This window comes from Mustela putorius, unplaced genomic scaffold (genome assembly GCF_011764305.1).
Source record: "Mustela putorius furo isolate JIRA1106 unplaced genomic scaffold, ASM1176430v1.1 tig00537227_pilon_pilon_pilon, whole genome shotgun sequence".
Taxonomy (NCBI): Eukaryota; Metazoa; Chordata; class Mammalia; order Carnivora; family Mustelidae; genus Mustela; species Mustela putorius.
In genome coordinates, this window is record NW_025422368.1 from 36,492,156 (window position 1) to 36,564,244 (window position 72,089).

The 72,089-nt window shown below is 37.3% G+C and overlaps 4 protein-coding genes and 1 long non-coding RNA gene across 5 annotated transcripts; 4 read left to right on the forward strand and 1 right to left on the reverse strand.

The window, feature by feature from the left end:
* The first annotated feature begins 8,204 nt into the window (after positions 1–8,204).
* Positions 8,205–9,856, forward strand: LOC101671127 (taste receptor type 2 member 10). Its single transcript, XM_013057934.2, has one exon. The coding sequence runs from the start codon at positions 8,379–8,381 to the stop codon at positions 9,342–9,344; it is 966 nt and encodes a 321-aa protein (XP_012913388.1). The 5' UTR covers positions 8,205–8,378; the 3' UTR covers positions 9,345–9,856.
* A 6,299-nt stretch (positions 9,857–16,155) lies between these two features.
* On the reverse strand, positions 16,156–18,702 carry LOC123390028. The gene is made up of 3 exons (XR_006604680.1): positions 18,467–18,702; positions 17,752–17,935; positions 16,156–17,416 (listed from the first exon to the last, which is right to left on the reverse strand). It is a non-coding gene; the product is annotated as an uncharacterized LOC123390028 (long non-coding RNA).
* An 898-nt stretch (positions 18,703–19,600) lies between these two features.
* On the forward strand, positions 19,601–20,970 carry TAS2R9 (taste 2 receptor member 9). Its single transcript, XM_004755871.2, has one exon. It carries the CDS (start codon positions 19,601–19,603, stop codon positions 20,594–20,596), a length of 996 nt encoding a protein of 331 aa, XP_004755928.1. The 3' UTR covers positions 20,597–20,970.
* Positions 20,971–22,441: 1,471 nt separating this feature from the next.
* TAS2R8 (taste 2 receptor member 8) lies at positions 22,442–23,400 on the forward strand. The gene is given in 2 exon segments (XM_013057927.2): positions 22,442–23,282; positions 23,285–23,400. Coding segments are annotated over 2 exon segments (957 nt in total).
* Positions 23,401–27,063: 3,663 nt separating this feature from the next.
* On the forward strand, positions 27,064–28,002 carry TAS2R7 (taste 2 receptor member 7). The gene has a single exon (XM_004755847.1). The coding sequence runs from the start codon at positions 27,064–27,066 to the stop codon at positions 28,000–28,002; it is 939 nt and encodes a 312-aa protein (XP_004755904.1).
* Positions 28,003–72,089: the final 44,087 nt, after the last annotated feature.

Sequence of the window (72,089 nt, forward strand, 5' to 3'; positions counted from 1 at the left end):
TATAAAGAACTTAGCAAACTCAACACCCAAAGAATAAATAATCCAATCAGGAAATGGGCAGAGGACATGAACAGACATTTCTGCAAAGAAGACATCCAGATGGCCAACAGACACATGAAAAAGTGCTCAGCATCACTCGGCATCAGGGAAATACAGATCAAAACTACAATGAGATATCACCTCACACCAGTCAGAATGGCTAAAATTAACAAGTCAGGAAATGACAGATGCTGGCAAGGATGCGGAGAAAGGGGAACCCTCCTACACTGTTGGTGGGAATGCAAGCTGGTGCAACCACTCTGGAAAACAGCATGGAGGTTCCTCAAACTGTTGAAAATAGAACTGCCTTATGACCCAGCAATTGCACTACTGGGTATTTACCCTAAAGATACAAACGTAGTGATCCAAAGGGGCACGTGCACCCAAATGTTTACAGCAGCAATGTCTATAATAGCCAAACTATGGAAAGAACCTAGATATCCATCAACAGATGAATGGATAAAGAAGAGGTGGTATATATACACAATGGAATACTATGCAGCCATCAAAAGAAATGAAATCTTGCCGTTTGCGACAACGTGGATGGAACTAGAGCGTATCATGCTTAGCGAAATAAGTCAATCAGAGAAAGACAACTATCATATGATCTCCCTGATATGAGGAAGTGATGATGCAACATGGGGGCTTAAGTGGGTAGGAGAAGAATCAATGAAACAAGATGGGATTGGGAGGGAGACAAACCATAAGTGACTCTTAATGTCACAAAACAAACTGAGGGTTGCTGGGGGTAGGGGGGTTGGGAGAAGGGGGGTGGGGTTATGGACATTGGGGAGGGTATGTGCTTTGGTGAGTGCTGTGAAGTGTGTAAACCTGGTGATTCACAGACCTGTACCCCTGGGGATAAAAATATATGTTTATAAAAGATAAAACAATAAAAAAAAAGAAAATGAAGAGAAATGCTCTTTGTTTACGTCTTAGTCTTTTGTTGGCATAAAACACAGAAATGAAAGAGGGAAAATATAGTAAGAGGCCAATAAAACAATTTCTTGGAAATACTTGTTTTATAAGTTATGCTTAGAAAGGTAAAAGTATGAAAAAGTGGTTCGATTTTTTTTTTTACCATACCTATATATTCACAATGCACAATCCTACCTGATACTTGATCCTTAAGGAGGAATCCTCCAATAAAAATGGAGCAATGTTGTTAATACAGAGAAGACCATTATATTGTACACAAAAATACAGACTTCACCACTTTCTTAAGCTATCCTCCGAAGATAAGGACATAATTGAAAAATGGTAAGATTTCTTCCTTTCTTTCTTTTTTAAAAAGATTTTCTTTATTTATTTGACACAGAGAGAGAACACAAGCAGGGGGAGCAGCAGGCAGAGGGAGAGTGGGCTCCCTGCTGAACAAGGAGCCCAATGTGGGACTCAATTCCAGGATTCTGGGATTATGACCTGAGCCAAAGGCAGACGCTTAACTGACTAAGCCACCCAGGAGCCCCAAAATGGTAAGATTTCTGATTACTTTCAGATGGTGCTATAAATCTCAGAGTCAAGAAGATAGCAGTTAGTAGAAATCTTCATTTTATGTTGAAGATTTTATTCTCCAGGAGCCGCCTGCACATCACTCAAGAGCTAAGTGCTTCCTACACAGAGGGAAACAAAGGGCTGGCTGTGTAAAGCTGAGACTTTATTATGGATTTTGAGAATGAAAAAAGAGAGAGAGACAAGAGAAGAGACTCTATTTCTTAAAATATACCAGGATCAAGTTAACTAGTAGTCTTCTAAATATACTCTTAACCTGAATAAGGGAGACATTATATTTAAAGGTCTTTTGATTTATACTCCTAAAAAAAAATCAAGGTATATTTTATTGTTTAAAATAAGCTCTAGGGGCACCTGGGTGGCGCAGTGGGTTAAGACTCTGCCTTCGGCTCACGTCATGATCTCAGCATCCTGGGATCAAGCCCCTGCATTGGGCTCTCTGCTCAGTGGGGAGCCTGCTTTCCCCTCTCTCTCTGCCTGCCTCTCTGCCTACTTGTGATCTCCCTCTCTGTCAAATAAATAAATAAAATCTTTAAAAATAATAAAGTAAGCTCTATAGCCAGTGTGGGGCTTTGAACTCATGATCCTGAGACCAAGAGTCACGTTCTCTCCTGACTGAGCCAGCCAGCCAGGTACCCTGTCACACACACTTAATAAACAAGTAGAACACTTCTTTTGTCTGACAAAGTACACTTACTTGAAATCACTTATTTATTCATTTGCTTATAAGAATAAATATATATTTATATTTAAAATATATGGATGATTCATATTTTATTCAGCAGACATATTGTATAATGCAGGCTCATATTTTATTCAATGGGTTATTACCTATTACTATCATGATTTATTTTAATGCCTACATGGGTCTAGATTTGTCAAGTAAAAACCACTTCTAGTTGACTTTTGTATTCTTTTGACATGTCTCCATAATGCTTTTAGTGTTTCCTTACATTCTTGCACAGCAAAATATTTTAGGCTCATTTTGTATTTCTTCTAATTCTGCCCTGTATTTACTATTTCTCCAAGGAGTCCTGATTTCTTTTAGTGTAGAAGTGTACTTAAAAATCAGGATTTGGTAGCATACATACATACAAATCCATTATTCTCTCCACGTGTCTATATATATATATATAGACATATATATATAGACATATATATATATAGACATATATATATATACACATTCATTTGTTTAATCATAAAATACATCGAAAGTAGTTTCAGATTTGCTAACACATGCCACTTGTAGAAAGAAAGAGTACTAACTACATCTCAATACTTCTTTATTGTTCATGAATGCCTATATGAAGACATACAGTAAAAAAAATCTGTTCAAAGGTTATTTTGGAAAAAAAAAGTTATTTTGGTTGGTTCTCTTCTTTTTCCCCTTCTGACTATTAATTTGAAGATGTAAAGGCTGTATTTTAATTGCATTTTGCTTTAGGTTTTTTCTTCAGCCCTTGCTTTATTATATAAAACATTATCATCAAGACTCAAAACTAAACAAAAGGCATACTGATAATAGTGTAATCCCTCTTCCATAACTTCCATTTCATTTTAAATCACTTCCTATAGGTAGTCGATTTCACTTATTTCTGGTTTCTTCTTCCTATTTGTATTTTGTTTGTTTTTCTCACTCTTTTTTTTTTATAGGAGGGTATCAGTTTCTTTTTTTTTTTAATTTAATTTAATTTTTTCTCAGTGTTCCAAAATTCACTGTTTATTTTAATTATGCTGCTTAAAATGCTTTGGAAAAGCACAGAGCCCCAAACTGCGTGAAAATCAAAGAATAACTTTTGCTCCTTCATCCTCACTCAGTTCAGCGGTTCACCAATGAATGGCAGGAATGACCATGGTGACTCGTAAATTGATTTAAATGTTGCACCAACTTTGGAGAATTCCTGATCTTTCCAGGGTGGTCCACAATCACTGGACTTGGGGGTGATTTCAGCAGTGGAGAGAATGGGCAGGAAACCAGGCTTTAAGGAGGTGGACAGGTTTTCAGTGTGCCCCCAAGATCAACAGGAAGGGAGCTGAGCTCAAGCCGTCTGCCCCAGGCGTGCCCCAGGCAAACCTCGGGGGCTCTCCTGGGCATCACCTCTGCCAGGGCCAGGAGCAGGGGACAGGGGTGTGTGGGCTGTCTGCTTGGATGAATGGAAGTGGTACCGGGATGGAGGGCAGGAATCTGAGATGTGTGTATCGTTGTCCTGCAGTGATGGGAGATGGGGGTTGGGGGCGTTGGGGGTGGGGGGAGGAGGGCGGGTTGCCGTCTGGGATGAGGGGAGTGGGGGTCGCAGTTGGGGCTCCGGTGCTGGCAGAGGTGACGGGGCTGTCCTACCACCAGGTGACACCTCCTCAGGTCGCTGCTGTGTTGTAGGGACTGCCCCTCCTATTTGTGTTTTTGAAAAAGTAAACAAATATGGAGCCTCTGACTGGCTCGGTCTATAGGTCATGTGACTCTTGATCTCCCGGTTGTGAGCTCAAGCCCCATGTATAGAAAAGAGTTTACTTAAAATAAAAATTTAAAGAAAAAAAAAGATACATACATATTACCTTTTCCCCCATTTCTTATACGAATGGCAGTTTGCACTTTCTTTTTTTAAATTCTATAATATGTAAGAGACTGCTTCATCCATTTGTAAAATTATTTCTTATCCTTTTTCATGGCTTCATAGTACCAGAATGGATTCAGCAACGTTCTTATGTTTATTTTGTTTCCAAGATTTTGCAATGACACACAATGCTGCTATGAGAAATCTTGTGTGTATGTGTTTACTGATTCTGACACCCAATTCCAGTGTGTTGGGGGGTGGGGGGAATAGGGAGAGAGATTTCCTATACCACCTGTACCACCCAGCTCTTCACTCAGTTCTGTCACTCTCTACCCAGAGATAGCATCAGGTCCCATAGGCTAAGGGCTCAGTACCACCAGATAGACTGCCAGTCAGATGCTAATCCCAGGCTCATGTTGTTACTTGTGCTTTGACCCAACTGGTTATAAATCAGGGGTTTCCACACCCCCTTCTCCGGGTCTGTTAATCTGCTAGAATGGCTCATCAGAACTCAGGAAACCAGTTTCCTCAGCAGATTACCGGTTTATTACAAAAGACATTAGAGGATTACAAATCAAAAGTCATATGGGGGAGATAGGCAGAATGAGGTCCTGAGCAAGGAGCTTCTGTCCTTGTGTAACGTGGGACCCCGCACAGTGGCACTTGGAAGCATTGTGATTCACCAGCCTGGAGCTCTCCAAGCCCCATCCTTTTTGGTGTTTTATGGAGGCTTCACTATATAGGCAAGATTGATTAAATGATTGACTTCACCTCCATCTCTAATCCCCCTGCCCCAGAAATCAGGGGATGGGACTGAAAGTTTCCACCCTCTAATTCTGGTTGATTTCCCTGCAACCAACTTCTATCCTCACCAGCTTTCCAAAAGTCAGTTCCTTAACATAAACTCAGTTGCAGCTGAAAGGGGCTTATTAAAACAGGACATTCATTTCACCTTTATGGCTCTGAAGCGAACTGAGGAAAAAAACTATGTGTTATAATGTAAGATGCTTCCACTGTTCATAATTATCACTTAGGAAATTCCAAGGGTTTTGGGAACTGTGAACCAGGCACCATGGGTGGGAGACAAAAATATATGTTTATTTTAAATTATAATATTACAGTATTTTTGTATTTTTGAAAGTCCATCTTCGGTGTAAATTCAAATAAATCCAAACTGAAACCCCTGAACCCCAAATCCAGAAATAATTATTTTAATTGTTTTGTCTATCTAGTGTTTCCTTATACAGACTCAATCAAATGTATTTTTATTTTCCAACATTTCAATAAGAAAACTAAATGAAATAATTACATGCTCCTCTTCTCCCACACACTTAGTAGAAAAAAATATATGGGCATAGTAGTATGATACATTTCACATTTTATCAAAGAATTTGGGCATCTGATCAAAGCAGGTATTTCTGACGTAGTCTGTAGAATTCTTGTTATTATTAATATTAATAAAATTTCAGAGCACTTATATTATATTATATATACATTATATATAATATTTTATATATAATTTATTATATATTATATAATATGCAATTATAATATATAATATATAATATTTAATATATATTTAATATATTTAATATATTTAATATTTTAATATATATTTAATATATATTAAATTTAACATATTAAATTAAATTAAATAATATATATTATTACATATAATTACATATAATTATAATATATAATATATATATTATATAACATATATATTATTACATATGTTGCATATATTATATATATAAATAATATATATTACATATATTACATATATATTATATGTAATTATAATATATGATATATACTGTATATTAAATAATATATAATTATATATTTGTATATTATTTAATATATATTATATATTAAGTATATAATATATAATATATTATATTATATTAATAATATAATCGAAAATAATGTTTGAATGGAATTTTGATTTACCTTCCAAGAAGTGTCTCATCATCAAGGTCACTTGAATCTATTAATATTCTTAATTACCTATTAAAAAAGTGTTTATTAATAAACGTTATCTTTCCAAATAATGTAAGAAGCTCTCCCATGTGTTAATCACGATTTTCCAATTCCAAAGGATAGGATTCAGCATTTGGTAAACGCCTGGGGGTTCAGTGGCCCTCTTGGAAAGGTCCCAGGAACCCTGCACCCTTTCCATAAACCTTGCCCTATGCATCTCTTCCATCTAGCTGTTTCTGAGTCATATCTTTTTAAATAAATCAGTAATAGAGTAAGTAAAATGTTTCTCCACGTTCTGTGAGCTGCTCTAGTAAGTTAATCAAAATCCAAGGAGGAGGTTATGGGAATCTCTCTGATTTAGAGTTAGTTCAGAGCCCCACGTAACAGCCTGGGCTGGTGATTGGTATCTGAAGTGGGGGGCAGAGGGAGGTAGTCGTATAGGACCAAGCCCTGACCTTCTGGAATCTGACAACATCTCCTAGTAAATAGTGTGAGAATTGAATTGAATTGTAGAACTCTCGATGTCTGGAGAGTTTCTTGTTGATGGTATGGGAACCAAACTTTCTCCACACATTGAAACTGCTCTCAGAATGAATTCACCCTAGTTCTAAGAGCATGCCCAAATAGTATCTGATAATGTCAGAGCAGTTATAAATGTTTGTCAATAGAATAATGGTTTTCATATCAAATGTGTCAAATGAAGATCAACTGCCTTGGAAATTTTCCTGGTAGCTCAAAGTCAATTAAAAAAAATCTTTATCTGTGGCAGAATGTGTGTATAATGAGTTGGAGTCGATGTGTCTTAACTGCAGGTACTCTAATTCATATAAAAGTCAAATCATAACTTTTAGTAATGCTAACCAAAAACAAATTCTCTACTCTCCAGATTTCATTTTGATTTTTACAAAAAATCTTTATGCCATTACTGGTGATGTCCCCTTTCATTTCTGGTATTAGTAATTCGTCTCCTCTCTTTTTTTTTCTTTGTTAACCTAAGAAGTTTATCTATTTTATTTACCTTTCAAGGAAGTGGCATTTTTTAAATTGATTTTGTCCATTGATTTCCTGCTTTCAGTTTCATTGTTTTCTGCTCAAATTCTTATTTCTTTTCTTCTGCTTACTGGGTTGAATTTGCTCTTCTTTTTCTAGTTTCCTAAGGTCGAGGCTTAGATGATGATTATAGATCTTTCTTCTTGTCTAATACATGCATTCAATGCTATGTATTTCCCTCTAAGCTCTGCTTCCCCTGCATCTCCCAGATTTGATAAGTTGTGTTTTCATTTTCTTTAGTTCAAAATATTTTAAATTTCTCTTGGGATTATTTCTTTGACCCACATATTCTTTAGAAATGTGTTGTTTGTTCTCCCTGTATTTGGGGATTTTCCAGTTCCTTTCTGTTATTGATTGTTAATTCCATTCTGGTCTGAAAGCAGATGCTGTATAATTTCTACTCTTTAAACTTGTTAAGGTGTACCGTGTGGCGCAGAAGGCGGTCTATTTTTAAGAATGTTCCAGGTGAGCGTGAGAAGAAGGTATAATCTGCTGTTGTTGGAGGAAGTAGTCTATAGATGTCAATTATATCCTATTGAATCCAGCTATGTCCTTACTGATTTTATGCTCGCTGGATCAGTCCATTTCTATCGCAAAGTGGCAATTGCTCAGTGTTTCTATATAATTGAGTCATAATCTATTGTTCTCTTTATATTGAAACTTAAAATGTGTTTTGCCTGAATTATCAGGAAAATAACAAAAATGTGTTTATGCCTCTACTTATTCAAAGTAAGTGTCTACATTGGCTAGATTCATTTGCCACCTCTATAAACTGTTTTTCATTTATATATGTTTAAACGGTCATAAATACAACCCAAATGATGAAGTTGTAGTTGATATTTAAAAGGACAAAGTCAAATTTTTGTTTCTGTTCTGTTTCTTGTGGGTATACATTTGACACTCCGACTCCACAAGTCAGGTTAACAGATGCAAAATAGTCTCACAGGAGGATAAGTGAAATCCATGAAACAGAAACTTTCATTTGCATCTTCACAAATCGTACATAGGCATTCAGTCTGAACACATGTTCCTCAGACTCGCTAAGTTATAAATGAAACTGAGGTGGTCTCCATGAAGACATTTCCGATTCCATCACAAGGCATTTTAGGGGTATTTTTAAGTATTTATGAAATGAAATAGAAGAAAAAAATTCTTCCATCAAGCAGCTAACATTCGTCTCATTCTGAAGCAGGTAACATAAATGTAATGTAACAGAAGCAATACTAGGAATTGGCAGATATGATAAGCATACTGGAAGGCCTTCTCATTTTTATAGCAGTTAGTGAAGCAGTACTGGGAGTTCTAGGGAATGGATTTATTGGACTTGTCAACTGTGTAGACTATGTGAAGAACAAAAAGTTTTCGATGATTGGCTTTATTCTCACTGGCTTAGCTACTTCCAGAGTTTTTCTGATATTGTTAATAATTACAGATGGACTTATAAAGCTATTCTCTCCAGATATGTATTACTCTGGCAAACTAATTGATTTTATTAGTTACTCATGGATAATTATCAATCAATCAAGTATCTGGTTTGCCACCAGCCTCAGTATCTTCTATTTCCTGAAGATAGCAAATTTTTCCCACCATATTTTTCTCTGGCTGAAGGGTAGGATCAATAGGGTTCTTCACCTTCTGATGGGATCCTTGTTTATTTCATGGTTATTTACTTTTCCACAAATTGTGAGGATTATTGATGATAACAGAATGAGGAGTGGAAATACAACCTGGGACTTCAACATGCCAAAAAGTATGTTCTTTACTAAGCAGATTTTGGTCAACCTAGGAGTCATTCTTCTCTTTATACTCTGCCTGGTTACATGTTTCTTGTTAATCGTTTCCCTCTGGAGACACAGCAGGCGCATGCAAATGAAGGTCACTGGACCCCGAGACCCCAGTACAGAAGCACACGTGAAAGCAATGAAAGTTTTAATATCTTTTATCTTTCTCTTCATCTTGTATTTTATAGGCATTGTCATAGAGATAGTATGTTTCAATATGCCAGAAAACAGACTACTGTTTATTTTTGGCATGACGACTGCAGCCATCTATCCCTGGGGTCACTCCCTTATCCTAATTCTAGGAAACAGCAAGCTGAAGCGAGCCTCTTTGAAGGCCCTGCAGAGATGCAAGTGCTGTGAGGCCGGGACACGGCTCACAGCTGACAGACCCACGTGGGGCCAAATGGATGTTCTAGGAGAATAATCTAGAGAAGAAGCCCCTGTAGACCTGTATTACTTGCACCACACGCACTTGCATTGACTGTAACTGTGTTATTGAACCTCGCTAAAATCGTCCATAATTATCTTGACTACATTCTAGGAAATTTTACTCTTCGAGTGATGATTCGATGGCTTTGTCACCTTTCCGACCCTGTGATGTCTTCTTCCCACACGTCTCCTGGAGGAAAACCAGCTTGGAGACTATTTTCACTGTTAAGTTTATGATGGTGAGAATAAGCACCTAAAACAAGTTTGCACTGTGCTTTGCCCGACTTCCCTGAACCACTGAGAGCCTTTCACCAAGAAGACCCGTAGAAACAGAAAGCAAGACAAAGGGAATCATAATCAGCCTTGATATTTAGAACATGGATATAAGAGTCAGAGACAGAAGTGTGTGTTTTGAGTGTGCAATTTTAATTATTTAAAAGATCACTTTTACTCTCACTGTTTAAGTCTTAATTTGTGTGGAACTGGATGTGTTTGATGGGATAGAGATAGTAGTAGGTGCTCGGTAAGAAGGAGCTAGGAAGCACAGCCTACATGGGGGTCAGGGCATTAGAGCCCTGATGAAGGAGTTTTTATATTTCAAACCCACTGACTGGAGATGAAGCAGAATCACGAACCAACTGGAGCTGAGCAAAACTTCTGCTAGAGGTACAGATACAAAAGACTCAACACGGTCCCTGAGTTATGCTGAGGGACACAAGATTAAACCTGGGATGAATCAGTATGAATTAGGAGATGTTCTGCTTTAAGCTCTTACATGTATTTAAGTTCATACACACAAACTTGCACTCACAGATATATCTCAAATGCTGATTTTATTTTTTTTTTAATTTTTATTTATTTATTTATTTATTTGACAGAGAGATCACAAGTAGACAGAGAGGCAGGCAGAGAGAGAGAGAGAAGCAGGCTCCCTGCTGAGCAGAGAGCCCGATGCGGGGCTCGATCCCAGGACCCTGAGATCACGACCCGAGCCGAAGGCAGCGGCCTAACCCACTGAGCCACCCAGGTGCCCCTCGAATGCTGATTTTAGAAGGGAATGTTTATGCCTAATCCAGAATGTGAACCAAGTAACTTATTTTGGTCACTTGCAGAAGTGCATTGATCTTATACTATGACCTGAGGTCTAGAAGATTTCTAAATATAAGTGCTTAATTCATTCAAATAGTTTTTGAACACTAACTCTGTTAAGGGATGAAGCTATAGTGCTGAACAAGAGGCCAGCATAAGGAACAAGATATTCTAGTAGAAAAGCAAATAAATAGCAAATAATAACTCAGACAATTTTATTTGTGGAGTTGTGAAAGAAAAACTGAAGGATACTAAATAAATGATCTGACTTGGTCCTGAGAAAAGAGAAGGTGCCATTGAAGTTGAAATGCTTTTGTTTCTGTTTTTGAGATCTGAATAATGCCTAAGAGTAAGGTGGGCAGAGCGGGAGAGATTTGGGGTGGGGAACATGCAAGTGCATACGTGTTGAAGCAAGAAGGAGTAGAGGGCATTGCAGGAACTGAAGGTCCAATATGACTAGCATATAGAGAGTGCAGTATGTGAAATTATTTTTTAAGAAAAACTCCAATATGGAAAAATTTGATAAATTCCTTGCAGAATTGAGAAAATATCCTGCAGAAATTGTAAATTAATATTTTCTCCACTTTATTTTATTTTATTTTTTTTCAGTGTTCCAAAATTCATTGTTTATGCACCTCACCCAGTGCTCCATGCAATATGTGCCCTCCTTAATACCACCAGGCTCATCCAACCCCCCTGACCCCCTCCCCTCCAAAACCTTCAATTTGTTTCTCGAGTTCACAGTCTCTTATGGTTCGTCTCCCCCTCCGATTTCCCCCAACTCCCTTCTCCTCTCCATCTCCCATGTCCTCCATGTTATTCCTTATGCTCCACAAGTAATTGAAACCATATGATAATTGACTCTCTCTGCTTGACTTATTTCACTCCGCATAATCTCCTTTAGCTCATCCATTTTCCATATATAGTACAAATTCTGGTTGCAAATATACATATGTACAAGTCTTTCTTTTGGAAAATCTCAGAATAACAAATATTTTACATTCTCACTTCATTCAGTGTGCTTGACAGGTAAATATCCCTAATTTTAACCTTTTGCTGGACACACAGTATTTTTTCAATCGTTTTTAAGGAATTGCATTTCAAGGGTCCTGGTTAATTGATAGCATTCAATCTCACTTCAAACCTTGGAGAGGCCCAAGCTACACCCATTATCTGGCCTGTGCATGGTCCTTCAAAATGTATGAAGTTGAAAATGCCCCCCAAAACTTTACTTACAGCATTTCTTTTCTTCTCAAAATTTGCAGTATCTCACTATTTTTGGCATCTGAAGATATTTAAAAAAATTTTTTCCTGGCAACTAAGCCATACACTTAATGTAATTCTGAAGACTTGTTTTTCCTTATTTTTGTGTATTTGAACTGGAAGTATTTCTCTAGACATCTTGTTTGGCATACTCTTGAAAGCAAAAGTTGTGTTTTTTTTTTTAATTTTAAAAAAATTTTAATTTTAATTTTTTTTGCATTTTTTTGTTTTTCTGTGTGTTTTTTTGGATTTTCTTTTCTTTCTTTATTCCTCCTTCTCCTCCCCTCCTCCCCCTCCTCCTCCTCCTCTCCTCCTCCCCCTTCTCCTCCTCATTCTTTTTTGTAAATACATCCAAAGCTGTATTTTCTGCCTCAATATTTTTTAGATACATTCTGCAGTGTCGACACATAGTTCTTATATTTTTCAATCAGCTCGAAGAGTTTTAAAATATTCCTTGTAATTTCCATTTAAGAGTTAACAGAGTAATTTTCTAGTTAGAAGAGGTTTATAAAGGAAGTTTTGCATTGATATTTCACGGAAGTGAGGTCAGGCAACATACTTATATGATACTTGGCCTAGAATAAGATTTATTTGGCTTAATATATGATCTGTTTTGGTGAATGGACCATGTTTTCAAAAAAGGAGTTTGATGGTGTTCAAGTGAAATTTACATACATGAGAAAAACCATATTAGTGATATGGCTTCTCTATTATCTGTGTTTTTTATTTGTTAATTTGCGATAGTTAATATACATTCATTCACAATTACCGAATGATTGATAATTCTTTTATTTGTAGCTGCATTTAACTTGAAGCAATATTTTAATAATTGTGTTTGTGTTCATGGTCATTACTTTATTATTATTATTATTATTTTAATTTCTTTTCAGTGTAACAGAATTCATTGTTTATGCACCATACCCAGTGCTCCATGTAATACGTGCCCTCCATAATACCCACCACCAGGCTCACCCGACCTCCCACCCCATGGTCATCACTTTTATTATTATTTTTACTTATATTAAAAATACTGCTTTGCACACATGTAGTTTTTTGCTCTAACTTTTCTTTTGTCCATGTTAAAAATCACTAATTTTGTTACTTTGCTTCATATTTGATTACTACGTGTTTTCTATCTGTATATTTTCAACATTTCTATACTTTTCTTTTATTGTCTCTTGTGGGAAACAAATAACTGATTTTTGATGCTTTAATATTAGAATCTCAAAATTATGGTCATCAAGTGAACCCTTTTATACTTACTGTAACTGCAATTATATTAATTTTTTATCTTCCCATTTCTTCTTTTTTTTCAGTTTTTCATCCTTTCTTCTAGTTTTCTTTCCCTCCTTTCCTATGCTCTAGTGATACTAGTTTCATGTGCTGGTCTAAAAATATCTTTACCTTCATGTCCTCTGGTCAGTTGGTTAAGCATCCGACTCTTGATTTCAGCTCAGGTCATGATCGCAGGGTTGTGAGATTGAGCTCAGCATCAAGCTCCCCACTTAAGATTCTCTCTCTCCCTCTCCCTCTCCTCCTCCCCACTCACTCATGAATTCTCTCCCTCAAAAAATAAAATCAAATAAAAATCTTCACCCCAAGTAAAATTGAAGTTTAGCTTATCTACTTCTAGTCTTTCCTATGTGCATATTTTTATGGTCTGAGGTTTCCAATTTCAAAACTTATGTTTTCATTTAAAATGTCTTTTTATTATGGTAAAATATATACAACAAAAAATATACACTCTTAACTGTTTTAAGTGTACAATTCTGTCATGTTAACTATATTCACAATGCTGTGCAGTCTTGAAAAGATTCTTCTCCTAATAAGTTGTTTTAACGTCTTTGTTAAAAATCAATTTACCATATGTGTATGGGTTTATTTCATGACTTTCAACTCTATTGTGTTGGTACATGTGTCTATCTTTATGCCAGTACCATACAGTCGACTACCGTAGCTTTGTAGTACGTCTTAGAAAACAGTAAGTGTTGAGTCTTCCGACTTTGTTCTTTTTTTAAAAAATTATTTAGATATTCAGTATCCCTTGTAATTCCATATGAACTTGAGGATCAGTTTTTCTGTTTCTGAGAAAAAAAAAATCTGGGAATTTCTGGTAGGTATTTCACTGAATCTATACATCACTTTGGGTAGTGTTGGCATCCTAACAATATTGTCTTCTTATCCATGAATCTCTGTCTTATCTTTCTATTTATTTGTGTCTTCTTTAATTTCTTTCAGCAATACTTCATAGTTTTTAGTGTATAATACTCTTGCTTCCTTGGTTAAATTTATTTCTAGGCATTTTATTCTTTTGTATGCTATTGTAAATGGAACTATTTTTTATATTTACTTTTAAGATTGTTTATTGTAGTGGTATATGAAACAGCATGTTTTGTGTGTATACCCTCCAACTAGAGTTTTAAGATTTATTTTCCTAGTAAACTGATGTTCACCACAACTTTACATAGATTTCCATCATAAACTTTATAAAATTCCTTACTAAATTTAACTCCACATATGTTGTATGGCTTTCTTCTCACTCTGCTTCAGTTTTTGCTAATGCATCCTCCAAAAAACTTCTTTGAAAAAAGGTCTGTGTGTTGTAAACATTCTGAAACCTATATACCTGAGAATATTTTCATTTAACTTGCACATTTAATTGAGTCATCAAATAGAAATAAACATTCCTTTGTGTTTACATGGATATACTGTTAGTTTCATTTTATTTATGCCATTGTGAAGGAAACAAAAGAGAAACCTGTTGTATCAGTATCAGAATATGTAATTAGCATTAATACTGAATGAATAAAAGAACAAAAAAACTGAATAAGAAAAAACTTACTAACTCCATTGTTAGTTTATACATCTTCAGTAAATAATAAATAAATTGTTGAACCATCACTATTATATTGCCAGATTAGATTTCATATAACTATCATGAGCCTTGGAATTTGTATAAACATAGGGAATTATAATTATGATGCATCAAGAAAGGCTCTATAGCAAAACAATTTGATAAAGGTGTCATGATTTTTTTGAATTGACAAGAAATTCAATAATAATATCTAATATAAGACTTCATTAATCATAACTTCTATGAGGTAGATATTATTTTTAGCCATGTTTTACACATGAAAATAGTTGAACACAAATGTCATCAAAATTTTGATATTAACTAATTGGTACTAGTGAGTTATTTTGCTCAGAAAATTAGTTACAGAAACTACTTCTTGACACTAATAACTATACTTTAACAAGTATGCAAAGGACATAATTCACAAAATTTTTTACTTTAAATATTCTTTCAGTTCATAAATTCTTAAAAAACTTTGGTCAATGCCTTTCAATATGAAACAGCAATAAAGGATTTTCTGACCAAATTATTTTGAATAAAGGTGAAATAAATGAGACTCTTTTGATTTTTTTTCCATTCTGTTCTGTTTATATTCTGTTCTTAGAACATACATATAACTTCTCTATAGAAGAGTTTCTTGGGGTGCCTGGGTGACTCAGTGGGTCAAAGCCTCTGCCTTCAGCTCCAGGTCATGATCCCAGAGTCCTGGGATGGAGCCCGGCATTGGGCTCTCTGCTCAGCGGGGAGCCTGCTTCCCCTCCCCCCTTCTCTCTCTGACTGCGTTTCTGTCTACTTGTGATCTCTGTCTGTTAAAGAAAGAAAGAAAGAAAGAAAGAAAGAAAGAAGAGTTTCTCAATGAATAAAAATCTATTGTATTTAATTTTAGTTTTTCCCAAATTCTAATCTTTGGTTAAATCTACTCTCTTTTTAGCCACAGTATATAAATTTACAATGTTTTTGTAATATCTTTTTTTTTTTAAGATTTTATTTATTTATTTGACACAGAGAGAGATCACAAGTTGGCAGACGGGAGGCAGAGAGAGAGGGGGAAGTAGGCTCCCTGCTGAGCAGAGAGTCTGATGTGGGGCTTGATCCCAGGACTCTGAGATCACCACCCGAGCTGAAGGCAGAGGCTTAACCCACTGAGCCACCCAAGCGCCCCTGTTTTTATAGTATCTTATATTTCCTAAAATATTTCTGAAAGACGTTCACTAGAGGGTATTATGCTTAGCAAAATAAGTCAGACAAAGAAAGACAAATGTATGATTTCACTCATATGTGTAATTTAAGAAACAAAACAGGTGAACATAGTGGAAGGAAGAGAAAAATAAAATAGGATGAAAAAAAAGAGAGGGAAAAAAACCCATAAAAGACTCCTAACTATAGGGAACAAATTGAGGGTTATTGGAGAGGATACAGGTGGGGGATGGAGTATCTGGGTGATGGGCATTAAGGAGGGGACTTGATGCGATGAGCACTGAGTTTTGTCTGAAACTGATGAATCACTGGATTCTATCTCTGAAACTAATAATATAGTATATATTAATTAAATTGAACTTAAATAAAAATTTTTATAAAGCAGGTCATAATAAACAAACAGTTGGATCTCTGAAGAGAAAAAACAAAATAAAGAAATGAGCTAATACTTAAAAAGAACATTCAAGAAAGCTTTTTAAAAGTAAATTATTTGAAAAAATAAGATAAATAAAATAAATTACTTGAAGTCATATGTTGGAATGACAACATATATGGGAAAACTGATCCAGAAAGGTCAGCTTAGGAACATATGCTACTAATCACTGTAGGCTTTAAATGTGAAGATAAATGTTTCTGAGTTGACAGGCAAATATATACACTTTAATCTATCTGGATTTCTTTAAATTCCATGTATTTTCATTTCATTCACTTAAATAAACATTCTTCTGAGGACATAATAGTCTTCACTAGTCTGTCAAAGTAGTCCATGGTACAAAAAAGTTTAAGACTCCCTGAGTTCAAACAAAAAAGGTAAAGTGAACTGTCAGAAAAATGGATGAGAACATCAGGTTTTTGTGATAATTTACCATGAATTGCTGTGGACATGGTGAAGGATTTGGAGTGGAGAGGGAGATGAAATCAGCAAGTGATTCAATTTATGAGTTGTCTAAAAATAGGACCAGTATGGCAGCATTCTATTATTTTTCTTTTTTAAGATTGATTTATTCATTTGAGAGACGGAGAGGACATAGAGGGGGAGAGACAGAGGGAGAGGGAGAAGAAGACTCCCCACTGAGCAGGGAGCCCAACGTGTGGCTGTATCCCAGGACCTGGAGATCATGACCTGACCTGAAGGCAGATGCTTAATAGTCTGAGCCACCCAGGTGCCCCAGCATTCTGTTCCTGATACATGTAGAAAGTATAGTCATTTGCCTGACTTGTCCATAAATAATCAGGAGCAAAACTAAGGGGAAAATATCAACAGAAAATGCAATATTCTAAAGAATGGTAAACAGTATTTCAACAAAGAAAAGAAAATACATTTAAAGAAACATCTGCCTACATAAGTTTGTATTTGATCACTTCTGATAATAAGAAATGAGAGAAATAACCCAGGCTAATACGTTGAACCCAGATTCTACCAAGGGGCAGTTATATCAATACACTGACCCAGATGCAGTGTTATAATCTATCCTCTTTGGTCTAAACTCTATACGGTCCATTCTCACATGTATTCTTGGAGGGTCTGCCAGTATAAACGAGTGAAATCTTGCAGTTCTTTTGGAGTAAGAGATGTTTTCCCCTTTTGTCAGACTTTGTAAACACCTTCCACCTTTTCCTGCCCCCATTGCCTGGAACATGCTGGTATGACTTTGATTATGGGTCTAGAGACAAAAATAGTGATTGAGGTGGATCTTAAGGAAAATAAACATCACTTTGCATGCTAACTTTCCCAGGTGAGGCTACTACATGGTTTTCAAACAAAGCAAGGCTGATTCCCTCTGACATGGGAGGGTGGACTGCTTCCACCAGAAAGGAAATTTGAGATTCTCACGTTTATTGATCCAGGTGTACCTTGATCTCCTCATTCCCAGTTTTAAGGTCCTACTCTTTTCCCATCATTGCTCTAAATTTCATTTGATGAAACATGATGAGTCTGTGACTACATCTTATATAGGAATTCTCTTATGTACACAGTTAACTTTTAGAGCTGACTTACCACTGTAAAGAAATGAATCTTTCAGGGCCACCATAGATCTCTGGTTTTCAGACTGTCATGAGTTGAAAATGTAAAATCTCCAGTTGTCATCAGTTCTCCTTATGCAGTTAGAAATAACTACGCCACTCACCATCCTTTTAGTCATTTCTAATGCATTAAAAGTCAAGAGCAGTAGCCACTTGGTCTGCAAATACATAAGGGAGATTATTTCAGTAAAGGTGGCCTCTCAAGCAGGGGTACAAGATGGATTACCAAATCAATATTATTGAAACAAGTGGATACCCATCTTGATTCCATTAATCAAGTTGGATCCACAGTTGACAATATAGCCATGTATATATTGCCAAATTACTTTTACAATTTTTTTATTGTGAAGAAAAAGCAAACCATGAAAGTAACAGAGAAAATATCAGAAAATTTCAATGGAGAAATTTTCTAACAATAACTCAAAATCCAGAACCTATAAACAACTGATAAATATAACTATATGAAATTTGAAAACTTCTGCTTGCATTTTATAAAATACAAGAAAAAACTAAAGACAAATGACAAAGTGGGGAAATACTGTCGATACAAATATGCTAATTTCTCTAACATAGAAACACCACAGGAATTTATAAAAAGGTAGAAAAATGAGCAAAAATATAAACAGTCTAACAAAAAAAAATTCAAATGGCTTTTAAATATATGAAATGATACTTGACTCCTAACTCACCTAATGGGTGAGATTCTTCCTCTGCAGTCCCGATACTCAGTGTCTTTTGTCACGAATATTCTTAAAACGCATGTGCAAATGATGTTGGATGTTTGCTAAGATCATCACCTCAAGTCCTTTCCCTCTGACAGAGTAGCTTCTCCAGTCAGAGCAAAGTCTAGAAATCACCAGCATACATGTTAAGTTGGTGAACTATTAAAGTCTGTACGGGAGAACATTAATATAGCTTGGTTTATTGTTTTCTGGATTTAGATGCTATGTGCTTTAAATTGTGAAAAGTATACAGATAAAAAAGTATACAAATAGTAAAAATGTGATTCAATATGTTTTGTCTTTGAAATTGGTATTCATTATCATAAAAGCATTATAAGGGATTATTACAAGGAAGATTGTACTCAGATTCTAATGTAAGCTACATACAAATACATATTCTGAGGTCAAATTCTGAGTAATAACAGACACAACTGGAATATCTTCAATGCTCAGACTTCTTTATCATAGGGTGAAAGAACTGGAAAGTCAAGTAACTGTCTCTATAAGAAAATTGAAAACCACTGCTTCCTTACCTGAGTTATCCTAATTAATGAGGTGAATACATGGCTATAAGGCTGAAATTAGTCATGTTAACTGTCTACACTCTAAATTCACAATTGTTTTTCAGCTCCAAAGCATCCTTTTGCATCAAATGAACCATAATTTGGGGGTACTTTGTAAGTCATCAGAGATAGTAATGCTGCCACATCTCCAAATTAAATAGTATCCATATTTTCCAAGTAATTATTTTTTTTTGAAGTTCCTGGTCAAAAGCTTAAATTCAACAACTCCAAAATACACAGAGCATAAAATAAGGAAGATTTTGCAAATCCAAGAAATGAGATCCATTCCTATTTGCATCTTGGAGACTTTCAAGCATCACTGCACATGAAAGACATTACTGGCCAATCAATGAAGTCTTTAGGCAGTTCTCACTGGAGCAGAACTGGCAATCTCACTGACCTGGATCAAAGCTGACAAAGAGGACAGAAGAGACAACTGCAGCATGACCTAAGTGACAGACATATACACCCTTCTTCACCGGTCAGCTGAAAGCCATTTCATCCTCAGTGATATCCCAAATCAGATCTCTCTGTTGACATGCTAAGTACAATGGAGGTAATATATACCATCTTGATCGCTGGTGAACTGACAATAGGAGTTTGGGGAAATGGATTTATTGTACTGGTTAACTGTACTGGCTGGATCAAAAGGAGAGATATTTCCATGATAGACGTCATCTTGGTGAGCTTAGCCTTCTCCAGAATCTGTTTGTTGTGTGTGATATCTTTAGATGGCCTTCTTATATGCATCTCTCCAGATACATATGCCAATAGCAAGTTAACGAGCATTGTGGATGTTTTCTGGACACTTAGCAATCATTCAAGTGTCTGGTTTACTTCTTGCCTCAGCATCTTCTATTTACTGAAGATAGTCAATATATCCCACCCACTTTTCCTCTGGCTGAAACTAAAGATTAACAGAATCATCCTGGGGATTTTTCTGATGTCCTTCCTTAGCTGTATAATCATTAGTGTTTCAATGAATGAGGACTTCTGGGATCCCTTCGAAGTCAATCATAAGGAAAACACAACTTGGGAACTGAAAGTGAGTAAAATCCCAAGTGCTTTCAAACTGCTTTTCCTGAACCTGGGGGTTATCATTCCCTTTGTTCTTTGCCTAACCTCGTTTCTCTTATTACTTTTCTCTCTAATTAGACACACCAAGCAGAGAAAACTTTATGCCACAGGGTCCAGAGACCCCAGCACAGAGGCCCACATGAGGGCCATAAAGGCACTGATCATCTTTCTGCTTCTCTTCCTTATGTACTATGCAGTCTTTATTATACTAACCTCTAGCTTACTGATTCCTCAGGGAGAATTAGTGGTGATGTTTGGTAGTGCTATAGCTGTCATTTTTCCATCAAGCCATTCATTCATCCTGATAATGGGGAACAGCAAACTGAGGAAGGCTTTTCTGAAAGTGCTAAGGGTTGTGAAAAGTTTGCACAGAGGAAGAAAACCTTTTGTTCTGCAGAGAATCCTGAATACAAGGGGAAAGAAATCAACAAAAGATCCTCTCCCTTCTCCCAATTAATTACATTCAGTTTTTATAGATGCTATTAAAAATCATTAATATCTATATCTATCATTATCCTAAATTTTCCTTTGTGTTCCTTCACATTTCTGTCTTAACTTTAAATCAAATGTTATCGAGCCACGTATATTTCTTTGCCTTTGCAAGAAAAAAATGAATACAAACCCCATGCTAACATTTCATATCATTGCCTAAATGCAAAGAGATTCTACTTCTTTCTGTCTGCTAAAGGTCTTGAACTCCAAAAGTAGAATTTTAGGCAAATAGGGTGCGGAGCAGAGATTTTAGAATATATCAGTCCTTCCTATAAAATCAATCATGTAAAACCTGTCTACTTTGTGCTGGAAGTCAGTACTTACCTTTTCTGCCCTGTCTTCTCCATTTCAAAATGGTTTATCCTCATGTGGAGGGAGAAAGGACACTCTGGTGAGATCCTCCCTAGGGTGAAATACAATGGTAAAAAAGAGGGGTGATCTCAAGGAAAGTTTGACCAGGAAAGGGGACAAGGGGACAAAGGGTGTACACTTAGAAATATGCATATTGAAACCACCCTAGCCAGTTTTAGGAGTCAGTTCTCAAAGATTTTTTGGAATGTTTTCTTTCTTTTCTTTTTTTTTTTTTTTTTACTCAAGAATCTTTGACATGTCTTTTTTTTTCTTTAGCATCATTCTCTCTTCTTTTTTGTTTATTGTAACATTTTAAAGACAACTGGGTTTCCTTAAATTATTAATTTCATGCTTTCTTATTACACACTATGCATGCATAAGACATAGGAAAAATAGTACATATGTTTCTTACATTATAGAAATACTTAAACACAGTTAGAAGAACCTTAGTTTATGTGATTTGTATTACCTAGGTTTAAATTTATTGTGGGTTGGTTTTCCCAAGAAAGAATAAATCAATTTAATAGTAGAATTAGTCCTATTCCCCGGAAATATAATTCAGTAAATATTTTCTTAAAAGTGATTGCTCCATCTAGAGAAATGACTATAATTTAGAATGTGAGATTATAAATCTTATAAAAGGGTTTGGTTGTAAATAGAATAATTTAAAATATGTTTTCTTAATTTTACATGAAAATGTTCCTTATCCAAGAGATGACATTTCAGGAAGTGAATTGTCATGGACAGCATTTCCTGTATTAAATAAAACTAAACATAGCAAATCCTTATCTAGCATCTTTCACTTTTATTTAAAAAACTCCATTGAGAAAAAAATGTTTAGTAAATATCACCATGTGCCTGTCTCATAACAGTCATTTATAATTTGATTTTTAACACAGCCTTCGTTAATTAACCACTTATATGAAAACAAAATTATTATCCTCTGACTGAAAGTTAATTTTCTACAACTGACTGTACTGATCATTTCCAAAATCAAAATTAATTTCCACTAGGGAAGCTGACTTTTGATTAATTTATAAATATGGTGAAGAAAATGTACTTTCATTTACACATTGTGATTTTTATAGAATACATGCTTTTGTTTGCTTTCTGTGGCTCTGTATTCAAAATTCAATTTGACAGATCAAAGTACACAAAACTTAAGAGCAAGAAGCTTGTTGCAAATTCATGAAATACAATCTCTTTTAATTTGTATGAGAGCAGTTTCAACCCAGCATTTCCCTTATCACACACTAAAGGGTGATGGCTGTAATTTGCCCGAGATCAAAGCTAGTCAAACTGTTTGGAGCAACCATTTGGTTTAGTCCTCATGAATGGAGAAGCAATTCTATTTCAAAAGAAAGCCGCTTACTTCTAGAATTATATCAAAGTCAAAATAATGGATGAGATGATGTCTGTCTGCAGTGATATTGGAGATCGGGGTGTTCTCCCTACCAACATGCTCAGTATGGAAGACAACATCTTTGTGATCATTATAGCTGAAGAATTCATAATAGGAATGTTGGGGAATGTATATATTGGACTAGTAAACTGGATTGACTGGATTCAGAAGAAAAAGATCTCCTCAGTTGACTATATCCTCACCAGTCTAGCCATCTCCAGAATTTGTTTGCTCTGTATATTGATACTAAATGTCATCATAATGATATGCTACCCAGATTTTTATGAAAGTGATAAACTACAGACATTCATTAGTATCTTCTGGACACTCACCAACTATCTAAGTACGTGGTTTGCCACCTGCCTCAACGTCTTCTATTTGCTCAAGATAGCCAATTTCTCCCATCTGTTTTTTCTCTGGCTAAAGCGAAGAATAGACAGAGTGATTCATTGGATTCTCCTGGGTTGTTTGGCCGTTTCGTCTTTGATCAGCCTTATACTAGCAATGACACCAGATTATGATCATGAGTTTCATAAAATTGTAAATCCTAAAAGAAACTGCACTGAAATGTTCAATGTGAGTAAAAGTCAGTTCTTCCACTCATTGATTCTCTTCAACCTGTTGGCAGTTGTCCCATGTACTGTGTCATTGATCTCATTTTTTCTTTTAGTTATGTCCCTATGGAGACATATCAAGCAAATGAAACTCAACGTTACAGGCTGCAGAGACCCTAGCACAGAGGCCCATGTGGGAGCCATGAAAACTATGACTTCATTTCTCTTCCTCCTTTTTGTATACTATGGGGCTTCTCTTTTGGCGACTTTTAGCTAGCTTATGAAAGAAAGGAAGTTAGTTGTGATGTTAGGAGAAATGATAGCAATTCTCTATCCTTCTGGTCATCACTTATTTTAATTATTAGAAATAACAAGCTGAGGCAGGCATCTATCAGGATGCTGAGATATGGGAGAACATTCTGCATGTTGTAAAATCTAAGCTTTATAAATGGATTTTGCTAATAAAAAATACATTTTCATTTTTTCCAGTTATCCTGTTTATTTTGGGTACATATCTTTAAGTGTTCTTGAGACCTGTTAGCACATGAATGTATATATCTCTTTGTCTGTGTACAGTTCAGATTCTCATCTTCAGATGCCCTTTCCTCCAAGAGTGTGAGAGCTCACACTTCCCTTGTTGCCTTCTTACTGCAGATATTAGGCATGTACTGCCTAGTTAAGTTCCTTTAAGATTTTACATAGGCCCATGATAAAGAGCACTGAATCGCACTAATTGCTTTTTCATTTTTTCCCTATCATACACTTCTTTCATTGCTGGGCCTTAATTTTGCTTCCTTCATGGCTCTGTCAGGTCACTCCCCTTTGGCTTATTAACTAGGAATTCAGATCTCCCCTGTTTCACCTCTGGTTCAGTGTCCTAATTATGTATCTGTCTCCTCCCAAGTGAGTGATGCTCTAGGTGGTCTCCTAGATAGTATTTTCTGGTTGACCTTATTCTGGCACCTCCTGTTGATTTTCCTTGAAATTCAATGTCCTTACAAACAACTTGCTGCTCAGGCAGCAATAGGATAGAAACAGATTCCATCCCAGTATCTCTCTCTATGGCCAATCCTAAGTGCTCTTCACAATCCGGATAAAAGAATGGGACAATTAATTTTGATCAGACTGTTTTATTCAGCCTCTTTTCTTAAAAAAAGACCTGCAGGGGTTCTTTTCACTCAGGACATTAGAAAAGCAATTAATTGGGAAGAAATTAACATACATTATGGAATAACTACATGCTATCACTAAAAGAATGATGTATGCCATAACACTTATAGAGTAGATTACAAAAAAAAAAAAATAAGTGAATAAGAGTCACTACCAAAATGTTGTTCTACTGTGAACTACTCACTAGAGTAGTGTTGAAACACTTGATCTGGCATGTCTAAGTTCATGTCTGTCTGATAATGGCTATGCATTTCAGGTACCACTCTTTGCTATTTCAAATTCTGGACTATTTCAATCTACTCATTTTGTTTTGTGGTAACTAAAATATTAACTACCTGAAGGTTATCAATTTGTCTTCATATAATGATGTGAAATTCACTGTGCAAAGTCCTGAAATTTACAGTCGTCAGTACATAAACTTCATCAACCATATTTCTAATATCCTAGCATTTAAGTTGCTATTTATTGTACAAGACAGGAGAATTGATATTCTTCTAATGGAATATATTAGTACATTCTACAAAATACCTCTTAATCCTACACTTACATTCTTCTGCAAGTTTAGATGAAAGAAGTGTTTTGTAAGATTAGTACTTCTGGGAAGACTTCCCTACGTTAGTGTGAAGTCCTTCCTTCCATGTTTAGTTTTCTGTATCTTCAAGGTTTGAAGCGCCTCCACTGACCACCAAAGTTCAAAGTAGTTCAAGTAGTAAGGGTTCAAAGCAGTAAGTTCAAAGTAGTAAGGTGACAAAACATTCTCTTGCAAATTTTTGTTGGGTTTTCTTTTCTACTTTTTAAAAAAAAATTGTAGTAGGGTATTTAATATGAGATCTGCACTTTCAACAGATTTTTAAGTGTACAATATAATGTTGTTAACTATAGGCACAATATTGTAAACCATATCTCTAAAATAAATTTATCTTGTGTAACTGAAACTTGATGCTCGTTGAATAATAACTCTGCCTTCTTATCTCCCCTCAGGCCCTGGCAACCACTATTTTATTCTTTGCTTTGATGACCTGACAATCCTAGATACCTATATAAGTGGAATTGGGCAATATTTATCCTTCTGTAATTAGCTTATTTAACTTGGCATAATGTCCTCCAAGCCCACCCAGGTTTTTGCATATTTCAGAATTTTCTTCTTTCTAAGACTGAATGATATTCCATTGTCTGTATATAACACATTTTCTTTATTCATTCATATGCCAGTGAGCAATTCGGCTCTTTCTACATTTAGTTGTTGTGCAGGACACTGCAATGAACAGGGCTAATATCACTTTGAGATCTTGATTTCGATTCTTTTAGATAAATAACCAGATTTGGGGGATGCTGGTTCATGTGGTAGTTATATTTTTAATCCTTTGACGAACTTTCATCCTGTTTCCATAGTAGCTGCACCCTAATTTATATGCTATACAACACAAGTATGCAGAAAATCTATACTTACCTGAAAAACAACAAAGAACAAAAACATATCCTCAAATTTATTTGAGTAAAGGTATCATAGTTACAGAGACCTTTTATTTACCAGGATACTAAGGAGAAGAAAATGATATGCATGGGTCAGGGATCATTTCCAAGATCAGAGGAAAGCAGTCATCTGTGAATCTCGCTATGTAATGAGACAAAAATCAAGGCTGCATCTTGGGAATGAAGGTTTGTCCTTTAAAGAAGGATGGAAAGATACATGTAGCCAAAGAAAGTATCATCACCCCAGAATTATTCTACGGAAATTCTATATAGCAAAGTGTTTCTCAGTAACTCTAAATTAGAGAAGCTACTTCAAAATAGGAGTAGGTTGTAAGAATGAGGTAAACTTAATCATCTGTCTCTTCCCTTATAGTTTAGAAAGGCTAATGATCTAGATTCTCAGATGCAGTTTGGCAAGGCAGAGGGTGTAGAATAGATAAAAACACAGAATTTTAATCTCTTCTCTCATGTGTGCACTGCTCTTGAGAACATTTTAAATATAAAGATAATCAATACTCCATTAGGGCTCCTTCGTCTTGTTATATATTACATCACAAACCAAATGACCATTAAATTGATTTGACTAAGAAGACAATGCGTTATTTTAAAAGATCTTGTGCATGTAACTCTTCATCTGAACAACCAAGATAAATGAGCTAAAATGTTTTTTAGACCCAGATAATCTATATTTAGTGTTAATCTTTTAGAACCCCCAAAAATGTACAGTTCTCAATGCTAACCCAAACTTTGGATTTTTAGCAGTAATCAATATTATCATTTAGGAAAATGAAGATTCCTCTACAAATTTCGATTTTGGCCTGTTTTGTAATAACCAGAAAATCCTTGGAGTTTAGATTTGCCAGATAAAATACAGAACACCCAATTAAATTTGAATTTTAGTACTTCCTGGAAGTACTAATTTCATGCAATTTGGGACATACACTTAAAAAAATCATTTATTTTATTTTATTTTAATTTATTTTTTCAGTGAAAGATCATTTATTGTTTCTTTGAAATTCAGGTTTAACTGGGTGTCCTGTATTTTTATTTGCTAAATCTAGCAGCCCTATTGAGGTTACTAGTATGTGACCCAGATTAATGAATCCAAAATTTGCAAAACATAGCCTTGCAAAACACAGACAATGCAGGACCATGAAAAGGAACAGGTCTAATTTGCATCCTAAAATGTAGCTCAGCCTAAATTAACCATATGTGGAAAAGTAAGGCCTGCCGATCCCAGTTTTACATACAGGTGACACAGGCAGTGGCCAGGACAGGGATTGCCAACCACATTTGCTTCTCAATACTAATTAGGATTTAATGATGATAGCTACAGTCTTCATTTTTCACTCCAGTCTCCACCACAAGGCAGACTACAATAAGAGAGGCAAAGGAAATTAGAGCAAAATCGAGAAGTAGGTGTACCTATCAAACTACATCAGTTCAGCTTGAAACCAGTTGGTTTTTTTTCTGTATTTTACCATGCCGGATAAAGTGGAAACTACCTTAATGCTCATAGCAGCTGGAGAGTTTTCAATGGGGATTTTAGGGAATGCATTCATTGGATTGGTAAACTGCATGGGCTGGATCAAGAATAGGAAGATCACCTCCATTGATTTAATCCTCACAAGTCTGGCCATATCCAGAATTTGTCTATTATGTATAATACTATTAGATTGTTTCATATTGGTGCTGTATCCAGATGTATATACTGCCGGTAAACAAATGAGAATCATTGACTTCTTCTGGACACTAACCAACCATTTAAGTGTCTGGTTTGCCACCTGCCTCAGCATTTTCTATTTCCTCAAGATTGCAAACTTTTACCATCCCCTTTTCCTCTGGATGAAGTGGAGAATTGACAGCATGATTCCTAGGATCCTGCTGGGGTGCTTGGCCGTCTCTGCATTTATTAGCCTTGTTGTGACTGAGAATTTGAATGATGATTTCAGGTATTGTGTTAAGACAAAGAGGAAAGCAAATGTAACTGTGAGATGCAGAGTAAATAAAGCTCAGTATGCTTCCATCAAGATTTGCCTCAACCTGTTAACGCTCCTCCCTTTTTCTGCATCCCTGATCTCATTTCTCCTCTTGATCCTCTCCCTCTGGAGACATAACAGGCAGATGAAGGTCAGTGCCACCCGGTGCAGAGACTTCAACATAGAAGCCCACGTGGGAGCCATGAAAGCTGTCATCTCCTTTCTCCTCCTTTTCATTGCCTACTATTTGGCCTTTCTCGTAGCTACCTCTAGCTACTTTATGCCAGAAACTGAATTAGCAGTGATCATTGGTGAGTTAATAGCTCTAATCTATCCCTCAAGCCATTCATTTATCCTAATTCTGGGGAGCAAAAAACTAAGACAGACATCACTAACAGTGCTATGGAAAGTAAAGTATATTCTGAACAGAAGAAATTTTTAACACCATGAACAGATCTGAAGGCCCAACTATCATTTACTAGGACGAAGGAAGACATGATGTTTCTTAGTTGTCTTTGGTTCTTGCATTAATGTTGGTTTCATATGGTTAATTGTGCTTAAATGTATTTACTATATCTATAATTGTAACTTAGGAAATCTCACGTAGATCAGATTTTGCCTCTTTCTCTTAGTCTCTTTCTTCTCTCTCTCTCTCTCCTCCCTTTCAGAGTTTTTTCTTTAAACATGTTTTGGAACATATAAAAGTTAATATCTTAATATTAACTGTCAGAGGAGAGAATATTTCCATAGTTAGTTCTAAATCATTTCTCTAGATGCAAAATTGTACAACTAATTCAGAACAACTGTAATAGTATCTAGTTGTTATTTGCATCCCTATGAAAAGCAGCTCACTCATCCCCATGGTCCTAGTTAGGTTTTCTCCACAGACCATCCAACTAGACTCCACCTTTGAAAAAAGTTCAATATGGTGACAGTTCTTAATCAAATGTTATGCAAGTCTGTGAATGTGGCAGAAAATAATACTGATTATAATCATGGTTTAAATATGTATTGTAATTAAAGTAAATACTGTCACAAGTTCAAAAATTATTTTGGGACAATAGATCAATGAAAGAAAGATACTCTGTAAGTGTGAGAGAAGGAGAGTTTATATAGAAAGTTTCTATAAAACAAAGTTGGCCAAAGAAGGAACTTACTGATTGATTATTGAAGTACATTTCTCCATAAAAGAACATACAGAATTGCTTTTAGCAGACAAAGAGTGTACCAGACACTGATTGTCAAGATACCCGTATAAGACTGTCAATCAAAAACTAATGCACTGAAATGATAAAACATCAAAACTGTCAACGAGGACATTGATTCAATACAGATCACCACTACATGCCAGGAGAATACTACTTGGATTATACATATATTATTTATGAAATAACTCTTTGGGAAATTCCAGAAAAAGAATATCATTTATGTTGCAGAAAGGATATTTTGGAGTGATTAACTATGTTACTAACTAGCCTAGAATAGCCATAATCTTTGTGTGGAGAAAAAATGTTTGTAAATATTCTCATCAATAAATTTGGCAAAAATAAAAATTAATTCTACATTAGTTTCATATGTTAATTTTTCTTATCTGAATCTGAGTGTGCAAGATACATGTTGATTAAAAGGATAAATTTTAAAAGAATTATATTGAGTCCTTTGTAAGTTAAAGAGATAGCAGAAAATTGGAAGCATACACTGAAGCTTACATTCTTTTCAATATAGTCTTAAAGAATACCTGTCCCACCTCCCACATATGCAAAGGCCAATATATTTGGATTTATTAGGCATGGGAACGAAGGAAAAAAAAAAAAAACCTGGGGGCTAAGAGAAATCTTGGAAAATCCATGTTTGATGTTTTCATGTTGTAGACTTGAGAATTTTGATAATTTACTTACATAAGAAACATTAACACCTTAACATTCAACTTCTCTGTAAACAGCAGCCAGGCAAAGGATACTAACATGGAAAGAAAAGCTGTATTAGAAATCTCTTATTGTACATAATTCTACTTACTGACATATCTAGGATGAAAGTGATGTAACCAAATGGCTTATCTTCTGAGATTATATTAATTCTGAGGAATTAGGCAACGATGATAACTTAGGGTTGAAAGAAGACTTGTATTATTCTTTGATTCTGTTTGGAGTAGAGTTTTCCAGGTTTACTCTAAGAGAATGTAGCAAACAGTTTACAGAGAATGCAGGCAAATTCCTTCTTGTTTTTATTCCTTGTATAGTAACTACACATACACTCACAAACTGAATATCTGAGTGTTATACACAATATTTCATGCTGTAAATACAGATGAAATGTGACAAAATCCAAAAACATGGTGGAAGACAGATAATGATCATGTAAACAAACTCAGAGTTATAAGTCATGATTGATACAGCTTAGAATAACTGGAGAAGAGGAAGGGAGGAGTCAAGATGGCAGAGAAGTAGCAGGCTGAGACTACTTCAGCTAGCAGGAGATCAGCTAGATAGCTTATCTAAAGATTGCAAACACCTACAAATCCAATGGGAGATCGAAGATAAGAAGAACAGCAATTCTAGAAACAGAAAATCAACCTCTCTCTGAAAGGTAGGACTGGCGGAGAAATGAATCCAAAGCGACAGGAAGATAGACTGCGGGGGGAGGGGCCAGCTCCCGGCAAGTGGCGGAGCAACAGAGCACAAAATCAGGACATTTAAAAGTCTGTTCCGCTGAGGGATATTGCTCCAGAGGCTAAAACGAGGTGAAGCCCACGCGGGGTCAGTGTGGCCTCAGGTCCCGCAGGGTCACAGAAGGATCCGGGGTGTCTGAGCGTCACAAAGCTTGCAGGTATTAGAATGGGGAAGCTGGCTACAGAGACAGAGCAGAGGAGTGAGCTCTCAGCTCGGGGTTACCTTGAACCAGTTGCAGGCTCAGTGAGCTTGGAGCAGGGCTAGCCAATATGATTCAACAGTAAATTAAAAGGATTATTCACCATGACCAAGTGAGATTTATTCCAGGGCTGCAAGGTTGGTTCAACAACCTCAAATCAATCAATGTGATACAACACATTAATAAAAGAAAGAACAAGAACCATCTGATACTCTCAATAGATGCTGAAAAAGCATTTAACAAAGTACAGCATCCCTTCCTGATCAAAATGCTTAGAAGCGTAGGGATAGAGGGCACATACCTCAATATTATCAAAGCCATCTATGAAAAACCCACCGCAAATATCATTCTCAATGGAGAAAAACTGAAAGCTTTTCTGCTAAAGTCAGGAACACGGCAGAGATGTCCATTATCACCACTGCTATTCAACATAGTACTAGAAGTCCTAGCCTCAGCAATCAGACAACAAAAGGAAATTAAAGGCATCCAAATCGGCAAAGAAGAAGTCAAACTATCACTCTTCGCAGATGATATGATACTATATGTGGAAAACCCAAAAGACTCCACTCCAAAACTGCTAGAACTTGTACAGGAATTCAGTAAAGTGTCAGGATACAAAGTCAATGCACAGAAATCAGTTGCATGTCTCTACACCAACAACAAGACAGAAGAAGGAGAAATTAAGGAGTCAATCCCATTTACAATTGCACCCCAAACTATAAGATACCTAAGAATAAACCTAACCAAAGAGGCAAAGAATCTATACTCAGAACACCATAAAGTACTCATGAAAGAAATTGAGGAAGACACAAAGAAATGGAAAAATGTTCCTTGCTCCTGGATTGGAAGAATAAATATTGTGAAAATGTCTATGCTACCTAAAGCAATCTACACATTTAATGCAATTCCTATCAAAATACCATCCATTCTTTTTCCAAAGAAATGGAACAAATAATCCTAAAATTTATATGGAACCAGAAAAGACCTCGAATAGCCTAAGAAATATTGAAAAAGAAAGCCAAAGTTGGTGGCATCACAATTCCGGACTTCAAGCTCTATTACAAAGCTGTCATCATCAAGACAGCATGGTACTGGCACAAAAACAGACACATAGATCAATGGAACAGAATAGAGAGCCCAGAAATAGACCCTCAACTCTAAGGTCAACTCATCTTCGACAAAGCAGGAAAGAATGTCCAATGGAAAAAAGACAGCCTTTTCAATAAATGGTGTTGGGAAAATTGGACAACCACATGCAGAAAAATGAAGTTGGACTATTTCCTTATACCACAGAGAAAATAGACTCAAAATGGATGAAGGACCTCAATGTGTGAAAGGAATCCATCAAAATCCTTGAGGAGAACACAGGCAGCAACCTCTTCGACCTCAGCCGCAGCAACATCTTCCTAGGAACATCACCAAAGGCAAGGGGAGCAAGGGCAAAAATGAACTACTGGGATTTCATCAAGATCAAAAGCTTTTGCACAGCAAAGGAAACGGTTAACAAAACCAAAAGACAACTGACAGAATGGGAGAAGATATTTGCAAACGACATATCAGATAAAGGGCTAGTGTCCAAAATCTATGAAGAACTTAGCAAACTCAACACCCAAAGAATAAATAATCCAATCAAGAAATGGGCAGAAGACATGAATAAACATTTCTGCAAAGAAGACATCCAGATGGCCAACAGACACATGAAAAAGTGCTCAGCATCACTCGGCATCAGGGAAATGCAAATCAAAACCACAATGAGATACCACCTCACACCAGTCAGAATGGCTAAAATTAACAAGTCAGGAAATGACAGATGCTGGCGAGGATGCGGAGAAAGGGGAACCCTCCTACACTGATAGTGGGAATGCAAGCTGGTGCAACCACTCTGGAAAACAACATGGAGGTTCCTCAAAATGTTGAAAATAGAACTACCCTATGACCAGCAATTGCACTACTGGGTATTTACCCTAAAGATACAAATGTAGTGATCCGAAGGGGCATGTGCACCCAAATATTTATAGCAGCAATGTCTACAATAGCCAAACTATGGAAAGAACCTAGATGTCCATCCACAGATGAATGGATAAAGAAGATGTGGTATATATATACACACACACACACACACACACACACAATGGAATACTATGCAGCCATCAAAAGAAATGAAATCTTGCCATTTGGGACAACGTTGATGGAACTAGAGGGTATCATGCTAGCGAAATAAGGCAATTGGAGAAAGACAACTATCATATGATCTCCCTGATATGAGGAAGTGGAGATGCGACATGAGGGGTTAAGGGGGTAGGAGAAGAATCATTGAAACAAGATGGGATTGGGAGGGAGACAAACCATAAGTGACTCTTAATCTCACAAAAAACTGAGGGTTGCGGAGGGGAGGGGGGTTGGGAGAAGGGTGGTTCTGTTATGGACATTGGGGAGGGTATGTGCTATGGTGAGTGCTGTGAAGTGTGTAAACCTGGCGATTCACAGACCTGTACCCCTGGGGATAAAAATATATGTTTATAAACAATAAAAAATTAAAAATTAAAAAAAAAGAATAAATGGAGAAGAGGAAGAGCTTTATAGAGTATAGTTAGAATAGACCTACCTGAGAAACAGATTTCATACTAAAACTTGAATCACAAATACAATCCAGCCATGTGCCATCCTGGACAAATAAATCTCTCAAAAAGATGGCACTGCAAGTGCAAGTACCCCCAGGAGCAAATGTTTGAGAAGGGAAATAAGATCTGAGTGACCAGAGCATAGTGAGGAAGTAGTGACTGGCAAGATCATAAAAAAGCCTTTTAGGGGCACCTGGGTGGCTCAGTGGGTTAAAGCCTCTGCCTTTGGCTCAGGTCATGATCCCAGGGTCTTGGGATTGAGCCCCGCATTGGGCTCTCTGCTCAGCGGGAAGCCTGCTTCCTCCTCTCTCTCTCTTTGCCTATCTCTCTGCCTACTTGTGATCTTTGTCATATAAGGAAATAAAATCTTTTTTTAAAAAAAAAAGCCTTTTAAGTAATGAGAGGGAATTTAGATTTAAGTGCCATGAGAAAACATCAAAAGAATTGAAACCACGTGAAATACAATTTGATTTATATGTAGATTTAAATTTACTTTGGATATAAAAGAATGGAAGCACTATGTACTATGTGTTGGAATGGGCAAGAGGACAATTAAGGGGACCAGCTAATAAGTTATAGTGTAGTAAGTGGTCCTTATGAGAAATCACAGCGGCTCAGATTTGGATGATGGTAATAAAGTTAAAACATTTTTTTTCAAGATTTATTTATTTATTTGAGGGGGGTGCAGAAGGAGAGAGTATCCAAGCAGATTTCTGCTGAGCATAGAGCATGTAGCAGGGCTCAATCTCACAATCCCTGAGATCATGACCTAAGCCAAAACCAAGAATCACACAGTTAAACGAATGAGCCCCCCAGACACCACTAGAATTAGGACATTTTAAAAAGATGAATTCTGTATATTATATAGGTAAAGCTGATAGGTCTTATTACTCAATTAGATAAAGCGAAGGAATTGAAGAAGAAGAAGAATCGGAAAGTACATCATTTTACTTTAACAATTCTGACTATACAACTACCTAAGATTGAGTGGAAAATGTTAAGGGGGTTGGGAGAACAATAATCAAAAATTCTTTTTTTTAACATATTACGTTTAGAAGATCTAGGAAATAACCAGGTGGAAATGTCAAATAGATAACTGAGTATCTGAATCTTTCACTAAAGATTAAAATAAGAGATTTATATTTAGGAGTCATTAACATAAAAAAAGGATTACCTAAAAGCTTTCTAGAGGAGTGACAGTAGATTTGAACCCTGAGATATTCAAATCTTTAGAAGGAAAATTGGAGAGAGGCCACAGCAAAAGAAAAAAGTAGAGCCTGTAGGAAGGTAAGAAAAAAAGCAATAAAATGTCTGGTTGACTGGAAATAAGAGATGTCATTGTGTTAGGCAGAGGGAGAGATCAGCTTTCAAATGCTGCTGAGGAAAACAGTGAAATTGATATAACAAAAAAAACTTTGGATCTTGCAACACGGATGGTATTGGGGCAGAAGCTGGGTTCAGGGGGAATGAATTAAGAGAAAGCAGAGTGATGGGAAATGCATCATTTCCTAATGAGTTTTATTATTAAGGATAGTAAAGAACGGAGCATGGGTTTTGTTTTTCAGTGGGATGATACAGTGAGTGCATGCAAACTAAGACACTCAAAGAGAGGAGGATAATAATATAGGAGAGGGATAATAATAGCTGGAGCTATTATGTTACAATAATTATCCCTGACATTAAATAGTGGAACCCTCATACCTGAGAGAGGGATATTTAGGTGGGTGAACCTGAAACTATGAAACCATTAAATTTCCTGGAACCTCCAGGGCCACCAAGAGCAAACCCCTACAACCTACAAGGACAGGAGAGCCATTGCACTCCTGAAAACTGTTTAATTAACTCAATGTGAAGGAAGGAAACACTTATTCTCCTCAAGATATGTCCTACGACTCCTCATTTCTTTAGGACAAAGTATCAACACAGCCCAATATGGTAAGTACAATTTCCATTCTAAAAAAAAAACCAGAAACAAACAAACAAATAGAAAAAAACAAGCTAATACTCTCACAAACTGCTAACAAATCAGCAGAAATAAGAAAACATGCTGGAGATGGATCTTGAGGGTGATGGATCAAAAGGTTCTCTATATTTAAGCTGGGTATGGAGAATTTATGGAGCCAGGGGCCCTCAATAATGACTCATATTCTGGCAAGGGCACATAAATCCAGCCCTAATGTGCTGTTGGAAGAGCTCCATGAATGTTGGACACAATGCTGGCCTCATATACAAGGTAGACTTGCTGCAATTCCCCAATTATAGAATTAAAAAGGATCAGACAGTTCACAGAGATGGTAATGTCAGCAAGGATTCCTACAGAAGACATAAGAAACCACCTCTTATTCCCCAGGAGATCCCTGAAGAGATCTTCTTCACTGAGGCAACCATAGATGCTCTGCTGAGGGGAACACCCGCATCACTGAATGCCCTTGATGGCCTATTGTCTGTAGACCAGAGCTGGCTGATGGGAGAAGCTGCCAGGAACCTGGGTTCCAGGTTTCCATGAGAACACTGGAATTGTCTCTGGGAGCACTGAACTATCATCAGCGCTTCGAGCAACAAGGTCAGCCAGAGTGCAAGTCACCGTGTACTCAGCTGGACGAATCTGTGGTCAATGCCAAGGAAAATGGTGAACCTAGGATTCTGAGAGATAGACAGTTGAGTAAAGTGCTTCTTGCACTAGGTAGGAAAAAAAATGGTAAGAAGCTTTTGTAATAGAGAAACACTATTGCTTCTCAAGCTTCCAACTCTCAGTCACTTCACCTTACTGACTGAAGAGAGGCTGGATCTTACCGAGGAATAACCTTGTCAGGTTTTCATGGTACACGTTTTCCAAATTCCATCCTGCCCAAAGAGAATTGCACTCACTTGGCAGAGTCATAGTGAACTGGAGAAAAAACGTCAGTTAGCTATGTAGAGAGATTTTCAATAGCAGATATGACTGGACAGTAACAACTGAACAACAGCAATGCCATCATGAGCTTCCTGGGGGAGTGGGAGTCTAGGTGGGACAAATCCTTCAGTGGTTCCTGTGAGTCTACACACCCACCCTGAAGTTATCTACTGTGTTCTCAAGAATAAAATTGGGATAGATGTTTTTAGCATCTGTCAGGATGCAGACCTGACATTTCTTAAGTTTTGGGTAAAGATCAGAGCTGGGACTACTACCCTGCTTGCATGATAAAGAGAAAGCTTCTAATTTTTTCTTGAGTCTTCACCCTAGTGACTTTCCAATGATTCAACCCCCAGGTTTATATGGCTTCATATATTTTTCACTGTGAAATATATCCATAGATAGGATAGTCACATTTCTTCAGAAATTATATGGCAAGCCTATGAGGGTACTGAGATTGCCAGCAGGCAGAGAAGAATTTTGCTTCCAAAGAGGAGGTCAGTTCTAGGACTGATTTCAGACGTGAATATGGCAGGGGTTATGGGAATCGACAGATTTAAACATGTTTCCATTGTGTCTGTTTTCCTGACCTGTAAATTCTTCACTAGCACTAGTACTAAGAGCAAACTACTTATACTCTTGCTAGAAATGTTCACTAGAACCTTCTTTATCCTCACCGAATTTTATTGTCAGCCTTTGGGTCCACTGGCATTCACATGCATGAGTGTCCACAGGTGTCATCCAATTTGGACACTCAGAAAAACAAGAACCTCAAGGTAAAGCACAGTTCCTAGGCTGTCTCTATGGAGCCCACCACCTGAGGGATGTTTCCTGTCAAATCTCTTTCTGCTGCTCTTCACTCAGATGCTTCTGAGGTGGATGGAAAAAATGTATTGTCATTAGTCCAAGTATCTCCCTTCAATTAAAAATTCTCACCAGATTCTTTGGCTAGAGTTGCTGTAACAAAGGACTACAAAGTGATTGGCTTAAAGGACAGAAATTTATTTCCTCACAGTTCTGGACACTAGAAGTCTAAGAACAAGCTTTTGGTGCAGTCTGAGGGCTCTCAGGAAGAAGCTCTTCCAGGCTTTGCTCTTAGCTTCTGCTGGTTTCCTAGCAGTCTTTGGTGCTCCTTAGTTTCTGCCACATTTCCCTAATCTCTGCCTTGAGCATCACTTGCCCTTCTCCCTGTGTACATCTGTGTGTCCTCATTTTCCCTATTCATTTCTATGTTCTTATGGTCCCTTTTCTCTCTTTTGAAAAATGTGGAAACTAGCTGACATACAATATTACGTGAGTTCCAGGTGGACAACATAGTGATTCAACATTTATATACATTATGAAGGATCACCTGGAATAGTCGACCTACCACCTATCAAGATAGAAAATTATTAGGTAGTATTAACTGTATTCCTGCATTCCTTCTGTGTAGGTCATATCTCTGTGTTTTATTGATTTTGTAAATATATGTTTGTACCTTTTCATCTACTTGTTCATCCTGTTTTGCCTAACCTCCCTCACCCTGCCTTCTGACAACTGGATAATTAGTTCTCTGTATCTATTAGTGTGTATCCGTTTTGTTTTGTTAGCTCATTTGTTTTGGTTTGTAGCTTCCCCATGGGTATGAAGTCACGGGGAATTTGTCTTTCTCTGACTTATTTCACTTGGCATTCCACTCTCTAGACCTGTCTATATTGTCCCAAAGGGCAAGATTTCCTTCTTCTTCATCACGATTAGTATTCCATTATGTCTACACACCACATCTTCTTGATCCGTTCATCTCTCCACAAATCCTTATGCTGCTTCCATATTGTGGCTCTTGTAAATAATGCTGCAATGAACAATAGGGGTGCATGTATCTTTTCAAAGTAGAGCTTTCCTTCTCTTTGGAGAAATACCCAGCAGTGGGCCCGCTGGATTCTTTTGTTGTTCTAGTTTTCAGTTTTTGAGGAGGCTCCATATTGTTTTTTATAGTGGCTGCACCAGTTTGCATTCCCACCAACAGTGCACAGTGTTCCGTTTCCCACACACCCTAACCTCATACTATGACACACATATATTGAATGACTACCAGAAATCATAGGAGTTCACAAGGTACAATTCTCTGCATTTAAGCTCAGAAAAGGGCGTGCATATTTGTAATCGAAACTTGGTCACCACCCTTACTGGTCTCAAGAAGATACATTTTTGGCTTGGTAATATTGGTGGTGGTTAAGTCCTCACGAAATTATGGAAATCTGAGTTGTGGAAACTTGTACACTAGACAACATGTGGAGCCCACTCAGGGCTTTGGATCTCCCAACCTGTCCCTCCTGTCCCCTGACCAAGAACCATGGCCCTAGAAGGAAAACAAGAGCCAGGGCTTTCATGCTGATGACTTTATTGATGATTTGAAGTCAGGGAAAGGAAAGGCTATGTTTCCACCACTGAACAGTCCATGGTCACCAGTTGATGTCTATCCATTTCTAAATGAAGAGAAGAATTTTAAACAGACATATTAATTTGGCTTTGATATGATCTATGTCCGTATTTCTACTAGTAGGTAGTAGAAGACAGTATAAAACATCATATTATGAGAGAGAGAAGAAGAAGCAGCTGTGAAAGGAGGAGGCCAGGAGAGAGTAGAGAGAAGGGAAGAGAGGAGAGAAGAGGAAGGGTGTGGGGAGATAGAATTTGGAAAAGTTGTAGGCTAAGATAAGTATGAGGGAGTCACAGAAAGAAATGAAGGAAGGAAGAAAAGAAAGGAAGGAAGTAGGAAATCGAAAGAAAGGAAGGAAGAAAAAAAGAAAGAAAGAGAGCAAGCAAGGAAGTTCAGGGTTGAAGGAACACTTGCTCTGATAAGTGAGGCAAGGAGAATCGCAGCAAGAAGAAGTTTAAGAGAGATTAAAGTCAAGGTTTCAATGAGACTAAAGAACAGAAAGAAAAATTAGGAATTGAAAAGGGGAAATTCAGGAGATCAGTGAATAAGAATGCACTTCATACCTAGAGAATCACCGGAGGACCTCCTTAGTAAGGTTACTTTGTCACTGGCCACCGGGCTGACCGTGCTGGTCATCTCTTCCCTGCTGGTCTCCCTGGGCACCTGGTCCTTTCTCGGCAGCTTGTTGGCCTTGTTGGCCACCTGGATGACCTTGGCCACCTGGTCCTTGTTGGCTATCTGGTCTTTGCTAGCCACCTGGTCCTTGTTGGCCACCTGGCCCATTGGAGACCACCGGGGTGATATGGGCCCCTGGGGCCATGTGAGCCATGTGGGCCGTTGGGGACACCACTGCCAAATGGTTCTTTCGGGCCTCCCTGGAGACTCTGGTTATGAGGCTTGTTTGCTTGACCATGGCCTTTCTCTCCAGGTTTGTCTCTCTCATCCCCGTTTTCCTCTTGAGATTTGACTTGGGACTTCTCTGGGTTTTCTTCCAATAATTCATCATCTCCTTGGCAAGAGAACACAAATTCAGCAAGGAAACAGTTAAAAGAGAGATTAGCCACCAACGGAAATGATGCAAGTGTGGGATGTATGATGGCCTAAATGTAGTTTGAAGGAGTATATTGCTAGATTCTGTGGTGGTAGGTAATGACCAGGGCCTAGTCTCCAGAAGAGAAGGGGCAGAGAGATCCTGGCAGTGCATGGACCAGCTGAGTGAGTTTTTCCCACTGGCCGTTTACTCTGCCTATTCGGGTGCTTCTGCCTATTCTATATTGCCATCTACTCTGAAGTTGCCATGATATAGTCAAGTTCTGATTACATCAAATCATCTGTAATCACCAGATATCTCATGATATCTGAGAAAAACCACAAGACAATTTCACTGTGTCTACTTGCAGGATATTTTGACATGAATCTATTGAACAAGGGGAAATTCCCAGCTACCCTGCTTGTCGCAGTGCTACAGCAAATCATCCAACATCACTCTCCTCTTTCTGCTATCCTCTTCCACCAACAGTGAAGTCTGTGGCAAACAGGAGGTGTAAATAAAGTCTGCCCTGTATTGTGTCTCTTTTGACAAATTTCTGGTACCTGTGCTTGAGAATAAGCCCTTACCATCTCTATCTCTCTGTTTTGAAGATTTTATTTTTAAGTAATCTCTACACCCCATGTGGGCCTCGAACTCACAACTGTGAGATCCAGAATCTGTGCTCTACCAACTGAGCCAGCCATCCCCTCCCCACCCTACAAAGATTTTATTTTTAGGTAACCCCTCACCATCTCTTGCATCCACTTTCATTCATTCCTTCCTCATCTCCTGGCTGTCACTCTTATAATCATTCTCTTCAGATTACAACATTTATTTTATGGACTCCCCATGTACTAAATGGCACCTTTTGTCAGATGTTAAGATGGCAAGCTTAACAGATACAGTCTGTGCTGTCAGACTCCTTACTCCTGATTGTTGTCAGACTCACAAATAAATCGGTGTGTCACTTTCTTTTTTCAAAACACTCTCTGTTGCCCATAGAATAAATTACACCTTCACTTTGCTGTCTCTGAGTTCCTGCACAATATGAAACAAGCCAATGTCTTCAGCACTATCTTTGTATATTCACTTCTACCTTACTGATTATTCCATTTTCCTAGATGATTGAAAACTGTATTGGATAGATTTAGCTTTACATTTCACTCTGCTGTCCCCCATGCTTCCACTCTCCAGGGTCCAGATCACAGGGAATCTTCTGTATGAGGCTTCCCCTTTTCTCCCCAGTTCTGAGCTTCTATGATACCTTATTTTGCCACATTTGGGACAGCAATCTTTGTTATGTCCAAATCAAATCTTTCCTTAGATGCTGCGTTCCTTAAAGATAGGAACCAAGTTTCATTTACTTTTGTACCTCGATACCAAGCATGAAATCCTGACATGGTTGCTGTGAAGTACTGCATTTTATTGACTCAGTGCTGGGGTAGAGCATGTGGATAATCAAAGCCCTCTTTGAGGAATCCTTCAATAGGTGTGCCCCTACAAAGACAAGCAAGGCAGGTAACTGAAGCAAGAAAAAATCAGAAGGAAAGCAGTGACCGCACTGTCTAGATCTGAGAGAACTCTTAAATCCAAGGCAATTCATTCCCCCCGCTCAACTTTTTTTTCTTCCTTTTGTCTTTTGCACTCCTCCTGCACTGTGGAACTAATAAAAGTAAACAATAGAGTAGGATGGTTGAAAAAGGAAATTTTAAAGCTTAAGCATAATTTTTTTTAAAGTAGAAAAATCATGGAAATTTTGGAGTATTTCTAGGATCCAGAGATTCCTTGAATCCATTTAGACAAAGTCTAAGTAAGTTGACTGAATTAGAAATAACTCACCTAATACTTGGGGTGTCTGTTTTTCCTCTTGAGGGATTTCTGCAAAGAAAAGCAAAAAAAAAAAAAAAAAAAAAAGACACATGAAATACATCATAACCCAAACTGAAAGGTCCTTGACAAGCTAGGAACTGGGGAAACTCCTTAAACTTATAAAGGTTTTCCTGAAGCAACACAATATTCAGTTGACTTTTGCTCAACATTGTCATTTCTTTGGTGGTATGGCTTATCATCGATTAGTTCCCCCATGGCCTCTGGTCTTCTCTTCATCCTCTCTTCTATACACGTTCCCACCCACACTGTTCAAATGAACTTCAGTTTTTTCCATGTGAAGGGTGTCCAATGAATCCTGGTTTCACATTTCCCCTGCTCTGAGGAAAGGTATCCTTTCCAACCATTTCAAGGCTTTCATACCAAAGGTATTAAGCATTAGTGCTGAAATGAGTAAGCTTAAACAGTAAGCTTACAGACTGAACAACTAAGTCCTTGTCTTAAATTACATTGTATCTTCATGATTCAAATTAGTTAAAGGTCCATAGAGATAATTCCCTTACAGATGGGAGGCATTTGTGTTAGTCAATCACTAGCCCTTGGTTGTAGAAGGATTTAGAGAAAAACACTTCCTAATGAGTAGGGTGTCTAAGAGAACCCCAAATACTAAGAAGTTTGGATATAGTGGAGCAACATTTCCCAAACTACAACCCCAGTCATGATCACTGGTTCTGAAGCAGAGATGACAGAGTCATATAGTTTTCCCAGTTCTGGATTAGCTGTAAGGAAATGAAAGGCTGCAATGATTGTAGATGGATTTATGTGACCTCTTGCGAGAGGCAAAATTAGAGACCTGAAATCATAAAGTTTCCTGGCTACATTAACATGACTTCACTCTTCCAGAAAGCTCTTGGCCAGAAAGAGTAATGTTTCAAGAGTTACCACTTATTTTAGGACCTTGCCCAAACGCCTTTAAAGAAACATTAATCTGTTCAACTCTTTCATGGCATCAGCTGGTGACTCTCCAAGACTCTTCCCAATACCTCAGTACACTTGCCCCCAAAATTCTTAAGTCATCAACCTTACTCAATCCTAATAAAGCCCTTCTTCAACCAGATCCCAAAACCTTACTTTTAAAGATCCCAACTTTCCTCTTTCTCCTTAAGGGCACTCTCCCTCACCAATGTTGGATTCAACTCAGTCTTGCCTTAATGGCATCATTTTGGTGATATACTGGCGACATGCTACCTTTAACCATATTTTCAGCTTCATTTTTCTAGATCAGTTACTCAATACTTTGATAAGTGTTTCTGCAATACTCAGAGAAACAGAGCACTTCCCTGTGTTGAGACTGTCAGGCTGCCCTCTGGAAGTAGGTGGATTAGGGACACAAGTCAAGAAGTTAATCAATTTGGGAACTAGAAGAGATGGGGAGCTAAGAAATCTATATGTTGAATGGTCTGGATGTCAACTTACAAACATCCAACATAATGAAGACAAGTCAAAGTCATTTCAGATGAAGTAAAAGCTAAAACAGACATCACAGAATGGGGCAGAAACATCAAGGGCTTTGAAATCAGCCAAGGCTGAGTCTGTATTACAGCTTTGTCACTTCCTGATTATGCACATTGTGTAGAATATTTAAACTCCAGAGCTATGGTTCAGGTGTGAACTGGGAATAAGAATGTCTACTTGACATTTTACCCTAGAGCAATATATACTTTTAATGCTATTCCGATCAAAATTCCACCGGTATTCTTCAAAGAGCTGGAGCAAGTAATCCTAAAATTTGTATGGAATCAGAAGAGACCCCAAATCGCCAAGGAAATGTTGAAAAACAAAAATAAAACTGGGGGCATCACATTACCTGATTTCAAGCTTTACCACAAAGCTGTGATCACCAAGACAGCATGGTACTGGCATAAAAACAGACACATAGACCAGTGGAACAGAGTAGAGAGCCCAGATATGGACCCTCAACTCTATGGTCAAATAATCTTCGACAAAACAGGAAAAAATATACAGTGGAAAAAAGACAGTCTCTTCAATAAATGGTGCTGGGAAAACTGGGCAGCTATATGTAGAAGAATGAAACTCGACCATTCTCTTACACCGTACACAAAGATAAACTCAAAATGGATAAAAGACCTCAATGTGAGACAGGAATCCATCAGAATCCTAGAGGAGAACATAGGCAGTAATCTCTTCGATATCAGCCACAGCAACTTCTTTCAAGATATGTCTCCAAAGGCAAAGGAAACAAAAGCGAAGATGAACTTTTGGGACTTTATCAAAATCAAAAGCTTCTGCACAGCAAAGGAAACAGTCAAGAAAACAAAGAGGCAACCCACGGAATGGGAGAAGATATCTGCAAATGACAGTACAGACAAAAGGTTGATATCCAGGATCTATAATGAACTCCTCAAACTCAACACACACTAAACAGACAATCATATCAAAAAATGGGCAGAAGATATGGACAGACACTTCTCCAATAAAGACATACAAATGGCTATCAGACACATGAAAAAATGTTCATCATCACTAGCCATCAGGGAGATTCAAATTAAAACCACATTGAGATATCAACTTACACCAGTTAGAATGGCCAAAATTAGCAAGACAGGAAACAACATGTGTTGGAGAGGATGTGGAGAAAGGGGAACCCTCTTACACTGTTGGTGGGAATGCAAGTTGGTGCAGCCTCTTTGGAGAACAGTGTGGAGATTCCTCAAGAAATTAAACATAGAACTTCCCTATGACCCTGCCATTGCACTCCTGGGTACTTACCCCAAAGATACAGATGTAGTGAAAAGAAGGGCCATCTGTACCCCAATGTTTATAGCAGCAATGGCCACGGTCGCCAAACTGTGAAAAGAACCAAGATGCCCTTCAACGGACAAATGGATAAGGAAGATGTGGTCCATATACACTATGGAGTATTATGCCTCCATCAGAAAGGATGAATACCCAACTTTCGTAGCAACATGGACGGGACTGGAAGAGATTATGCTGAGTGAAATAAGTCAAGCAGAGAGAGTCAGTTATTATATGGTTTAACTTATTTGTGGAGCATAACAAATAGCATGGAGGACATGGGGAGTTAGAGAGAAGGGGGTTGGAGTAAAGTGGAAGGGGAGGTGAATCATGAGAGACTATGGACTCTGAAAAACAATCTGAGGGATTTGAAGTGGCAGGGGGTGGGAGGTCGGGGTACCAGGTGGTGGGTATTATAGAGGGCACGGATTGCATGGAGCACTGGGTGTGGTGAAAAAATAATGATACTGCTATGCTGAAAATAAATAAATGGGAAAAAAAAGAAACCTAATCACACACACACACACACACACACAAAAGAATGTCTACTTGAAATTGTTGCAGTGAAGAATTCATGACATGAAACCTATATAAGACCAGAGATAAAATATATTCCCTGTCCAAGCTGTTCAAAAAAGAAAATCTTTTTCTCAGCATTTTACTTTTATTTACCACCTAACAGTCAAACTACCACAAAATATAGAGCTTGATTCTCAAGTAATTGTATCAAAAACAACTTTGTCTGCTTCAAACTTTATATACCTTTCAGAAAAGTCAGAAATGACTATTGTAGAATTTGGAGCCCCAAGTTTGTCTCAGAAGATGGTGACAGGCTAATAACTCAAATAATCAATCAGAGTGTCATGTATTTAGTATTCCTATTTTCTTGACCAAAGCTGCTTCTATAGAATGACAAAACATTTAGTAAGAATACAAAATTTTGTTTCAACCTGTATTCCTTTGTCTTAGAAGAGGTCTACTATCTGGATGTTTGCAGTCCTTGAAAGAATTACCTGGATGCTTATTCTATATCTGGAGATTTGGTACCTTTAAGACAGTCCATCCAACATCTCTCTTTTAAACAGCCAAAGATCAAAAAATAATTAATCTTTCTCTTTTTTATGAATAAATTCCTCCATCTTTGCCTGAAATGTTCCATTGCTAGGATTTTCTAGTTTTCCTATAGATGTGTGCTTGCCAAATCATTCCCTAACCAGACATAGAAGTGTTTAAAAATAAAAGAATAGGTAATACAATAAAGAGCAGAATGAATAGTGCCTACTTACTGTCAAAATTTTGATGTAATAAAGACAATTGAATTCAGATTCTCCATATTTTTAAGTGGCCATGCGTTTTATGTCAAGGAAATGAGATATTTAGATGAATTTTAGAATACTATCTTCATTGAGATGGCTTTTTCGCACAAACAGAGTGAAGAAGTGAAAATTCATATTTCTTGAAAGAGGAAAGGTCCCACCAGGAAGAGATGGACTTGAAATGTGAGCCCCGTTGTTTAGATGATATTTGCACTCTGGAAAAGAGACTCTAAGGTTTTCTCCTCTTTTATTCACCTAGTCTCTGAATATAAAGTACTTAATTTCTGAGAAATCTCAATTCAACCTTCTTCTTTTCCATGAATCTTAACCTCATGCTTGTATGATCCCCCATTTCCCCAACTTACCGTCATTGATGCCCTGAGAAGAGCACAAGTCTACCAAAGCCATGGACAGCAAGAGCAGCAGCATCTTGGTAGAAGTCATGCTGTCTCTGTCTCCTGATACTGCAGCAAACTCAGACACACTCCTGTAGAAAACACAAGACAGTGTGATATCACCTTTCCAATCCATGGATTGACACTTCTCACCAATATCTGATTTGCCACTTGGGTCTTTGCCGACCTGTTGGGTTCAAGGTCTGGTCAAGCTCTTCATCAGAAGAGCTTAAGTTAGTCAGGTTGTTTAAAAGTTTTTCATTCTTCTCAGCTACTACTTATCAGTATTCCATTTTGTAATACTCACTTCAGAACTGTGGTTCTGTTTCGCTAGCCTATTCCACATTGTTTACACTGCCCAAACCTCAAGTAATTCTGGCCTCTTCTCTATAGAATGAGCTAAAAGAATCATCGGGAAATCAAAGGTGAAAATACCCAAAACATAATCAATAAAATGAAAGTACAACAAAGGGTCAAGAAAGGCTTATAGACAATAAAAGAAAATGTAGACTGCAATATTAGGAACTGAACAATAATCTTATATCACATATCAAAACTTGTGAGATGCAGCTAATATGGGGCCCAGAAGTAAATTTATATTCTTAAGTGCCCATATTTAAAATATGGTTAATGATAAAATTCTCATCATTCAAATAAATTCTTTGGCTCTGTGGGGGGAAAAAAAAAAAGAAAGGCTTATAGAAGTTATCTCACAGGGTTTAAAAAAAATGAAAGCAGCTAAAACCATCTTCAGACTTAGACATCAGAATCCACCCGAGTTCATGATTTCTATGGACTGTAACATTTTAAAACAAAAAATGCCCAGGATAATGAGTGGGATAGAAAACAATAGTATGCAAGGAAGCATTGAGTGAATTAGGTGTTCATCTTGGAAAGAAAGGCAAATGACTAAGGGTGATAATTGTATTTACCTATGGAGAGCCAAGAGTAATTTTGTATGTATAGTTCTAGAAGGAATAAAAATAAAAGAGCTGGTGATTTTAAAAGGAAAATATTTGAAGACAATATAAAATAGTTTCTTAGAATTTTTAAAGTTATCTTAGATTTAATTAAAACTTAATTTTAAATTATCTCACAGAAATGTTAATTATCTTAGAGAACCTAAAAATAAGACTCTTGGGATTCTTAAAACTTGAATGAATAGATTGAGTTTTTCAGGGGAAAATCAATTTATCACCAGTTGTACTCAGACACTGAGTCATCTATAACTAGTATGTTGAAAATGTGGAGACCCAAAGGGGTAGAATCATTTGTGCCCAACAAACTCTGCAAAATAGTATCAGGGGAAAAAGATTTCTTCTTTCTTTGGATGAAAATTCAAGAAGTTATATGACTTTTTGGATCACTTTTAGTTAGCTATGAAAATCCAATGATCACTTTGTCATAAAAAGCAGACTCAATGCAATATATTAAAATGTTAAACTCTATGTAATAGACATAGTTTTGATTTTCATGTAGAGTCACAGCTACTTTTCCTCCACCTAGCTAAAGCCATTCATAGACAATTCAGTTGTCTCTTGGCCAGAGAATGTATTGGGCTTCTATTTTTTGCTGGCTTACCTATTCCCCAAGTCAGTGGCAGTTCTTTTAGACACTTGCTAGGTTGGAGTAAAGGGAGTAAAGGGAGAGGTAAGAGAAGAAAGGGAATTGAGAAAGCTTATATTTCCCTGGCATTATAATTAAGCTGCCTCTGTATTCTCTATGCCTGATAGGTATTTAAAGGAGACTGTCTGTCATAGGAGTATATCCGTGCCTTCTTTGGAGACCTCTCCATTATTGGTGGAGTGCTCCCTTTAAATCCCTTGATGAGAACAAATGTTATCTCGTTTCTGATTGGTTACTTCCCAGTAGTTCAGTGTCTTTGTCCTTAGAGTCCCTCACTTCTCCAATTGGGGCTATAGGACAGGATCTAAGATGATCCCTCACAGGCTCTGGCTTATGGGCAACACTCACCCATCAGTTGGCCCTGAAAGTCTCTGGAGTTTAGGATAATCTCCCTTCAGTCAATCCTCCTTCATTCCACCCAAAAGCACTTAGGCTACTGCCGACTTCTAATTGGCATTTTGTGTATTTTCTGACTTCACTAAACTCGATGGAGACAGATACTTTTTCTGTTCCATTTTAGATGAGGATCATCCACCAGGGTTCTTCTGTTATTATATAGGGTAAGGAGTTCCATCCTAGGCTACACCAATGTCCCCTTAGATTGCCATCTGTCTTAGTCCATTCAGACTGCTCTAACAAAATAAACCATAATCTGGGTGGCTTAACAACAATGGAAATTTGTTCTTACATTTTTTGAGGTTGAGAATTTTAAGATCAAGCCACCAGCAGATTTGGTGTCTGGTGAGGGACTGCTTCATGGTCATAGTTGTCCACCTTCTTCTTGTGACTTCATAGGTTGGAAGAGACAAAGAAGTTCTCTGTTTCTCTTCTAAGGGCACCAATCCTTTCCACGAGGATTCTGGGTTCATGACTTAATCACCTCCCAGAGGTGCCACTTCCTAACACCCTGACATTAGGGATTAGGTTTCAACATACAAATTTTGAGGAACACCAACATTCAGTATATTACACCAACAAAAAAACTCTTGATTCCTCCCACAGAAGATTCCCCTATATTAGGACTTCTCCATGCATAGGATACAAAGAACTCTCAGTCTGTGAATAAAAGTTTTAGACTAGGTGACTTTTTATCATTCTGAGAGGCCACTGACATAAATTTGGAATAATCAACAGTGGTCATAAACTGTCATCTGATTTATTTATTTTTTAAAAGGTTATGTTTTTATTTATTTATGTTTAATTGAAGTACAATGTTGCATTAGTTTCAAGTATACAACATAGTGATTCAACAAGTCTACACATTGTGCTATGCTCACCATGAATAAAGCTACCATCTGTTCACCTTACAGTGCTATTAGGATGCTACAGACTATATTCCTCATGCTGTAACTTTCATCCCCATGGCTTGTTCATGCCATAACTGAAGCCTGTACCGCCCTCTCCCCTTTCCTCCTTTTGCCCGTAACCCCACCTCCTTCCCCTTTGGCAATCATAAGATATTTAAATCTTGAAGGGAAGGTTTATGTTGAATCAGCAACTTACTCAGAATTCTGATTTTCCAAAAATCAGTTATTTACAAATTTTTCTGCTTAAACACTCACCTACTTGTATATACTTTTCTGAGCAGAAATTTAATACTGATCACAGCTTTCCAGACTGGTCAACTCTCATGATTGTTAGGGAGAGAGAAAAAGAGGGAGGTAAGAAGGAAGAGATGCAGTGTATTTAATAAACAACTTCCACAGATTTTTTATTTTCCCAGGTGTATCCAAAATGTCTACACAAATTTCTTTGTTTCCTTCGTGTTGTCTCCACTGTTTTTGTTTTGCTTCCTACATTACTGAAAAACAGCTCTCCTCAGCAAGAATGGTGGATCATTTTGCTCTAAATAATTTAATTCCTTTATTTGGTGCTTCCCTTTTCTATGGAACTTCAGCAAAAGACATTCATGGAACCTAGGTGGAAGCTGTCATCAAGATGTGGTGCATAAGGAATAACACGGGGAGGTGGAGCGGAGAAGGGAGTTGGGGGAAATTGGAGGGGGAGACAAACCATGAGAGACTGTGGACTCTGAGAATCAAACTGAGGGTTTTGGAGGGGTAGGGGATGGGGGGTTGGGTGAGCCTGGTGGTGGGTATTAAGGAGGGCACGTATTGCATAGAGCACTGGGTGTGGTGCATACACAATGAATTCTGGCACACTGAAAATAAATTTAAAAAATAAATAAAAATTTTTTAAAAAAGACATAAGACCTCTTCTTCCTCTAAAAGAAAAAGGGGAATAAGTGCTGTAGCTAGGTCAGTATGTAACAAAAAGAGAAATCATCAGGCATAAGCGTTAGTGTCACGATATACATTAAGGCTTAAGCCTGATGATTTCTCTTTTTGTTACATACTGACCTAGCTACAGCACTTATTTAAGGTATAGACCTTACAATTTTAAGGTGTAGACCTTACAATTTAGGGAGAAGAAAAAAAATTGAAGATTATATTTATGCTTTGGAGGAGAAAAATAATTTCTTAAAAGAGGACCAAGATTTACGCATGGGAAAAAGACTGAGAAATTGGACTACATTAAAATGAAGAATAGTCTAGACTCATCAATATATGTTTATAAAAAATAAAAAATAAAAAAAAAAAAAAAAAAAAAAAAAAAAAAAAAAAAAAAAAAAAAAAAAAAAAGATACCTTAAAGAAGTGAAAAGAGAAGACACAAAATGGGAGTAATTTTTGTAGCACTGATATTGAACACTTAGCAACAAGAATATATCATAAACTCTAATGAAGGAAGAAGAAAAAAGAAAGCAATGTAATTTAAAAATTAGCAAAAGACACAAAACACATTTCACAGAAGAGGCCAATAAACAAGAAAAGATGCTCAACCTCATTAAGCATCAGGGAAATACATGTAAGACCATAATGAAATGCTAGTTTCCAAACACCAAATACAGATAACACCAAGCTCTTAATGTCACAAGCATTTGAAGAACAATACTTAAGAGAGTAATAATTTGGCAGAGATGAGTCATTTTCAAAAAGTTCAATGCTACCTCCTTTGGTACCTATTTCTATGTCCAGTATGTAGGGGGAAGAAACAGAGAAAGAAATAATTCAACGAAGTGTCTAACACTGACCTCTGATTCTCAGATGGGGTGGGAATAATGCTACCTTAGAAAAGGAGGGGATGGGGGTTCCTGGGTGGCTCAGCAGTTTGAGTGACCAACTCTTGGTTTCGGCTCTGGTCATGATCTTGCTGTTGTGGGATCAAGTCACGCATCCCGCTAAGGAGTCCGCTTGAGATTCTTGTTCCCCACCCCTCTGTTCCTCCCCCAACCTCTACAATAGATAAATAAAATCTTTTTTAAAAAGAGAAAAGAAAAAAGAGTGGTGCTATAGAGAACAGTGTTTATATACATTTGAAGGAGAGGAAAAGTCCCATTTGTTTAAGAAAAGATAAAGAGTATTGCTAAAATTAGGGACGCCTGGGTGGCTCAGTCGGTTAAGCCACTGCCTTCTGCTCAGGTCATGATCCCAGGATCCTGAGATCGAGTCCCACATCAGGCTCCTTGCTCCGTGGGGAGCCTGCTTCTCTCTCTGCCTCTGCCTGCCACTTTGCCTGCTTGTGCTCGCTTGCTCTCTATCTCTGACTAAATAAACAAAATCTTAAAAAAAAAAAAAAAAGAATATTGCTAAAATTATCCCCTGCATGAATAAAGTGATTGTATCTGTTCTGTCCATCACTGTATTCTCAGAGCCTAGCATGTTGTGGACATTCAGGAAATGTTAGTTAGATGAATGAATGAATGAATGAACATATAAGTGGACAAATATACAAACAAATAAATCAGGTGGGGTATAACCAGAATATTCTTCTAAGATAAGTGATATAAGAAAGTGGTATAAATTCTAGACTATTCTAAACTATGCTGTTGTTATATTCAGATATAAAATATGAATCTGGGTAGAAGAATACAAGAGAAAAGCCATGGAAGGCATTTTAAGTTGAAAGTAGAAAAGAACTGCTGAGGGGTCCAGTTGCCTGATACTTAATGCCTTAGATTGTGGAGGTGGATTGATAATGAATGACAGGGTCACCATAAAAGGATGTGTGTACCTCAGACCACACCTAGAGGCAAGAGAGCTTTTCGCAGCACCTGTGTGTCACTGTCTTTTATACGATTCTCAGAACAACGCGTGGACTTGATTGCTGTTTAGAGTGCAGTTCTGTTTGACTTGAGTTTTGACTCCCTCTCTCTTGGTTTGCCTCAAAAGATTGTGTATAAAGACACACACCTGGCTCTTCCTCATTTGCAAAAGAAGAAAAGGAACTGTGAGACTTCTTACCTTCTCTCTGTTTGCACAAGGACATTAATCAAAGATATGGTCAGAGTTCCCTTAATTATGCTCCTGTTAGCTCATTTCTCTGCTTAAGTCACGTGTTAAATATACTGAAAGTACGACACAAGTATATTTGAGGTGTCATGATAAACTGGCTCTTAGACTAACACCAACCTGGTTATTATAATATTTTGATATATATGACATAGGTATATGTGGAATCCATATTTGGAATGTTTATACATGTTTGAAAAATATGTATTCAGAATATTTCTAACCATTTAGAATATACCTGTATATTTGGAATACATATATTTGAAATAAATTAGAGGTAAAAAAAATTACATAGGAGGGAAGAATATTACAACTTATGTTTGTCTATTTTAGTAGACTCATTACTATTCTACATAAATGTGTTTATATAAACACATAAACACATTTTTTTAATCCCAGAAGTGTTCCAATGGAGACTTACACAACATATGGTGTAGGAAATTTGAATTGTAGATGATCAACAGATATTTTTAATTCATTTGTTTATTCACTTATTGATTTCTAAGGAATTTTTGTTGAGTGCTTATTGCATACAGCAGTCTTTTTTTTTTTTTGTAAATATTTTATTTATTTATTTGACAGACAGAAATCACAAGTAGGCAGAGAGGCAGGCAGAGAGAGAGGAAGGGAAGCAGGCTCCCTGCTGAGCAGAGAGCCCGATGCAGGGCTTGATCCCAGGACCCTGGGATCATGACCTGAGCCAAAGGCAGAGGCTTTAACCCACTGAGCCACCCAGGCACCCCGGCATACCACAGTCTTGTTAGCACTGACAATATAGTAATAAAGAGACAAAACAAAATTCCTTTCTTTCATAGGGTGGGCTAGATAGATATAAAAAAATTCTTAAAATATATGCTGTATTAGACAAAGAATGCTAAAGAGAATAATTAAATAAAAAAGGAAATCCCTAAAAGTTCCTTGAAGTCCAGAGTATTTATGCTTTTACCCTAGTTATAGAAGTATTAATCTTCATAAATCAGCTGTTTTCAGAGGGGTTGCACTCTGCACATCTTGTCTATTCACACTTAGTACCATTCTAGGAGTACCAATCAAACGTCCAGGACTAATAGGAATAATACACCTACCTGCAATGAGGTTATAGATTTGTTTTCATTAGCATTTAAGTACATTAGAAAAATAAAATAAAATGCAAGTAAATATTATCAGTAATTATAGAATGCCAGGAGCCATTCTAAAGTTTCATAATGATTCTAGGCACCTTGACACATTACAGTGTCAAATGTAATTTAATCAGAATTTAATGTGTCAAAATAGTAATTCTTGTTGTTCATTGTACCATAGGATAGGAAACAAACACTGAACAAAAAAGAAAACAGTAAAAAATATATATATATATAATTTATACAGATGTAAATATATATGTGAATACACATATATGAATATTTATAAATATATGTAAATATAACTATAATATAGATAAAATTAAATAAATTGAAATAAATTAGAGGTAAAAAAAATTACATAGGAGGGAAAAATATTACAACTTATGTTTGTCTATTTTAGTAGACTCATTACTATTCTACATAAATGTGTTTATATAAACACATAAACACATTTTTTTAATCCCAGAAGTGTTCTTTTAAAACTTTTCTTTTCTACTTTCAACTTAAAATGCCTTCCATGGCTTTTCTCTTGTATTCTTCTACCCAGATTCATATTTTATATCTGAATATAACAACAGCATATAACCAGAATGTTTTATTTAATTTTAAATTCTATATATACAAGTAAGTATAAATATAAAATACATACTTACACATATACACATACACCATAGTACAATTATCAAAACTAAGACGTTAACTCTGGTATAACACTCTTAACTAAACTACAGACTTTATCCCGATTTTTCTAGAATGTTCCACTAATGTTCATTTTCTGTCCCATGATCCAGTGCAAGATTATTCATGGCATTTAGCTGGTCACTTCTTTGTCTCTCCTAATCTATGAGCTCCTTATCCTTCTTTGTCTTTCATGATCTGGATACTTTACAAGAGTATGAGTCAGGTATTTTACAGAATGCCTCCCAATCAGGGTTTGTCTGATGTTTTCTTGATTACACTGGGATTATGAATGTTTGGAAGGAATACCCCAGTGTTCTTCTGCTTGCATCATATCAGAGAGTACCCGATAGCACTGTCTTTGAAACATTGATGGTATTAATTTGATCAGATGGTTAAGGTGATACCTGCAAGTTTTCACGTCTCTCGAGTTGCTAGTTCTTAGACTCTTAAATGGAGTCTTTGAATGTGACTCAATATGGGAGGAGAATAGATAGCTTGTCTAGCCCTAGTGAGTGAGCAAGGATTAATCTTTGTCATGAAAAGGGATTACCTACTCTCAGATCCTCCAGGTGAAGGCAGCAGTCAGGGAATGTTGTAGGTGCCCAGCCCTGACCCCCTTAATGACGGGTGCCCCACCAGCCCCATTCACAGTTGCCTTTTTCTCCAAATAATTACCCTTTGCAGCACCCTTCTGATGTGAGAGTACCCAAGGCTCACCTCCTGACCTCAGGCTGGACTAACTCAGGGGAGCACTTGTTGCCCCAAGGCTTCCTCTGTGGGCCCAGACTAAGCTTGTCTCCATTCTGAAATCAGTTCTTGATGAGTTTTATGCCCTGCCCTCCTGTGCTTCCCACACCCACCCCACCCCTGGGAGAAGTCCTGAGTGAATATTTTGAAAACATTTCCAATTCAGGTCTGGCTTCTCAAGAATCTGACCCAAGACCATACATCACATTGGGATTTTCCATTTTTACTATGTTGGATCCAAGGCCCTTCTTTTCCCCATCCAAGAGCAGAAGCTCAAAAGGAAGAAAATGACTGTCTACCCACAAGATCAAACCCAAGAAGAGGCAAGGGGGTGCTATGAAGGAATAAAAAGACAGAGGGCTGTGGATGGGCCTGAGCAACTTGTGCTCTGAGCCTTGGGGACAAAACATTAAATCTTGGATGAAACTGGCAGACAAGATATTCACTCCCCAAGCCCAATTATCTTATGAAATCAGTGTTAGCTGGATTGCGTTCCTTGAACTCGAAATAAAGTATTGATAAAATATGTTCTCTGGGTTCCTGTATGCAAGACTTACTAGCTGCTAGATCTTTTGGTTGCAAAATTCCATAGGAAACAACCATATCAGGAAGGGGCTGAGGAAAGCTAGGAAAACAGTAAATAGAAACAACCTAACAGTAAGAATAAACTTAGAAGAGAGACATGTCACCATACCAGACCAGGAAAAAAAGAAGATGATGAACAAAGGTGTCAAATACAAACTCATTTTGAGAGTCACTGAAAGCTAGTTTTCATAGAGAGATGGCACTGGACACCATATTGCTCTTGCTTGATGAGTAGTTACAAAGTGAATTCTAGAAATGAAGGATATTTGTTCAAGAAATTAAATAGTGAGCTGATTCATAGGTAACTTGAGAAAGAGGGAAGTTTGACCAGGGGCAAAGGCAGTTACATAGATATGACACAGGGAAAATCAAATGTACACAGCCTAACATAAAGCTTAAACCCTGCTTTTCCCTTCCTTGGAGGGAAAAACCTTTGAGCTAGTTTCCACTCTGCTGCAATTAATGCTCCTGGGTGTGGTTCTCTTATATCATGCATGATGCTAGGTTGCCACACTGTGGTCATTGTTAGAACAGCTACTTATGCTCTCTGCTTTATACATTATGCGTTGTATTATAGATACCATTTGCAAGAATTTTCATGGTCTTTTTATTCTGTTCTTAACATGCCTTCGTACTTGAAGTTTCTTTTTGAGAAATACATAACATGAAAACAAAATATAAGGCCAAGCATACAATGCAATGTACAAAAAAGAATAGGAGCGAAAGCGGTAAGAATCAAAATAATGGGTTATAAGACCTAAATATACAATTTGAAAATTCAGTTGAATACTTTGTAACACCACCTGGGGTTAACTTGTAGGGTAAATTATCTTTTAAATAGTTTGTGATAATCTTTACATGTTAAAAAGAAGTACCACTTTTTAAAATAATGGATTTCATAAGGATAAGGAACTTCAAAGGAGATACTGCAAGTTATTATCAATCTGATCCAATTACTGGTTTTTTCATGTTCATTCTGATAGTACACATGCTATAACTGAAAACCTAGCTAAGGTAAAATCATTCAATTACCTAGATTCCATTTTTGCTCATTTCTTTTTGCCTTTGTAAATCTCTTTTTATTTTATTTTATTTATTTTTTATTTTTTTATTATTTTATTAACAACTTAATCTATATTCCAGGTCCACAGGATGTGTGTCGCTTATTTATATCAAATAGTCTTGCAGTACAATGTTGAGTTTAGTACTTCATTATACACTACTAGGTATATTCAAGCCTTAATTTCCAGTGAAGATTGTCTGTTCCTTGAAGACAACAAGCCACAAGCCAACAAGAATTTATTTTTAAGGTTTTATTTTTTTATTTTTTATTATTTTATTTTATTTATATTTCTGTTATATCCTCTATATAAACACACCTTTAATTTAAAGCTAATAAATCGAAGAAGGCTAGTATTCTAAAATTATATATAAAACAATTATTTTATCAAATTAATTATTTAAGATTGCAAAAATTTACTTTTATTGGCCAAAGTGACAGGTGTATCATCAAGAACCCTTGATTTTGACTAATCAGTTGTCTACTAGAGATCCTTTTTGTTGTTGTTGTTTTTAAGGATTTTATTTATTTATTTGAAAGACAGAGATCACAAGAAGGCAGAGAGGCAGACAGAGAGAGAGGGGGAAGCAGGCTCTCCACTGAGCAGAGAGCCCAATGCGGGGCTCGATCCCAGACCCTGGGATCATGACCTGAGCCGAAGGCAGAGGCTTTAACCCACATACCCCTCCCTCTGCACTTCTTAAAAAAAAAAAAAAAAAAAGAATTTCTTTCCCTCTCCCCCTTTTAAAAATTAATTATTTTTATTAACTTATAATGTATTATTTGCCGCAGGGGTACAGGTCTGTGAATCATCAGGCTTACACACTTCACAGCACTCACTATTTTATTTAAGAATTTATTTTTAAGGTTTTATTTATTTATTTATTTATTTATTTATTTATTTATTTATTTGACAGAGATCACAAGTAGGCAGAGAGGCAGGCAGAGACAGAGAGGAGGAAGCAGGCTCCCTACTAAGCAGAGAGCCTGATTCAGGAATCGATGCCAGGACCCTGAGATCGTAACCTGACCTGAAGGCAGAGGCTTTAACCCACTGAGCCACCCAGATGCCCCTAGAGATCCTATTTTAAATAAAACAAATTGCTCCTTAAAATTTCATGGCATATAACTAAATTAATAGACGACAACTCTTGGGAGATGTTAAGAGCAAGTGTTAGTCTATCCTAGTGATTAGAATAATTGACAGTCTAAGAAAGATAGAAGGATCAAGAGGCTTAAGGAACAAAAATGAAGTGAAATCATGGTTAAACAAATTATCTGATGAGTAAATTATTTCTCATCAGTACATCTTTTGGAATTGGGGCTGTTATATTCATGTAATTCAGTCACTTCAGCAAAAATAATGACTGAGGGACATTCTAGTCACTCAAATGTCTGCCCATCAGAACTTTACCATATGTGTTATCATATCAGACTTACCAACCTCAGGGAGTACTTACTTTAAATTAAATTAAAATAAATTACCTTTTTATTACAGTTCTCCTCTTCTTTCTTCTGGAGAGATTTGGAGTTTCTCACTTATATAGCACCTAAAGAACAATAAGAGTATTGCTGCTACATAGGAGGAATCTCCAGGCTTCTGTTGGGTTTCTTCAACCAGAACATTTCCTCTATAGGATTTATCACTCATCTCATTGTGTTCCATACTATTAAATTGTCAGATGGTAACACGTCTTCCACCGTCTTCCTTAACTGTGAAGAGAACACAAATAATAAAAGGTTAAGAAAATGCAAATATAATTGCTTGATGACACAGGAACTACTTTGCAGGGAGGATTTAGGAAGAACCTTTGAATTTGTCAGTAGAGCCAAAGGAATCACTAAGTAGTGCCAGGTCAGGAGTCTATGAAGGAGAGACCCATATCGGTATAGTACATCTAACTGAGAATCAGATTAGTTCATAGGGAATTAATCAGTGAAGATAATGTGTGACATCAGATTCCCTTAGCAAGAATGTTGGAAGTGGGGAGTTGGACATTGTAGAGAGGGTCCAGGTGGGGGATGATACTTTCCACAGCACCTTGGAAGGAAATTTAAGACAAAGTAACCTCTATGGAAGGGAATTAGAGAGGTAAAAAGTAAATAAATAAAAGTTGGCTTTCCTGCATAAATGTGAAAGGTCAGCTCCAGTGATTTCCATGAACTTAGGACTTGGTTCCTCCATTTATTGTCTCTTTGAACTTGACCATTAAAACCTAAACAGTTGATGAAGTGGAATGAGAAACAAATGTCAACATAATAATCCCAATTACAAATATTCAGAAAATCTTAAAAAAGAAAAAAAAACATAAACAGCTGAACAAAATGCTCTCTGAAGATATACTTATGTCAGCTGCTGGGAGTCTGAATGGAGGTTTTAAGGATAGAAACTGCTATTTTATCAATTGTCTATAGAAAAATAAAACAAAAAATAAAAAACAAAAAACTCCAAACCCAACCTATTTTTAGAACAAGGAAAATTCATGTTTGAAAGAATACACCTAAAAAAGGAAACTCCTTTCTTTCTTTTTTTTTTTTTAGATTTTATTTATCTGACAGAGAAAGAGAGATGGTGAAAGCAGGAACACAGCAAAGGGAGTGGGAGAGGGAGAGTGCGGGCCCCCTTCCTGGGACCCTGGGATCAGGACCTGAACTGAAGGCAGATGCTTAATGACTGAGCCACCCAGGTGCCTCAGCTCCTCTGGTTCTAAGGAGCAGAATACGGAGGCTAAATTTGTGCACTGGTCAGATATCGTTTCAAAATCAGTCCTCATCACTCATTAGTTGTATAATTTGGGCAAAATAGTCAATCTCTCTAAGTCTCATTCTTTTTGTCTATAAAAGAGAAATAGGAGTAATTAGCTTAAATTGTTATTTGTGAGAATTGAGGAAAATGACCCACATAAAGTGCTTGTCCTAGCTTAGCAGAAATGATCAACAAACATTAATGATGAGAAAGATGATGATAGTGACATGGTATTTCTTAGAACGTATGAATTCTTTTTTGGTGTTAACAGATGGATAAAAGAGAGGATGACCTCCCATCTACGGATCCTCTAACAGTATAAAAGGTAGGTGTGGGGTGGGGATTGGTGGGTGGGGGATTGACAGGTAAGAGAGTCAAGAAGAGAGTTGAAACCATGATGTGACCCAAGGCAATAAAGACAACGTTTTGAGGGTTGGGGTGGTATTGGCAGAACAGAGCAGAATCAGAGCTATCCTCCTAAAGGAGGGAACTTTGCAGCTGCTGTGGAGGAAGAGTTTCCTCTGCCCTTCCAAGTCCCGCTAGCTGAACTAAGAATCAACCCAAGATTGTCACTGGGGCCCAAGGGTGCAAGGGCACCTAGCTGCAGATGTTCTGAACAGATCAGGTTTGGACACTTGCCACTGATCAAATCCCAAGGCAGAGAAAGGAGTGGTGATAAAACAAGAAAGGAAATTATTTCAGGGAGGCTGACACCGGGAAGACAAGGCAAATGTAGGACAAAGGACAGTAGACATGCATGTGGGCAGTATTGTCAAGTCAATCACTGTCTTGGGGTCAAGCATGCAAGGTCTTCCTGGCATCAGGGCAGTCCTTACTGCTTAAGGGAATAGTTTCTGTTCACATCACAGGATGCTTTCCTTAAAGTGTCCTTTTTCTGAATTAAAGATAAGCTATAAAAAAATTTAATCAGAAAGTACAGATTATCAAAATTGAGATAAATTCCTCTATCAAAGTGAATCAAATCAACAGGAGAAAATAAAATGTTACTTTCCACACATGGGGAATCTCCACAGACATGAGAATTGCAAAGACAGGCACAATGAGATCTCTCTGTCATTCTGAACTAAGAAGGGTATAAGCATCTGAAACTTCAAAGGGACAGAATCAATTTCCAGGAAGATTAAAAAGAGTAACGATTGGAAAACCAATGTGTGTGCCATTCAGAAACAATGGCATCTAGAGGACTTACATCAAACTGGCCTTGTTAGGTTCTTCTGTGTCTTCTAGACTTAGCTATGTAGGTATCTTGGGTGATAACTCTCTTTTGGGGGCAAGCCCCCTAGCTCAATTTTTCTTAGACAGTTGAGGGGAAGGTAACGAGTTTTCCCAGAATCGGCTGATTTGGTTGCTTTTTAACTCAAAAATAATCTTCATGCCAGTAATTTTCTTCTTGGGGTGACCTGCCCTTGGTCCCTACACAGCCAACTGTCCTTCTATCCTAACTTGTATATAAGGTAAGGCAGAAATTATTAAACAGGAGAGTGTCCAGAAGTGTTATATCGTATTGGGAGAGGCGGGTAGCTGGTCGTGGGACACAGGGACAACTGCTGGGGTGACCAGAGCAGCCTCAGAGATCAGGGACCATATGAACATTGCAGTATCTTTACAGTCTCACAAAAGTAGGCCCAGCAGGTAACTGAGCAACAGTTTTTATAAACATGGAGCAATGCCACATTGCGGTTCCACCACTGCCTTTTGTTAAATTCTGCATTCTTATATTGATGTGGCCCTTTCAGTGAATTCCTATGGATTTCTTACAGTTTCATACAAATATCCATTTCTAACCTTTCATTTTCCTTGCTGATTGAAATGACAACATTTATTAAGCATTAACAAGGGATATGCAGCGCGCAAAGGGCTGAATAAGCTTAGCTCGTGCAATCACTACCAAATATCTTAAGTATGTCCTATTATTGTTCTCATTTGCCTGCAAATGTCACACACCTAAGGGTTTGCAGAACTGGAGGCAGTCCAATTTCAAAAGCCTAAGCATCTTAGCTCTTATTCTGGTTGTAACGGGTACCTGAATTCCTCAAACATGAACATAAGATAAGCTGGAAAATAGCAAAGGAAAGAAAACTAGCATTTCTGAAGTAGCTACTATGTGCAAGCCCTGCTAGTTCACTTAGGCCTTGTAAAAACTACAACAGCTCGCTGAAATGTTCCCCATCTAGTGTGTAAGGAGACCAAAGCTCAGATCTGTCCAAAGATATATGGTAACACTACAGTAAAAAAGAGAAAAAAAATCCAAGATATTTGTGTTTTTTTAAATTTGCTTCTCTTCCTATAGAAATCTCCACAGCTTTCCTAAGAGATACTTCAGACTATCCAAAGTCTGGAAAAAAAAAAAAAAAAGACCTCACTTTTTAAAAAATTATTAATTTCTTTTCAGCGTAACAGAATTCATTGTTTATGAACCACACCCAGTGCTCCATGCAATATGTGCCCTCCATAATAGCCACCACCTGGCTTCCCTAACCTCCCACCACCCACCCCTTCAAAACCCTTAGATTGTTTTTCAGAGTTCATAGTCTCTCATGATTCACCTCCCCTTCCAATTTCCCTCATCTCCCTTCTCCTCTCCATCTCTCCATGTCCTCCATGTTATTTGTTATGCCCCACAAATAAGTGATATGATAATTGACTCTCTCTGCTTGACTTATTTCACTCAGCATAATCTCTTCCAGTCCCATCCATGTTGATAAAAAAGTTGGGTATTCATCCTCTCTGATGGAGGCATAATACTCCATAGTGTATATGGACCACATCTTCCTTATCCATTCGTTCGTTGAAGGGCATCTTGGTTCTTTCCAAAGTTTGGCCACCGTGGCCATTGCTGCTATAAACACTGGGGTACAGATGGCCCTTCTTTTCACCACATTTGTATCTTTGGGGTAAATACCCAGTAGCAATTTCAGGGACATAGGGAAGCTCTATTTTTAATTTCTTGAGGAATCTCCACACTGTTCTCCAAAGAGGCTGCACCAACTTGCATTCCCACCAACCGTGGAAGAGGGTTCCCCTTTCTCCACATCCTCTCCAACACATGTTGTTTCCTGTCTTGCTAATTTTGGCCATTCTAACTGGTGTAAGGTGATATCTCAATGTGGTTTTAATTTGAATCTCCCTGATGGCTAGTGATGATGAACATTTTTTCATGTGTCTGATAGCCATTTGTATGTCTTCATTGGAGAAGTGTCTGTTCATATCTTCTGCCCATTTTTTTATATGATTGTCTGTTTTTGTGTTGAGTTTGCAAATATCTTCTCCCATTCCGTGGGTTGCCTCTTTGTTATGTTGACTCTTTCCTTTGCTGTGAAGAAGCTTTTGGTTTTAATGAAGTCCCAAAAGTTCATTTTTGCTTTTGTTTCCTTTGCCTTTGGAGACATGTCTTGAAAGACCTCACTTTTTAACGTACGTATGTATGTATGTATTTGATCTCTACATCCAGTGTGGGGCTCAAACGCACCCCCCAGATCAAGAGTCACATGCTCTTTGGACTGAGCCAGCCAGGCACCCTCCACCTCATGTTTTGAAAGAAACGGCCCAATAACTGGACTGTGGTCCTTTGGCCTGAATGCAACACAATTTGAATAAAAAGATGATTTGAATTGTATTTTAGAAAAAGTTAAGGGCTGTTTAGTTAACCATCGCTATAAAGGGAATATGTAGATCCAAGAATAGAAGGAGAAGGAAGTCAGCAGCCTAACATAACACCCTGTGTAACCAAGACCAATTTCAACGAGCCCTTAAGTCCAAGGAAAAGCTTTTGAGTGGGGGTAGGAATGGAAACTTTTCTCGGGATGAAAACCTTCCCTTTCAAATCTGAATCTTCAGACTTCCATCTCCTGTAATGCTCCTCCTCCAAGGGCACCATCTGCTGTGCAAATGTCAGAAAGAACACCATGCTTTGTCCATGGATATCAAACACGTGTTTTCTAAACTGATTCCTACCACTTGTGCTCATAAAAACATATCGATTCTCATGTGTATCAATAAAAGTGCCTATGACATAGTAAAACCAGTTATCCCTAACTAGATGTTGTTCTTTCATTTTCTCCTTTAAAACATAAACCTTTAAATCAGCTTTATCTATCTAAATTTTATCATAAAATGATGACATTAAAATTAATATCTGAAAATAATTTTTATAGAATTTTTATTTTTAATATGAAGAAAGTGAAGTAAATTCCAGAGTGTTTTCATTATTCTTCTACATTCATATCACTCATTATGGAAGAAAAATGAGAAGGAAGACTTGGATCTTAACTCCCTAGAATGTTTTCTTTCCATTTGCCATATATCTTTAGGACAGTTTGAAATAGGTCTCAGTATAGAATTTGGGGGTGTTTTTCCCTATCTGAGTGCTTCCTTGGATACAAAGGCTGGTTAACTGTGCTCTGTCTCTCATTTAAAAATGGCTAAGTGACCATAATGACTTTTGGTTACTGTAGTCAGAAAAAAATTGTGAAATGTTTAAAAATATTGCAAAATCATAAAACATCAATGTTTTAAAATGAATTTACTTCACTTTCTTCCTATTAAAATAAAAATTCTAGAAAAATTATTCTCAGATATTAATTTTAATGTTATCATTTTATGATAAAATTTAGATTGATAAAGCTGATTTAAAGATTTATGTTTTAAAGGACAACATGAAAGAACAACATCTAGTTAGGGATAATTGGCCAACTAGTTGACAGGGCCACAACTGCTAATTATAAAACAAAAAATAAAGATATTTGCAATGCAAGTCTTTGAGAAGGGCTTGTATCCAGAAGTTAAAGAAAACTCCTTCAACTCAGTAAGAAAAGTGAAAATCTCTGTGTAATAATAATTATTTGAACAGACACTTCATGAAAAGCTAATTCCAAATGGACCAGAACATAAGAAAGGATGCTCATCTTCATTAATAATCATGGAAATGTAATTAAAATAATTCAATTAGATATACTTGAGAAAAAAATAGAGGTAAATCTGGAAAAAGAAAAAAGAAGAAGAAGAAAAGCAAACACTAGAAACCTAGTCCACTTCTTCAGAGTAGGAGTTGGAGCAGAAATATTGCTCCTGCTCCTGAGGTACTACAATTTACTCACCGCCTGAAGAAGTCAGAAGCTACAAGAAACCTTGGCTGGGAAAGGACAGAGCTTACAGAACAGGATCTACTGTTTTTCACCTAGACCTAGAGCGCACTCACTTTCCTCCAAATCAAGAGCTTAATTGAAGAATCAACTGACAAGTCCTCTAGCTTGACTGGAGAGGTCGTTCTACAAGCATATTTGTAAGTAAAATTTTCCCAGGCTATAGAATTAATATCTATGCACTACACTGTATATAAATTATTCCTCCAAAAAAGTTAGTTAAAAATCATAACATAAGAGTAATTCTCCAGCTGAAGTAACTTTGGGGGCAACAAAGGAGCCTCCTCTAGGGGATAGCATTCATAAGCCTGAAGAATTTCACTAGGAAATAACAGTGACAGACACAGTAATATAGGGCTAACTGTTTTGGGGTTCCTGCTGGAGACGAAGACTTACATCTTCGAAGCAGAAGACTTGCATCTTCAAAGCAGAAGGCTTGAATGAAATCTAAGGTTGCTTCGATTTCCCTATTACATATAAGGGAATCCTATTTTAAAATATACTTTGGGGGTGCCTGGGGGCTCAGTGGCTTAATTGTCTGACTCTACATCTCCTCTCAGGTCATGATCTCAGGATCATGGGATCAAGCCCCCTTGTGGGGCTCTGCGTGGGATTCTCTTCTCCCCCTGTCTCTCCCTCTTGCTTACATGCTCTCTCTCTCTCTCTCTCTCTGTCTAAAATAAATATATAAATCTTAAAGAATAATATTGTGGAGGGATTCAGATCCCATTTAATATTGTGATGCTAGCAACAAGAGATTCAAAAAAGGAAATGGAAATTCAGAGGTTTCTCAGAAACTAATAGAAAGAGGAATTTCTTTCTTTCTTCCTTTCTTTCTTTCTTTTTTTTTAAGATTTTATTTATTTACTTGACATAGAGAGACAGAGAGACAGAGAGGGAACACAAGCAGGGAGAGTGGGAGAAGGAGAACAGGCTTTCCTCAGAGCAGGAAGCCCGATGCAGAGCTCAATCCCAGGACCCTGGGATCATGACCTAAACCAAAGGCAGACACCTAATGACTGAGCCACCCAGATGCCCCAGAAGAGTAATTTTCTTAAATCAATGTAGGCAATGTCTACAAAGAAGGCAATGTCTCTAAAGTGTTAAAGAAGACAGAGTTTTGCATTCTACTCCCTGAGAGATAATATATAGATAAAGCATAAGATTACTGCTAACTTCTTAAAGGAGAGATTCCTTCTCGTTGATTTTTAGCTCGTGATTTGTGGACTATGCACATCTGGTAGAAATTGATAGTCTAAGCTGAAAACAATATTTTTTTCCCCATTTTCCTACCTCTGTGGCTGGCAATAATAATAAGGGAATATTGCTTCTCCTCATTAAATGTTACTGCTCAAGGCAAGTTCTAAACTTTTGAGTATAGAGCATTTTTGTAATTTTTTTATGTGCTATTATTTTTTTTCTTCAAAAAATAGAACATATGAGCCACTCTGGGTGGACAGCGAGAGGTGATTTTTTTTAACTTTAGAGATTTAAGCATCGATAATTATTCAAGTGACAGACGGCTCAAGCTCAGTTACAACGAAAGGAAAGTAGAAGCCACTAGGTATCTGGTTGACTTGGATAAGATGAGCAGGAAAGGAACTTGCAGAGGAGAGTAATTTGGAATTTGGGGTCTTCTTGGTTTTTGTGTGTTTTTTTCTTTTTTCTTTTTTACATTTTAGTTTATAAGGCATGGAAGCTTCTCTTTGAAAAATTAATTTTTTTTCTTTGGTGTTTTTCATTATAAACTTTGGGTTCATTTTGTAACTATAGTACCGTGTAATGAGGGTTTATGGGGAGAGAGGCTTGCTTGCCCTTCGCTATACCCTTGTGTTCTTGTTCCCATGTTTCCAGTTCTTCCTCCCATCCCCTGCCCACCTGCCTTTCTGTTCCCTCTCAGGAAAGGAAAAGATTTACTAATCTGCTTGTTCAGAAACAAAAATATCAGGGTATTAACTGGGCAATACCATGAGAATGCACTTTCTTGTTCATCTGTTTCCTGGAGTAAATCCTACCTAGGCTTATTCCCTTAAGGCAGACTGGTCATTTTCTCCTTATCATTTGGCTAGGTCCGTTAGTACATGAGGGTCCCCTCTTGGGCTCAGCCTTTTTTTTTTTTTTTAAATATTTTATTTATTTATCTGACAGACAGAAATCACAAGCAGGCAGAGGCAGGCAGAGAAGAGGAAGCAGACTCCCCGCTGAGCAGACAGCCTGACTGCTCGATCCTAGGACTCTGGGACCATGACCCGAGCCAAGGGCAGAGGCTTTAACCCACTGAGCCACCCAGCCCCAGGGCTCAAACTTTTTGAGAGAAAAAGAGATAAAGAGAGTCAGAGGCCTCACTTAAATCTCCATACTTCCAATCTAGTTTATACCAAACAGTCCTGTATTACCTAGTGCTTACACAGATAATTTCCAATGTTGCAAAGAAAGCTTTCCATACACACATTTAGTTTATCAAAATATTGTTTTATACACTGATCATCACTTGTACTAAGTACAACCCAGCTGAAGAGAGTCAATGTATATTAACAAATGTAAGGAAATTTGTGGGATAGATTTGAAGGATTTCTGTGACAGAAAGAAAGAGGAGAAGAAAGTATGTCCTGTGGCCAGACATACCAGTGGTGATGGATTTGTCAAAATCCTTGAGAGACAGATTGAAGAATTAACTAAAGGCACAAAAAACATTGACTAAGAAGGGCTTACAGAACCTTATATATAGTTGTAAAAATGAAAACAGGTGTAAAGTACTTTAACTTGAGGCATTTCCAAGATTATCATGGGTAATTCTATCAACACACGTATTTTCACCTTGTGTTCTGACTTTGCTTCTTAATGTGTGTTAGAGACTGCTCTAAGGTAATGTGCTTTTCTTTTGACCACTGTTCTTTTCATATAAACTCCTTAGAGTCCGACCCCCGTTGCAAAACCGTTAGGGGCAGAATCCCGGATGACTGTTGTAATGCCATCTACAGCCACCAAATCTCACTCTGTCTTCTAGGAATGTTTCCTTAACAATCTTTCCTTTCTGCATCCATGGTACTGGCTTCAACTCCCTTTATTCTGCCTCATGACTCTGGAAAGGTCACCCTTCTCTCCACATGCCCTGAACATTCTGCCCAGAGATAGAAATGCTCCCTGATGATCAGCACAGTCAGCGACTGCTGGAACAATATCCCTGGCTGCAAGGGAGCCACACTGCCTTGTTCATTACTGTGAACTGTAAAAATAGTTCAGGCCAGCAAACCTCACTGAGACAAACAAGAGGACCTGCCGCGGCTGGCGCGACAGATCTACCAGGAATGTGAGGGTAAGAAGATGAAGAAAAGAACTCGAGAAGCAGTGAGATGGGGGCAGGAAGAACACTGAGGAGGATGCCCAACAGCGCTAAGTTTATTCAAAGCACTAAGGCCATATATATAGTGATAATAGGAGAAGCAATACACCTGTGTCTAGTTAAACAACCATGAATTCCCATAATAAGTTTCACATTTAACTATAAGCAGAACTCGTGACGCCCAATGGCTGATGCCAGTACAATTGTTCTGTATTGATACAGCAAACCTGAAAGTAATTTATGGGCTGTACTAGGGCAGCAAGGACCAGCAACAAATTTTTGACCCCAACCGAATTGTTCTCATTTGTTTAGCAAGCGTGTGGGAAATCACCTAGGTGAGCGCACAACACATAGCACAGACCCTTTCTCAGTGCTACTCAACTTTGCCCATCCTAAACCTTTTGTTAGGTTATTCAGACTTTAAAGGAGGTACAAGTCAAGGTCTGGTTCGGTCCTCCTCACAAGCCTTACTGCGGCCATTTCCATGGTTCCTTGCCTTGACTGGAGCTCAGGTGCCTTTAGTCTGCCCTCAGTTCTGTCATCAGTAGCAGGGTCCTGCTCCTCCCTCATCTCTCTCCACAGGCAGGGTAGGTAGAGAACAGAGGATACTTTCTGCTGACTTATTTAAAGTACCCGAAGTCAGAAATCTTTGCCCATTTTGCTCACTGATATGCCCCCAGATGCCTAGAAATGTGCCTAGGACATGGTGAGCAGTCAGTGTATACCTGATAATTTTATATATTATTTATATATTAATTACAAAGTATATTCATTGCACAAATATTAACATAAATTTAAATATTTACAATTAATTATTATATATTTATATCTTAATATACACCAATTTATTAATATACTTATATATTATTTATATCAATATGTAAATATATAGAAATAGTTGTATATTATTATGTTATTTATCTATATGTTTATACTAAAAAATGTTTGGAACCTGGAAGCTATTTCTTATTGGCTCATCCCGGAATAAAACACAGAGTAATGACATAAGTAATGGAAGAATTTTTATATTCAATGATCTCTGATCAATACACACAATACACAGGAAGTTTAAATTTTTGATTTGTCTTAGACCATTCAGACCGATATAACAAAATACCACAGACTGGATGACTTATGGACAACAGAAATCTATTTTTCACAATTCTGGAGGCTGGAAGTCCAACATCGGGGTGTCAGCATGGTTGGGCAAAGGCCTTCTGGCGGACTGCAGACTGCCTCTCCCTGTGTGCTCATATGGTGAAGGGGGAAAAGCTGACGGATCTCCGAGGGATGTATCATAAGAACTCTGTTCCCATCCACAAAGGCTCCATCCGCATGACTTTAGCATCTCCCTAAGGCCCCATCTCCTCATACCATCACCTTTGGGATTAGGATTTCAAGATACGAATTTGAGGAGACACAAGCACCCAGAACATAGCAATTTCCTAGCATACTACTTGCAGCCCATGAACCAACTGATGCATATTTGTTCCATTTCGTTCACCTCCCTCTGGAACCTTGCAACAACAAAAACAAACAGAAGACCTATCCTTCTCTTTGCAATAGAGACCATGTGTCCAAAGACCTGATCTTCTTACCTGTCACTGTCAGATACTTTGTTTCATTTTGTAAAAGATAAAAATGGTAAAGTTTTGCTTTTGATTCTTATAGTAGAAACCATGGGTGTTCTTTTGTAACCTTTTCCAACAGTTTAAAAGGCAATTACTGGGACATCGGGGTGGTGCAGTCAGTTGAGCCTCCAACTCTTCATTTCAACGAAGGTCATGATCTGTAGGTCATGGGATCAACCCCATGTTGAGTTCCATGCTCAAGGAGGAGTCTGCCGGGGCTTCTCTCTCTGACTCTCCCTCTGCCCCTCCCCCTATCCATTTTCTTTTTCTCTCAAATAAATAAATAAATCATTTAAAAAAAGCGGGGGGGGGGAGGGCAATTATTTTCCAGACATGACTTTGGGAAGATAACATTCTAGTCACTGTAATTGACCATGAGTATTTAAGTCTTTTGAGTGGTACATTCTCAAATGATTTCATGCATTAAAGCCCTTAGTACAATTGTAATGCCTTTGTTTTAGCAAAATCATTTTTTTAAAAGATTTTATTTGTAAGTAATCTCTACACCCAATGAGGGGCTTTAACTCAGGTCCTGAGGTCTTGACCTGAGCCAAAATCAAGAGTCAGGATGTTCAAGAGTTTCATGCTCTTCCAGCTGAGCCAGCCAGGTGCCCCTAGTATAATTATATTTTTTTAATCACTTGCTTTCTCTTTTGGTATGTAAGCTCCATGAGAGATAAGAGAATCTGACTTGTTCTATATAGTTTCTCTGGTACATTTTATATTGCCTAGAACCTAGAAGCACCAGATTAAGCTAGCACTGCAAATGGTTAGACAGTACTTATATACTGTGTGTATATTTGCCCTTTTGGAGCGTTCTCTTTTTTTCTTTCTGACCCTATCCCTAAATTCAAAAGGAACTTTAAAATTAGTCTTGGGGTGTCTTGGTGACTCAGTCAGTTACGCATCTGACTCTTGATTTTGGCTCAAGTCATGATCTCAGCATTGTGAGATAAAGCCCCATGTCGGACTCTGCGCTGGGCATGTAGCCTGCTTAGGTATCTCTCTCCCCCTCCCTTTGTCCCTCCCCCTGCCCCTGTGCACATGTGCACACCCTCTCTTTCTCTCAAAAAAAAAAAAAAAAAAAGTAGTAAAAGATGGTGGATATGAGTTCAAAATTCTAATAACAATCATAATAACAACATGATGATTTATTGAGTACCAATTATGTGCTTGGGACAGTTCTGAGCTCTTTCAATCTAATCCTCACTAAAATACTTTGAGGCTAGTACTAAAATTAATAACATTTTGCAGACGAGAAACTAAGAGATGGGGAAATCCAAAGGTGATGCAACTCCTCTATAATTGAGGTGAAGTTTGAACCCAGACTGTCTTGATGGAGATTTTGTGCCTTTTTTTTTTTTAAGATTTTATTTATTTATTTGACAGACAGAGATCACAAGTAGGCAGAAAGGCAGGCAGAGAGAAGGGGGAGGGGAAGCAGGCTCCCTGCTGAGCAGAGAGCCTGATTTGGGGCTTGATCCCAAGACCCTCAGATCACGACCTGAGCCGATGGCAGAGGCTTAACCCGCTGAGCCACCCAGGCACCCCGATTTTGCGCTTTCAATAGCTGTGTTAGAGTGGGCATTAAGTTTACTCTGCTGTGTACTAATAGTGTGAAGTTCAGGTAATCCTCAAGCGTGATTTTCTCAATTTGATATTATAATGTTTAAATAAGACTTGTGGAGAGAATTTGGTGAGCTATATAAATGTTTCGGAAAGTGTAAGATGATCTCAATGTATATAGAATGACCTATGATAATTATTCAGTTTTACTCAGTCCAGTGTTTCCCTGATCAATTGATCAGAGATTGTTGGATACAAATATCCTTTCATTACTGGTATTAAGTGTGGTTTTCTAACAGCTGAGCCAACAAGAAATAGCTAGAAATGAGAATTACAATGAATAAATGGTTATTAATAATGAGTAAGTAGGCATTGGTACCACAATGGGCAAATGCAACAAACTTCACCTCACAACAAGTCTTGGAAAATTAACTTAAAAGTAAGGAATAAATCCTTAACGATACTGGAAAAAAAGAAAGAATGTCATCAGGATAGCTGAGATGTTTATCTATGTCTAAAGGACAGAAATCAGACAGGATTGAATTGTGGAAGGAATTTCGGTACAAAGACAGCACATAAAATGGCGGATCTGGGTGAGATTAGTTATAAAGACTTTTCTAACTCTTAATTAATAAAAATAAAGAAGAAAAGGGAGCCAAAGACAACCATTAGTGTGACTACATAGAGAAGGAATGTAAAGCTGTCTGGCAGGCTGGCTCTGTTACCACACCTGTGCGTGTATGTGCACACACACAAACACACACACACACACAAGCATCCACTTCCAGACTCAAGAAGCCAGTGTGAATAACCTGGTCACAGCCTTACAGGTTCCAGGTGGCTGGCAGCTCTCAAAAGGAATAGCGAAAATCCTCATAGGAATAACTGGAAGATTGTTTACTGGCAGATTCCAATTGTCTCTACTCCAACACTGGAGGCAGGCAACCCTGAATCTGTCTGCAGGCAGGAAAAGAGGAATTCTCAAATGCAAATAGAATCCTACAATCAAGATGAGTGAAACACCCAGGGGAAAAACAATTTCGTTAAAGAGAGGTGTCAAATAAAACAGCAATAAAAAGGATTAAACAAATAAAAGGAACAGATATTGAAAAGAAAGCAAGGAAAGAGTCAAATAACCATAGGTGATATAATTGTCTTTCCTTGAAATGCAAGAGAAATCAAATGACAGGAAAATTCAAGGGAGGAAACAAATTTGCCAGGGAAAAGATCACTAAAGGATTTAAAATAATGCCTGGCACATAGTAAGTGCCATGGAAGGATTAGCTGTTTATATGGCAGTGACTAATTGAAAAGGCAAGTTTGAAAAGGAAACAACTATAAAACCTTAGTGTAAAAGCTTTAAAAGAAAAACATAAAATGTTACTGAAGGACATAATAAAGATGTAAATAAATGGAATAATAAACCATGTTTAGGAATGAGAAGAATAAATTACTATAAAGTTATTAAGTCTTCCTGAATTTTTCTATAAACTTAGTGAAACCTCAATCCAAAATCAGAATAGGATTGCTCTGTGAAATTTATAAATTAATGAACTATCATTGTGTACATGGAGAGCAACAATCCCAATTCTCAGAACTAGGAATTTTAAATATAATCTGAAAAAAAAACCTTTTTCAGTGCATTCCTGAGCTGGCAAAAATAAAAGGAAATGCTCATAGCTTTAACAAAATTAAGCAAAAGCAGTAATCCACAGAAGGAA

Excerpts from the sequence above, each read along its gene's own strand:
- LOC101671127 (XM_013057934.2), top strand. The coding sequence starts at position 8,379 with ATGATAAGCATACTGGAAGGCCTTCTCATTTTTATAGCAGTTAGTGAA.
- TAS2R9 (XM_004755871.2), top strand. The coding sequence starts at position 19,601 with ATGCTAAGTACAATGGAGGTAATATATACCATCTTGATCGCTGGTGAA.
- TAS2R7 (XM_004755847.1), top strand. The coding sequence starts at position 27,064 with ATGCCGGATAAAGTGGAAACTACCTTAATGCTCATAGCAGCTGGAGAG.